This window comes from Sabethes cyaneus, chromosome 2 (genome assembly GCF_943734655.1).
Source record: "Sabethes cyaneus chromosome 2, idSabCyanKW18_F2, whole genome shotgun sequence".
NCBI classification, from domain to species: Eukaryota; Metazoa; Arthropoda; class Insecta; order Diptera; family Culicidae; genus Sabethes; species Sabethes cyaneus.
Genome location: NC_071354.1, coordinates 39,505,367 through 39,577,455, shown reverse-complemented (window position 1 = coordinate 39,577,455; position 72,089 = coordinate 39,505,367). Strand labels below are relative to the sequence as shown.

At 38.9% G+C, this 72,089-nt stretch overlaps 4 protein-coding genes across 5 annotated transcripts in view; 3 read left to right on the top strand and 1 right to left on the bottom strand.

Moving 5' to 3' along the window:
* Positions 1-426, top strand: part of LOC128735318 (ficolin-3-like) — an 831-nt gene extending 405 nt beyond the window's left edge. The window contains exons 2-3 of the mRNA XM_053829808.1: positions 1-242; positions 297-426. The exon at positions 1-242 is cut by the window's left edge and continues 39 nt beyond it. Coding sequence (XP_053685783.1) covers positions 1-242; positions 297-426 — 372 coding nt within the window. The remainder of the gene's footprint in view (positions 243-296) is intronic.
* Positions 427-43,935: 43,509 nt separating this feature from the next.
* LOC128735317 (collagen alpha-1(I) chain-like) lies at positions 43,936-56,119 on the top strand. The gene is made up of 16 exons (XM_053829807.1): positions 43,936-44,191; positions 50,807-51,438; positions 51,496-51,613; positions 51,675-51,853; positions 51,914-52,094; positions 52,162-52,260; positions 52,327-52,442; positions 52,502-52,673; positions 52,735-52,955; positions 53,012-53,231; positions 53,291-53,505; positions 53,570-54,109; positions 54,166-54,400; positions 54,462-54,784; positions 54,846-55,026; positions 55,084-56,119. The coding sequence occupies exons 1-16, from the start codon at positions 43,936-43,938 to the stop codon at positions 56,070-56,072; spliced, it is 4,677 nt and encodes a 1,558-aa protein (XP_053685782.1). The 3' UTR covers positions 56,073-56,119.
* A 9,879-nt stretch (positions 56,120-65,998) lies between these two features.
* LOC128733546 (60S ribosomal protein L31) lies at positions 65,999-66,897 on the top strand. Of its 2 annotated transcripts, none has more exons than XM_053827197.1 (3): positions 65,999-66,084; positions 66,331-66,578; positions 66,652-66,897. In XM_053827197.1, the coding sequence occupies exons 2-3, from the start codon at positions 66,355-66,357 to the stop codon at positions 66,800-66,802; spliced, it is 375 nt and encodes a 124-aa protein (XP_053683172.1). In that variant the 5' UTR covers positions 65,999-66,084; positions 66,331-66,354; the 3' UTR covers positions 66,803-66,897. The 2 variants fall into 2 exon arrangements, with proteins under 2 accessions (XP_053683172.1, XP_053683173.1); XM_053827198.1 differs by having other exon boundaries at positions 66,033-66,084; positions 66,346-66,578.
* A 437-nt stretch (positions 66,898-67,334) lies between these two features.
* Positions 67,335-69,129, bottom strand: LOC128733545 (uroporphyrinogen decarboxylase). Its single transcript, XM_053827196.1, has 2 exons — positions 68,871-69,129; positions 67,335-68,591 (listed from the first exon to the last, which is right to left on the bottom strand). The coding sequence occupies exons 1-2, from the start codon at positions 68,883-68,885 to the stop codon at positions 67,536-67,538; spliced, it is 1,071 nt and encodes a 356-aa protein (XP_053683171.1). The 5' UTR covers positions 68,886-69,129; the 3' UTR covers positions 67,335-67,535.
* Between the last annotated feature and the right edge of the window lie 2,960 nt (positions 69,130-72,089).

Sequence of the window (72,089 nt, the reverse complement as noted above, 5' to 3'; positions counted from 1 at the left end):
GGTGACTTTAACGACTTTGAAGCCACTCAGAAGTACAGATTTTTTGAAGTTGCGGATGAGTTGGATAACTTTCGGCTGTCACTCGATGGATGGCGAGATGGAACGGCAGGCGAATCCTTTTATGTGTACCGGGACAAACCGTTTAGTACCTACGATAGGGATCACGATAATTCAATTTTGAACTGCGCCAAAGAGATGGGAAGCGGCTACTGGCATTTTGATTGCGGAACTGGAGTGAATCGGTAGGAGTTGAATTAACTACTAATAAACTAACAGTACAACTTTATTTGTTGCAGAAACAACCTTAACGGAGAGTACAGCGATAAAATTTTGGGGAAAAAGCGTGGCATGTGGTGGGGCGGTTTCGGTGCAGAAAAAAATCCTTTGAAATGGTCCAGAATGATGATCCGAACTCGAGTATACTAACGAACGATGTGCTCTAGGTGTATAAATCATTGCTCCAGCTAATTTTTCTCTAAAAAATAAATAACGCTCATGTCGATGTTAAATAGACCAACCGCAGCCACTACCCATTTTGCAGCGCGTGAAATTTCAAGTAGCAGCAGATCAAAGTGTCAATCGTTCACTGATTTTACAGCAAATATTGTCCGAGTAAAATTATTTCTACCATAGAGAAGTTCACCATTTGAGCACAGATTTGTAAACCGACGACGTCGTCGGCTCTCCGGATGAGTTCGAAAGGGTAAATATTGGTTGTTGTTTTTTGCACTACGTCCCCGTGCTGTGTTTGATGCTAATGGACACGATGTACCGATCCTGCGGAAAAAGTTGTCAGGGGACATTCGAGCAGAATGAAATCGAAAGCGCACAGGGGCGGCAAATCGTGGGAATGAGTCACGTTGTCTGTTTCCAGGAGCTACTTAGTACCGTAAAAGCGTATAAATCAAAGGCACACAGGGATGTTGAAGTCATTGTGGTATGGGTTAGAAGTTTTTTGTTGACTCTATGATAGGTATAGTACCAGTTATTATTCTAGATTCAACTACTGACAGGTTGTCTGTTAAGCCCCATCATACTGAAATCATACTACTAATGAGTCCCAGCACATTTTAGCAAAACGTAAAATAAGGATAAGATCATGCAACCCACGGGCCGCACGTTCAGCACCACAGGACTAGTCTCTAAATCATCACTATTCGAGAATAGATCAACGACGACAGTTTGTCAGCATATTCTATGTTTCTGTGTAAACGAGCAGAGCTCGTGCTTTCGCTGACTAAAATCGCTGTCAAACAAATCTGATCCTCGCAATAACGCTGTTGTCCCGGTCGCACACTTCCGTCGACGACGGGTGCAGCAGCAGCAGTAGCAGCGTTCCGGCCAGAGACCGCGGTCCCTAAGTGCGTGTGTTTTTAATTAAATGTAGTTTTGTTTGCTTTACCCCCTCTCTCTCTCTCATCCTGTGTCTCTTCTCTGTCCCAGACTCAGTCACTATATGTCGTTTTCGTTGTCGTTGCCGATGCGCGTTACGACGAACCATTTCGAACCAGTTTCACCACTTTTCGCGTACAACACTCATAGAAGGTATTCCCGGCAGTCAGTAGCTATTTATGTTGCACGACCAGGATAATCACTGGCCGGAAGGAAACGTGGTCAGGCAGTGTTTTATATGCTTCGCTGTTGTTTGTGTGTTTTGTGCTGTAGCTAAAAGTTGATACAATGTCGGGTAGAGTAGAGATTGAAAACATAAATTCATTTCTGCTCAGAAGTTCTCTACGTGTTGCGAAGGCTCGGGTGTTAGAGCATTCGATAGTTTCTATTCATGTTTCGATATATTTATTGCCGTTACGAAGCATGATCCCGCAGCATGCAGGGATTCCAGACCCACCCTAGCTTCGAACTGGTATAGTTTCGTCCCCTTCGATCAATTAAATTTTCTCGTGCGTGTGCCTTCTTCGGATGCTTTATGGACACGTACGGCCGTTTTTCATTCGTTCATTGTATCGAAAAGTGAATGGACGAAGTTTTCAGGCTGTACGTTATGGGAAGGCACCGGAAAACAACAGCTATCGGCAGCTAGTAGCAAGAATAAATAGCAATAAATTTCGGTATGAACATAATCGATTAAAACGTAATTTTTCATGCGAAATGGTTCTGGTGAATGGTGTTCGCTTTCAATCTGTGACGGTGTGGCGTTTTTCCCGATGATGATAACTCTTGCCGTAGTTCGTTTGGCCTTCGGCTTGTTATGACAAACTGTTTTGGTAGCTGTTTACGCGAAACCTGCCGGGGAAAGGGATATTTTCTTAATGGATTTATTCCGAAATGAATGGAAAGTTGGTTGATAAAAACAGAACTAAAATTATTCTATTGGCTTGAAATTGTTAAGGGCCTCTAGCCATTACTTGACTGACCTTTTACAATTACGTTCGATTACATCCTTGGTATAGAATAATACAGGCATTTCAAGGCTAAACTAGCTAATAGCCAAAAAATTACACAATTCTCGGATATTTTTTCAGAAGGTCGCATGTATCAAAGGTAAACAAACCTAGTGAGATTATTAGAACTTGTTGATTCTTTTCGGTGAAAATCAAAAAACTATTGATTTGGTGTGACGTTTCTGCCTACTGTTTTCCTTCGGCCATCATCAGACGTCTACAAAACAATTATAAAATTTATTTACGATTACATTTTACATACAACATAAAATTTTCAGTCAATTACAATACATTTACTTGGTCTAATTTATCACTTACAATAACGCGTCAATTCTGCATCATCACTCACAACCAATTATGTAACCCCGTCGGTTCGTATTCGGGTTGAGCTCCTACGGTTTGCTTCTGTTGTTTGTATGTGGCGGAGTTTGAACACTAACCCATCGTATGCCGTATTGAATTTTCCACATTCTCGCTGAAGATTCACCGTTTTTTCCTCACCCAGTACTTTGATGTGGAATACCTCTGCTGTGAGTCTGGTCTCCTGGTCCTCTATCCGTGCAACTATTCGAGCATCATCAAAGTTGAACAGGTGTCCATCTTGGATAGTGTGCTGCGATAATCCAGTCCTAGCCTCCTTCTTCTTGGTGTCATTCTTATGTTCCGCCAGCCTCACCTCCAGTTTCCTCCCTGTTTGACCAATGTAGACCTTCCCATCGTCCGTACCGCACGGAACTGAGTATATTACGTTCGTCTGCTTCCCTGCTGGAATCGTGTCCTTCAGTTTGCTGTAGATGTTGTTTACTACCTTATTTTTTGGCTTAAACGCATGCGCAATGTTATGTTTGCGCATGATTTTGTTGAGTTTTTCACTCAGTCCCGGGATGTATGTTGTGGCAGCATATTTTAGTTGTGGTTTTTGTGGTTCACTTAGGGTGTTGTAGTGTTTGTGAACTCTCTCTTTTGTTGTTTTATTGATAAACCATGTTGGATAGTTGTTTAATTCTAGCATATTTTTCGCAGTTTTTATTGCTTCCGGACGGTTTTCACCATCCGAAAGTTTAATAGCACGATCCATCAACGCAATAGCTGTATTGGATTTGTGCATGAATGGAGATTCCGACGAAAAATCCAAATATCTTCCATCCACGTGTTTTGGCAACCATGACTTTTCCACCCTATCATTTTTTCTAGTAAGCATCATATCCAAAAATTTCAATTTTCCGTCTTTCTCATTTTCTATAGTGAAACGTAGCCTATCATGAAACTCGTTGAACGTTTGCAGGATTTCTGCAACTTCATCACAGCGGGCAATACAGAAACAATCGTCAACATACCTACGATAGCATTTCATGTGTATGTGTTTAGCTTCCAATGTAGCGATGCATGTTTGCTCTAGCTTTTCCATCACCAAGTCCGCAATTGCTGGCGAAATCGGCAATCCGATTGGCAACCCGAATGTTTGACTAAGAATTTCAGCTTTGTACGAGAAAAAAGTGGATTCTAGCACAAGTTTGACCACTGCTAGAAAGCTATCTTTATCAATGGTTGTGTGTTTTGCTATTTCATTCCACCGTTCTTCTAACCATATCATGGCGTGATCTATCGGTACGTTTGTGTATAATGATGCTACGTCCAGAGAGAAGAGAATGTCATCCCGTCCCCTCTCCCGTCTGTACTCCCGTTATTTGCTCGGCAAATTCAAAACTATTGCGTACATGATATTCGGTGTTACAGTATAATCAATATATATAGAATGCCAGTGTCGCTGCGGTGCGCGTGGTAAACATCACACATGTTCAGATAATGTATTTACGTTATATAAGCATATGTGTGTGTGCCTGAGATTCATCAAAAGAGGAATCTCATTGTCAAACTTTGACAACCGGTTTGAAATTTCAAATATGGTCGCCAAGTAATATGAATGGAAACTTCGCTTGCTTCAAATTTCTGAAAAAAATCGATGCTAAAGGACGCAGTTGTAGGATTCAATTCATCCGGACGAAAAGAAAAAGAACGTTTAAAAACATTTCATTGGCATGAAAACACAGCGATGAGCGCACTGATGACAGCACCAACCAGCGCACAGATGAAGAACAGATAAATAACAATGAGCAACTTTGACAATGAAGTTCCCGATTCACAGACTTGATACAGATTGTTAGCATCATGTTTACCACAATAAGTCCTGTAGAAAAACAGCGACACTGGCATTCTATATATATTGATTCCACTGGTGTTACCGACCACTTTCCCGATGATACTAGCAAGATATTTAGCCATATTATAAGTAACGGAGCCGATGGTGGAAACTACCGGACGAAGTGGACGATTTTCCTTATGAATTTTTGGTAGTCCATAGATACGGGCAACGTTGTAGCTCATCATTTTTATGTTTTTGTGTGTTCGGATGGTGAAAACCGTCCGGAAGCAATAAAAACTGCGAAAAATATGCTAGAATTAAACAACTATCCAACATGGTTTATCAATAAAACAACAAAAGAGAGAGTTCACAAACACTACAACACCCTAAGTGAACCACAAAAACCACAACTAAAATATGCTGCCACAACATACATCCCGGGACTGAGTGAAAAACTCAACAAAATCATGCGCAAACATAACATTGCGCTTGCGTTTAAGCCAAAAAATAAGGTAGTAAACAACATCTACAGCAAACTGAAGGACACGATTCCAGCAGGGAAGCAGACGAACGTAATATACTCAGTTCCGTGCGGTACGGACGATGGGAAGGTCTACATTGGTCAAACAGGGAGGAAACTGGAGGTGAGGCTGGCGGAACATAAGAATGACACCAAGAAGAAGGAGGCTAGGACTGGATTATCGCAGCACACTATCCAAGATGGACACCTGTTCAACTTTGATGATGCTCGAATAGTTGCACGGATAGAGGACCAGGAGACCAGACTCACAGCAGAGGTATTCCACATCAAAGTACTGGGTGAGGAAAAAACGGTGAATCTTCAGCGAGAATGTGGAAAATTCAATACGGCATACGATGGGTTAGTGTTCAAACTCCGCCACATACAAACAACAGAAGCAAACCGTAGGAGCTCAACCCGAATACGAACCGACGGGGTTACATAATTGGTTGTGAGTGATGATGCAGAATTGACGCGTTATTGTAAGTGATAAATTAGACCAAGTAAATGTATTGTAATTGACTGAAAATTTTATGTTGTATGTAAAATGTAATCGTAAATAAATTTTATAATTGTTTTGTAGACGTCTGATGATGGCCGAAGGAAAACAGTAGGCAGAAACGTCACACCAAATCAATAGTTTTTTGATTTGCACCGAAAAGAATCAACAAGTTCTAATAATATTAGTGTCACGGTGATCTAAACAAGCAAATAAACCTAGTGAGAGTTTATTTGCCTATGGTCCCCTACATAGAACTCTCACTCAATGTGTAAACAACTACTTCCACACCAAATAACTCTAAGTACGAACCTGCTGGTAATAAAAAGTCTAAACTAGGGAAAAAAAACAAAAAAACATTTGAATATAAAGAAAAACATATATTTTATTGGTGTGTTTGAAAGTAATGAATAATTGACAAAAAAAAACAAAAAAAGGGAATTCCAAATACAACTTTACAGCTTTGAATGGATCCCAAAAATTTAAATAAACATAAATAGTTGACTTTACAATACATGTTACAAATGATTTTTTTAGCTAGACCTTTGCAAAGTGTATTTAACGAAAATTATCTTGTGATTGATACGAAATTAAATCATAAACGTATTGATGTTAAACTTATGATACTGTTTCAAACTTTTCTTAAATAGCTGGCAAAACAGTGAACTTGTGCAAGTACAGCACCTCTGTTCATTAACTACTATCCCTACCTCCACGTGGTACCGATTAGGACACGCAACCTTGGTTGTCATACGCAGACAGAGAACTCTCGTCGTGTGCTTTCCGACTACCTCATCTTGCAATTCGGTGCCAGTTATTCGCGGGGTGTGGCTGCGTGATGTACCTAAAGAGACCGAGTGAAAGTTATTTTTGCTGGATTAGCATAGAGAAAGAAATCCTCACTCGGTCTGATTACATTCTGCAGTTGCGTCCCTTTGGACAGTTGGTGCCAAATTGTAAGCTTACGCAAAAACTGGGCCACGGGAACTGACCCTAGAGTCGGCAAATCAGGAGCCCCTAAGTCACGGTGTAATTCCATGTCGACGATTGAATGGCTGGAGAGGTGAAAACATGCCAGTCACGAACGGAGTGCTTTGGGCATCTTACACTTATTGTGCCATGTAGGGCTCTCGTACGATCGATCTTTGTTGTCCCTTGCGTCATGTGGGAACAACATAGAAGGTCTGTCCTATTTTCCTTTTGAACATTACACCATGTGTGTTCTGGCCAGTTTTATTGGCTTCGCTTTCAATTTTCGCTGTGTGTTGGAGATTGTATATATGTGCATATACTCCGCTGGTCAAATAGTTAGAGTTGCACAAATAAATATTTAACACAAACGGGCAGCAAATTTGTATTTATGCGAAAAACTTTTTAATGGATCTGTGCCATCATCACATTGGTTCAGGAGTCATATTTTCGCAATGGGTATTTTCATTCAGATATTCGGATTCGGACGGATATTGCAAACCAGAACTTTGCTGTTTTCAGCAAAACTGGTATGACCAAATAATTTTTATAACAATTGTTTTTTACAATTCACGGAGGGTAACGGGTGGCAACTAAAATTTTGGAATTTTTTCGCGGCCCTTATGCTCAACAATAATCGAGCTCAGAGAGAAATGAGAGTATGTATGGGTAAGCTCTCTCTCTCCTCTTTTTGTTAATATTTTTGGTTTTGTTTCGCTTGCCCAGTTTTGCTAAAAATGGCGTCGAAACAAGAAGCATTTCGGGAGTGCGTTGTATACTTCTGCGAACTGCAACATAAATCTCGGCAAAAACTATACAGTACAATATTTAAAAAGCAAATATGTTGCGGCTTCGACTGTTTACCATATCCTAAGATGTCCAACAACTATTCGCATGCAAGGTAGTGGAAGACCAGCCAAAATTATGGACGCAGAAGGACATCGTTCTCTTTCTCATTTCTTCAGCAACAAGCCCTCTGGTTTGGCTATCAATTAAGATGCACCAGACGAATGTTTGAAGAAAATTTTGATCCCGTTTGTACAAAAACATCATGCAGATGGACAATACGTGTTTTGACCGGATAGAGCATCATCGCATTACGCCAAAAAAACACAATCGTTCCTGAATACCCATTCGATCCCATTTTTACCCAAAAACCACGACCCGAAAAATCTGTCTCAGTGCGCGCAATCGAAGATTTCTTCGGCATTTTGAGTTCCTTGATGTACAAAAATAACTGGAGAGCCACGAATTGCAAACAGTTGATTGGTAGAATCAGGAGATGCATCCGAAAAATTAACATGACGGCCGTACAACGCACCTGTTTCGACATCAAACAAAAGCTTCGCCGAACAGCCGATTACGGACCGTTTTCAAATGTACACTAATTTTTTCTCAACAATGGATAATATATCTTTAATTTCGATAAATCAGATCTTCTTCATATATCTTTGTCTTTTTTTGACAACTCGAGAAAAAAATTTCAAAATTTTAATAGCCACCCGTGACAATAGAAGAAAGTAATGAAACACTGAATCGATAGGATCCAACAGATTGGGACCAGGTGTGAAGTGGAAAGAGCGGAAGATGAGGTAGGGGAGGGTCTTTGAAGCAACGCTTAAAACAGTTGTGTACCGCAATCTTTTATCCACGCTGGGGAGTTCATGGATCGAACCAAGCTGTAATCGGAGCATTACAAACGGATTCGAACCCACTACTCTTCCCACGTCTAGTAGTTCGCCGCTAGAGATGATCCTTTGAACCACATAGGGGCTGGACAAAAGAGAGACTCCACAACCCTCTTATTAAACGTGCGACGTATTTCTAAACTTAACCAGCACTGGCGGGTTGAGTTATTTTTAGACATAAATGGTGCCTCTTACTCCGTCTGCTGCAGTCAAACCACTGAATGAGAAGCTTAATCTAACTTGTTTTGACTGAAGTTTTTGAAGCGTCTTAGTAAAATACAAAACCTGTAATATATAACTATAATAGATTAAGGAGTACTTTAGGAACATTAGTTAAACCAGAACTGACAGGAACTAATATAATCGATGGGTCCCAAATTTATGCTTACAAAAATATCAGAGTCATTGGCATCCCTGGTGGTGGTAGATGCTTCGACCCTTAAAGCAGCGTTGCCAGATTCTGTTGAGAAAAAATTCACAGTTTTATCACCGAAGACTGGATTACACTTTCGTTTCAAAATCAATGAAGAAGCGAAATTTAATTAAATTTAGAAACAAACATTAGTTTAAATAAAAATCTAACTGCCATTTGTGCTTCCTTTATCGGTTTACTAGTATGGTTTGGTTATTTTGCTGAAAAGCGTAAATTAATTTCTATGTGCCTATTTTTTAAGTTTAAGAAACTAGAGTATCTTTAAAAATGGATGAACCCAGCTTTTTCCGTCCAAATGTGTGATTACTCTTTATTACGTTTTTTTATAGGCATTGTCCTTAATTGGAGAAAATTAGTAATTTCTTGAGTTAAACCATTTAATGTATGAGATTTGACTTAAATTAAGGCCATTGCAAATAAATCATTTTCAAAGTTTTTGTCAACCACCCCCCCCCCCTCGTTTGAAAATTGGCTTAAAAATCGGGGGCCAAAAAAATAATTTGTAGGATATGAGTTAAATTCTTTTTATAAAATGAATTGTCTGTGGGCTCTATAGCCTGAAAAACTCGAAAAATGAGTGTATGAGTTGTACGCTTGTTTGTTCTTTGCAAACAAACATTGTGGTGGCGGCGATTATCTGAAATCAACACGAGTTGTACGCTTCTAGCACGAAATAAAAATGGAAGTTCAAACAGTGGAATTTGTGAAACACGGCCAAAAAAATTTTCTTTCGTTTTTGTCCTTTTGTTCGTAGATTTTTGCATGAAAAATAACAACGTATTTATTAAAAGCAAGAACAGATTTGGTTTTCACGTTTAAACTTGAAGTAAAAATGTCTAAAATCCATATTTTTTTTGCTCGATTAAAAAATTCTCTTTATTTGTTTTTTCAAAACCAACCACCCCCCCCCCCCCTTCAGTGGCCCAACACCGGAGGGACAAAAACTTTTTTAAATATTTGTAATGGCCTAATTAAAGACGAATACTCTCAACTTTCATTATTGATCACTCATCTTTCGGTTTTAATCTATGTTTTTCCGTCTTTTCTCTTTAATTTTCCTTCGTGTGGTTTTGCGGTTCGGTTGTTTGCTCTTTTAACATCTGCTTTTCTTTACATTGTCTTTTCGTCTATTTCCAGCGATTTGTTGCTATATTTTATTGTCATTTATTGCGTTCTTGGTTGTTCTTTATGGCTCCTTTTGTCCTCATTTGTAGTCTATTTTGGCATTTCTTGTCGCTGTTCGCTTCTTCATTTCTATTCTAGTCTTCTCGTCGTTTTAGATATTTTTTGTCACTACTTTGGCGTTTTTCAACGAGTTCATCGAATTTTTGTTGTCTTTCGTCTTTTATTTTCATCAGCTTTTCGCGTGCTTTTCGTTGCTTTCTAGGCGCCTCTTCACTATCTTTTTGTTGTTTATTTGCCATCTTTTCGTCATTCTTATATTGTCTTTTTATTATTATTTTTTGGTTTCTTCGGCACGTTTTGCTATCTTTCTGTTGTATTTTTATCATCTTTTCATGGTCGTTTTTGTTGCTGTTTTGGCACCTTCATTATGGCATCATCATTTTGTCAATTTTTCTCGTTTCTTTCTATCAACTTTTGATGTTTTTTCATCGCATTTTTAGCATCTTGTCTCGTTGTCCTATTTGTTTTGAAGACAACCAAAACTTCCACAAAAGACGATCGTTGAGACCTAAAATATTGTTTTCTTTACTGTCGTTTCGTCGTTCTTTTATTGTCTGTATTCATCGTATTTGACGGTTTGTAAATAATTCAAAGTTTTTTGTCGGCTTTTCGCCATTTTCGTCGCTGATTTAGGATTTTCTAGTAATCAAATTGTCGAGTTTATGTCGTATATTCATTTTTATCTTAATGTTTTGACCTGTTTTTGGAACTCTTTAAACGTATTTTGTTTATTGACGCTGTATTGGCGTCTTTTTGTTGTTCTCATCAAATTGTCATGTTATTTCTGCCGTCTGTTCGTCCGTCGTGTTTTGAGCTAGTTTTTGACGTTTTTCTCGTTATTGTTGTTGCTGTTTTGGTATATTGTCGTCCTTCCTCCGTTTTTTATTGTCTCTTCTCGTTACCTTTGGTCATCGGTTCACCGTGTTTTTGTTGTCTTATCGCCTATTTTTGCAATTGGATCGTCATCCTGTGTGCTTTCAGGACCAGGGCCCGACAACGTCACCTTCAATTGCATAGCGTCACTGGCCGGCACAGACCGGCTTCAGTCAGCGTCAATGAGACGGGTTTCACTTCATCAAGACTATCAGTTTTAGCTTTTCATTTGTACTTTTCTATCAAATATTCAGAAGCAGGCCAACAATTTGGAATGCAAATGCATTGAATTTGAGTAACATTTCCTATAATGCAACGCATATTAACGGGTTAATTCAATATCGACAAATCGTGCCTGATTTTCAGTCGTCGTCCATTGAAGCTTGCTTGAAACATTCTGTGCAACAAATTAAGCAAGTCGCTTCATGATGAAACGAAGGTAAGAGAAAGTCAGCTTCATTTATTTGTTTCCACGATGCCAGCTGTCTTTCTACTGTCTTTTCGTTGTTCTGTCGACGTCTTTCGGCTGTATAGTCGCCATCCCTTCGTCGTTTTTTTTTTTTGCGTGTACTGTCGCCTTTTTTAAATATTTGTAATCTTACTATTATCTTTTCGCCGTCTTTTTGTCATCTTTTTGTTGTGTTGTGATGATGTATAATCTTTTTGTCATCATTTTATTTTATTTCTGTCGTCTTTTCACGGTTTTTTGACATGTTTCAAAGTATTTTCGTCGTTTATTCGTCTTTTTTCATTTTAACATTTTGACTTGATGTTGCTCTTTTGCTTTTTGCTTGATGTTGTATTTTCTTCGTTTTTGTCATCTTTTCATCGTCGTTTCGTTCGTTCGTTTTTTATTGTCTTAACTTTTTTTATTAATTTTCCGTCATTTTACTGGTGGTCAAGTAAACAAAAATTTTACCTTTTCACTATCTTTTCACCGTTTTTTCATTGTCGTTTTTACCATGGCTCGTCGTTCTTCTAACGCTTTTTTCTTACACCTCTTTTTGTTATATTTTTGATCTTTTTATTGCATTTTCGTCGTCTTTACTGCGTCTCTTCGTTGAAAGAACTTTTCTACCTGAAAGAAATTTTCTACCATTTCCGTGAATTTTAGAAAATCTGTAAACGACTACTTGATTCGTAAGTCCGCAGAAAATTCCTAATTCCGCAGAACCACGAATAAATGCATAGAAGAATAACATCTTAATCTTATTTCTCATGAAAAAATCAGAAAAAAACTGACCATAAAGTTTCAATCGAAATTACAATATTTCTCACCGTGTGGCGTATTTGTCAATTATTCGTTACTTAGAATCAACGCTTGCATTACGAGCCAATTGGCTCATCGATTGATATGGTTATCTTTTATAGCCGGTTGTAAACCAACTGCGAATATTTTACGAAATTATCAGTTTATTGCGATTCTTTCACCGGAAGTCTAGCAGGTACTTTATTATACGAAACGTGAGCACAAAATCAGCTTTGACGGCAGATTATATTTGTACGCGTTCATGATGTACACCTGGTTTTGGGAAAGGAAACGTTAATCTTATTTCCAATAACGAAATGGCTTACACTGGAAATGATATCAAAGTTTAATTAAATGTAATGCTTAATTCCATTATTTACATCATCCACCATAAGAGAGAGCGAATCAGTCGCGGATGCACGGTTGGTTAGGCTGGGTCATACATATTTTGATGTAAAGCATGTAAATGGTGTGTGGTTTGACTGCCGCTCACACTTTACAGACGCGGAGGCGCGCACGCCGCGTGTGCATAATGGCGTTCGAAGAGCGACCCGGATGCTTGATTGCTGGAAGCGCGGGATTGCCATCCTACCTTGATTAGAGGTTTGCTAATGGCACCCGGAATGCTTTTACTTCACGCCACGCACAAATACATGCCAGGCGACGTCGCGTCGCGTCGTCGTCGGTTGGGGCTAGAGGATTTCCATGAGCAATCTTATCGCGCGAAAGGATGCTCCTCTGCTAACGACTGAAAGCTCTTGTTGTGGCTTGCTGCTGGTAACGCGGAGCTGCGGTTATCACTGCGTCAGTACCTCCCAAAGCTCTAACGAAGTAATTAGTGCTGGAGCAAAGTTTAATGAATATTATTTCATATGGTAACTAAAGCAGTAATAGTCAGTGTGTGCTTTTTAAGTGTTCTTTTAAAACTGGTTAGTTTGCGAAGTAGCCCATCTGCTAGCAACAGCATTAGTAATAAAGCTCCCCATTTCATCTGGTTGTGACATGGGATCTTAGATTGTACCATGAATGAAAAGGTTCTTCTAACATCCTACCGCTCATTACTACATTGTTGCTATATAATATGAATCACCACGACAGCAACTATAGAAGGAAAACGAATACAGGCACATTGTTTGATCCTGGTCCTTTTCATTTCTTAGTCTCTCATGAAAAAATTCTGCCATGAAATATTCAATTCAATTCAATATTTATTTTTTTGACAAACTGTTGAATTGATTAATTGAATTATAGAGAAATTTTCTACAAATACCAGTTGCTCAGTAGCGACTTATCAGACTAAAATTCCCCAAAACGCTTCCTTGAACCACAACCCAAATTTGCAGTATTTACTTCCACTGAATCACCGACTCTGTGCCGGTATGACCAAAAAGATAATGATAAAGACAATCGCCCAATATAAAGAAGTGACGTGTTTCATATTACACCAATAAAAGCGGCTTTACTATGTTGTCAATATAAAACCGTATTGCACAGAACAAACCTACTTCAGTCTAAATTTGACGGCAAATTCGTGCAAATCACTGCGCAAAATGTGGTTCACAAAAAATATTTCGAAGCTAGCATTTTTGCTGTCGCTCGTTTGTATTAATGTCGCTGACATCAGGATTGCACCCGAGGCAAAGCTAGCATTAAAGAAGCGATCCGTAGACACCATCCACTGGTGCGATGTCTTCTATCAGGAAGATTTTCCACCGAATACGTCCTGTGAAGGAAAAGATGACAATGTGTGGGATTACTTCCCGGCGTGCTGCAATGGAGCCTACAATTGTCGATCAGGATTTATTTGGGATGTTTACCTGTGTGCACCTCTCTACGTTTACGATCCGGTGCAAAATTCGTGCGTTAAGTTGGAGGGCAATGTTTGTCCGTACGTCGGCAGCGGGACGACCATAGCACCGACCACTGAACCTACGATTCCGACTAGCACTGAAGTGATAACTACTGAAGTTGCCACAACAGTCACTGAAGATACATCTATTGTAGATACAACCGTTGAAGATACCACAATAGTCACTGAAGATCCAACTACTGTAGAAACCACAACTGAAGGAGTTACAACTGAAACAACAGAAGAAGATACAACCATCGACCAGACAACAACGGAGGAACCCACGACCGTACTTCCCGGGACCACAGATTCACCCATTATCAGCTGCAAGTCCTTAGTCAACGGTAAACTTCCCCACCCGACCGATTGCACGAAATACATCCTGTGTACGAACAGCAATCCGACGGTGCACGATTGTCTAGAAGGTTACATCTTTTACGTACCGTTCAAAACTTGCTTGGTTGGAATTGCTGAAACCTGTGAACTGTACCATTTGCCCTGAAAATGAAAGCGCCGTATCAGTGAGACAAAGCAGTGTGTTTGAAAATAATTTTTAGATCAATTATTTTATTCAAACAAGTAGTGTGTTTCAACAAATTACTAGGTACGGTTAAAGCGGAGAGTTAAATTATTTGTGCAATTTATGTCAGTGAAAATAAAATTCTTTTGCCAAAGTATTAACCAAAAAGCATTCTAGTGGTAATTTAAGGACACTAAGTTAATTTGGAATAGTATAAAATCATGAAAAATGAAATAAAGAAGCTGTGTCATCTGATATACAATTCTGGGCGGCAATCAGTGATGGGATTGTATTATATGCTTGATATACTTAATTTCTAGTGTTATACTTTTGTATTGCTTTTATAACTACCAGCTAGGATTTATTTAATATTCATGCTACGAAAATAAGCATTGTTAAACCCGCCGATATTCTGATTTTACCTATTAGATCATCATTTTTCTGAACAATTATTATCAGTACTTTCATTTTTGTCAACATCCAAATCATAATGAGCTGTGTATCTTTTATATTATCACTATAGATCAAACAAATGGTCGCAGTGATAAACATTATCAACATGAAAAAAACAACTTTCTTGTTTGAGAAAAGTAGATGTCGGTACGATCTTCAATAAAATATCTTAATGAGAGCATACAATACTAGTGACATTTAAAAGAAAAACTTCCACCTAAGGCTGAATGGGAGAGTCGAATACTAGATTTTATCTTTTGTTATATAAAAAAATTACAATTGCATAAAAATCGTTGATAATTGTAAAAAAAAGATGAGACAGGATATTCCCAAATTGAGTTTTCTAAATATCTAGACGTTTTTCAATTTACGTTGTGCAGTCAACACAACGAATTGTCCTTTCATTTAGTTTTCTTTACCCAACAATAATTGTTATTGCATGCCAATAATAAAAATGATAAAGCAGATGATGATTGTGTAATCAGTTCTGAGAAGAAGCGCGATACAGAGTGCTCATTTATCATTTGAAAATCACAGTGATAGCAATTTTAATAAAAATCACCTTCCGAGTTTTTAGAAATGCTCAAGCATTTAGCCTGCCATAATAGTATCTTTTTTCAGAAACTTAATTTCCCAGATCATTGCGTTGGAATTTAGTTAGTTGGAAAAATGCCGTAGTCGGAGTCGTCACCCAGCTGTCGGTAATTTGTAATATATTAGCCAAACAGATACCAGTGGAAAGTAAGGAACAATAATAAAATAAAATATAATTTATTTAATACTTTTTTAATCAATACTGGAACGCTCGTCGCACTGTATGTTCTTCTATTTTTTAAGTAGTCACAAATGATTGTCATTTCAATAGACAACGTGGGCAATGTGCTTCGTACCATTAGGGTAGCATTAGAATTGACTCATTCGTTATAGCATAACGTCTACGCATTGTTTTCATGGGTAGAATTTTCTTTAGATAGCTGAACTTCGAATTCACCTATTAATAGTTGAGTAATTCTCGCTGAAACGGGACCAAGACTGACTGACACGCTGTCTTAAATATTGGAACTCTTGCGATTTTTTGAAAAAATTCAACATGGTGGCTAACTCCAAGATGACCGCCAATTTTGTTTTCACTTCATTCGAAAGTCCTACCATTCCTCTTTACAAAACCGTGTCGTTTTTTGTTTATTTCATGGCAAATTTTGAAAATGTCGCAATAGTTATCTGTAAATTGAGAACCTTGCTTCAAATAATTGGTTGTTTCATTAAGTTAATGACTATGCACACCTGATGAATGATTGATGAATGATTCTTATATCATTTTTTCTTAGCTTTCCAATAATGATCTTAAATTGAAAATCAGTTAGGAGCTTATGGCGAAAACAGTGATTTTTTGAGAAAATCCAATATGGCGACCAAATCCAAGATGGCTGCAAAAAAATTTCAACTCCATTTGAATGCCCTGTTCTACTTTTTTACAGAAAAATGCCATTTGTTAGTTATTCCATTGCAAATTTAGAAAATATCATATCATATAGACCTCAAGGTTTGCTTGAAAATCAACTTTTTTAAACTTTCGGGCCCCTTGGCGAACGAGGGTTCCCGTGTTTCGAGATATTAAAAGTGTAATTCTTAGTTTTTTTTAACCATTTTCAACTAATCAAGCGCAAAAGTTCCAATATTTAAAGATCTCGTGTCAGTAGTGGCCCCATTTCAGCGAGAATTACTCAGTTTTGCTAAACGGGGTGATATTTTGCAACCCATACTGAATCCACATGTTTGTTTATAATATTAAATCGAGAAGACTAGTTTAGGTTAACGCTTTACTTAACCACATTTAAATGTAAATCCACAGCAGTGATTGCGTGGTGGTGGGACACGGTTTCTTGCGTTTGTTCTATACTTTTAAAATTCAAATGAGAATAATATTACCATGTTATAAACAATCCCTGATTGTTCCCAGTATGCATAGTAACAATAATTGGGGGAGAATTATTTTCTCTTTTTACAGCTTAAGCCTAGTATCCAGCTGAAAAGAAAATAGCTCAAGAAAAAATCCTGGTATTTACCGAAGAAATTTTGACAACTGCAAGGCAAGCAATTATCTGTCATTTTTTCTTGTGGTAATATTTGCGCCGGATATTATTCCGTACGGAAAAGTGACGTTTCAATTCACTGGCATGTAAAACTGCGCCATCTGAAAGTAAAACAATATTTCTTGTGAGGTGCATACTGGTAAAGAAATCGCAAACGGAAAATCTTTTCTTCAGCATTTCTTGGCCTATCTTTTTGCCCATTTCTTTTCAGGTCGATACTAGGCTTTAGTGAGAGTAAGTGTAAGTGAGTTCTAGAATAAATAGCAAAAGGAATGACCTTTTCATGAATAAAAATTAGAATTGCGTTCCAGACACGCGAATTGCGTTCCCCATGGTTAACGTAGGACTACGTCGGGCAGGATTTTGTTTTAAAACGTAGAATATCGAAGAAAAATAATAATAAAATAATAAAATTGAATATTACTTCTTGTACATATGATGGCCCTGAAAAGACAGTTTGGTTTCAATGTAAAAGTAATAAATACTTCGGGTTGACTATTACAGACGGCCCGTGCTTCTCTCTGATCAGTGGATAGTGGATAAGCTGTAAGAAAAAACGTTTAGTCAGCATTTGCCACTCCACATTCCTCTACCTCGGAAAGATTTTCTGTTCCTTGTGTTCATCACCTAACGACGAACATCCGGCTTGATGATGTCTCCCTTATCAATTGGTATGATTTTGGGGCCGTTTTACAGTCGGTCGTTGCTCGACTGCCAAACATTTCTACTTTTTTTGACGTAGGACTACGTCTTTGTTTACTATACTGGGACCGGGTAGCATTTTGTGAAAACGAAAATAGAAGTGTGTCGTTTGAATGAAAGATTTTAAATGCTATTAACTACCAAACTGAACAATTTGTATGTCGTTGAATAGATAAAATTATAAGCAATTTTATGGAGGGAGTAAGAGGGGGGGGGGGGCTCCCATACAAAAGAAACACAAATTTCCTCAAAACTCGAGAATTAATGAACGGAACGGCTAAAGGAACCAAATTTGGCATGTGAGGATTTTTGGAGGTAGATTTTCTATGATGTACTGAGACCCCTCCAGGCTTACAGACAAATGAAGCACAAATTTCTTCATAACTCTAGAACTAATCAAGCAAATGGAACCAAATTTGGCATGTGGGGGTTTTTGGAGGCCTGACTTTGTTTTATGGTGGTATGGAACCTCTCACCCCTGTGGTAGGAACATAAGGATTCTCATAGAAATAAAACAGAAATTTTTGCGTAATGGGACTTATTTTCTGCTATGTAACAAGCGATAAGCTGTGAAAGTAAACTAGTAAAACCTTCCCGGAGCAAAAGACAGTGAATCGACGTCGCTAACTTACGTTCCTGTTGCCATTCATGTCAAAAGAGAAGGATATTCGGATGGCACGGCATATTTGCGATGAACGTGCTATGGATTTAATGTTATTTAATGTTATTGATGTAATGTTAACATATTTATGATTTGTTAACATATTTTGTTATTGAGTAGATATATTAAACAGTGGTTGTAAGATGAGTTTAATAACTGATTTTGTTATCATATCTTATTTTGACCTTGAAATGATATTCGATATATTTTATAAAAAAAATTTATTGATTAAAGAGATTTTAGATTATAAATATTTTATAAAATGATTTTTTAATATCTAATATGCTACTGCATTTGTTATTCAATACCTTTATAATACTAAAATATGTTATTCTAACTCTGGATACAGTCATGTTATTGCTTTGTTATTCAGATAACACAAGTAGTTATTCTTTTGCCCTTAAATGAGCCACATTTTGATATTATTTTTTGTTATTTTACCAACTATGTCAGCCGAAACAAGACCAAATTTTGATAAGAGTTATTCGATTTCCATAACACATTTTGATATCATTTTGCTCTTCGCTCCTGCTCGGGTGTGATCGACTGCTGAGACTGTTTAGAGAACAAAAGCATGTGATCAACGCTAATGATTCACTGTTTGTCATGATCTGTACGGATCGTGATCTGTGCGTGTGGCGATAACTCACGGATTTTATCAAAATCACTGATCTTCCATCCCTGATTAAGATATTGAATAACAAAGGCAGTAGCCTATGACATATTAAAAAACCATTTTATAAAATATTTATAATTTAAAATGTCTTTAATCAATAAAAAAAATTATGAAATACACTAGGATTTCGAATTTGGCATGGTTCGATTTTGGCAACAAAAGTATCCGTTTTTGGCAACACAAAATATTTCCCTTACAAAAATATGCTTAAATATCAGTCAGTTTCCGCATACATGCTTTAAATGATGCAAGAATGATGCCCTCAGTGTGTTTATAAAAAAAAAGTTTGCTGTTATAGAATGTTTCGAACAATAATATTTTTATTGCCGTAGGACTACGTCTTACTGCAGATTGCGAAAAACTTACTTGCACCGGACGGTTAGCACTTGGCGGACTTTTCAAGCATAAAATGATTGCAATCGTTGATTAATAATAATTACATAATGTCTAACGCATTTACATTCAATTTTTTTCACATCAAAAAAGGGTCTCGATTTTGGCACGGTTTCGATATTGGCAACATAGGTGACACACATTTGTTGCCCAATTCGAAATCCAACTGTATATCGAATGTCATTTTAAGGTCACAATAAGATATGATAACAGAATCAGTTATTAAACTTATCTTATAGACAATGTTTTAAATATCTACTTAATAACATAATATGTTATCAATGTATCTTCATATCTATTCAATGACGAAATATAGCTTTATACTTTAGTTTGATATACGCCTTTATTTCACATACCGATCAGAGCCGGATCCGATCCAAAATTGCGTTTCGATCAGAATACATCGTATGCTATAACACACGTCGATCAGGACGTTTCTGATCGGAACGGGCCCGATCGGGATGTGGAATCGAGGGCTTACGACTTACTAGGCTGTGTTAGCCGCGATTCTTAGCGCGGATTTTCGGGGAAAGGCTCCATTCCTATGAAATAGACCAAACCTCGTGTTTTTAGTCTTGACCTTGAAATGCGGTCAAGCATTTGTATTAATATTTTTTGAAACGGTGGTTCTACAATTGATGAAGGGACGGCAAATTTTCATTGCTTTTTCCTGTAGAACGACCGTTTCAAAAAATATCGATTTATGCTGCAAATCTCTATACATTACCCATTTTTCAAAACAGATTGGAATGTCCGTTTTCCTTTGGACCTAGTGGTTTAACCTAGGATAGCAACCACGTTCATTACAGGAATTCTAGTGTATTTTGCATGAAGAGGATCCAAACACAGCTCAGTTTATAAAATTGCAGCTGAATTTAATGATTAATGCCTAGAAATCAACATTTTAAACAAGTTAGGGTCCATTTTATGGTTAAAAATGCGAAATGTCGCCATTAGTAGACCCTCTTCATGAAAAATACACTAGAATTCCTATAATGGACCCGGTCGCTATCCTATTGTAAATCACAAGGTCCATTAAAGGAAAACGTACATTCCAATCTGTTTTAAAAAATGTGTAAAATATTGAAATTTGCAACATAAATGGATATTTTTTTAGGCCTAATCAAAAGTTACTCGTATTGTAAGTGCCATCGATTGCGTGTTTAGCGTTACCAGTTTAAAATAATTCGTGGAAGAAAACTACTCAAGTACTAACTGGTCCATAAATGGTTTATTTACCCTGCTATCACGTGTGACCTGGGATGAAACGAATGCCGAACGTCATAACACCTAATTAAGTTGTCGTGACTTTAATTGGAGGCCGCATATTTCCATTGACTACGAAGTGATTATCACCGTAATCGCACTTCCGGTAGTTATGATAAGATAACTAAATTGTCATTATTGAATCGACTTTTCACAAAGCTAACCGGATCGGTTGCTAATCTTTGAATCATAAATATGCAATCATTGGGGGTATATGGAAGAAAGATAACCTTTGGAGGATCAAAGGTTTCTACAAAGATATAAAATATTATTCCATTATGAAAGTTTAAATTGTTTTTCGCGTTTTTAGGATGATGTAAAATCTTTAATATTTTTTAATAGAATTGAAATCAAAATGAGCTACCTACATGCAATATTAATTTGAATAATTTCCTAGCCTGATTCGGCGACTAACAATAAATAGAGCCCGTCCAAATGTACTCTGCCTGCGGTGCCAATTCACCAATGCAGCATAAGATTAGGTCGTGTACTGTAGGGAGCAGGGTGGCAGTTTACTGCATAGAAGTATCCGGTACCTGTCGAAAAAAAAATCATCCGATTACAGCCACCACAATAAATAATGTAGAGTAATTTGATAAATTAGCTATCGAATAAATATTTATAATTGCACTGAATAATTTATAGATTCCATAGCCTAGCGAGGTGAGGTGGTCATAACTACCAAAAGCGGCGGTCAGCAAAGTCTGGATTCTATGCAGTCCAATGCTTTGCATTGGGCGACCGACACATATTGATCCGAGCAAACACCGCGGTATGTGTTGCATATGGTTTGGATGTCTGGCTATTCATTTGCCAGATTACATGAACCTTTCATCGTACGGGAGATATTAGCCAAATTGAGAATATGCGAGTGCATAAAAATTGCGAAAAACGATGTATTTGAATAAAATAAAATAGAATAAAATAAGGTATTGGGCAATCGCACAAAAAATCTGAAGGAGTGGACTGACAAATTGCTCTATTTATTGGTTGTTGTTTTTGTTGACTCGCGATTCGCAAATATGCTATCGCAACAAAATCGAAATTAACAACATTTGACACTGTAGAGTACAAAAGCACAGTGGGAGAAATGCAAAATATTTTTTTTCACTTGCTTATTATTCTATGATAAATTCAACATTTTCATTCTGTCGGAAATCTATCCTATTGCGTAAATAGAAGAATTTCAAGTTAAATGATAGTTTGTTTAAATAATACGAAAAAAAGCTCTTAATCTGTATGCCCATTTGCGACTTTGTGACAAATCCCTTTGACCAGCTCAGCATCACCCAGCATGACCACCGCATCGAGTATCTGCCGGAAATGAGCACGAAGTCGTTTATTAAAGCGTTTGATGTCGTTTCGTTTATAATATGGATATTATTTCACCACAAACGTGTACACATATAGTCGATCGCATTACAGGCCATGCCTGGGCTCAGGAAAAGCTCACTAGCCGCAATGTGTCCTCGAACAGAGTAAAGAGCATTACAAAATCGTATCGAACAACACACACATGAAGATTATCGGATATCGTCGATGGTTGGTGAAGTTTCGCTTCGCTTGATTATAGATTGGTTCGTGTCATCAATTCATCGAATAGGACGAACACAGAGCACGGCATGGATGGTCGAACGGTCAAGTGCGATAGGATAGGACAAACTAGGGCTTATTATGTTGATTATAATAACAACGCTGGCAATGGTCATTAAAAATTTATCAACATCCTCTCTACCGATTGCACTTTGGCAGGGATATTTGTTTCGGCCACTGATCGTCAGCTCGTACAAGTTGACACTTGACTTTAGGCCTATGCACGCGGTCGAGCTCATCGATGAATGCAACAAAGCTCCGCAGTTAGTGTCATTGAAATCAATCAAACTCAGAGCGGATTTCGCCAACATATCCGTAAGGGTGAAAAATCAAGTGAGTCAATGATACAATTGTGATTGTTTCATGTTTCTGACCGCACAACTATGCGCAAATAAGAATATATTGGTAAAACCTTCCAACGAGGAACTGCAGATAAAAAAGTTTAGCACTTCATACTATCAGTCGTTCATACTGTTTGTGTTAATCTATTATAGTTTATTTCGACGTGTATCGGCTTTTGATCGGATACTTTACAATACTTTTGCGAAATCTTCAACGACTTGGTGCATCCCAGAAAATGATTGGATGACTTCACTTATTTCTAGCGATAGAGTACTAAAGCGTGAAATTCGGATCCAGTATATCGTCATTGTTAAGCAACAAATCTGGAGTTCCTCAAGGTAGCAACGTAGGGCTTTTGCTTTTCTTATTGTTCTTTAATGCTGCTGCGATACTATAAACGGCAATGAACTATGTAGAGTGGATCAAGTTAGCGACCTTAATGTGTTGGTAGACACTAAGCTGATGTACAATTTACACCGCGAATCAAATATTGCTAAGGTTTCTAAGGGGTTCACATCTTAATGGAAACCTGATTTATTTGACAGTACCGTTTCAGCCGAGCAAAGTTTAACAAAGTTATGTATGGGACATTTGTAGAACTAGTTGTTCGTCCGTTGTGGAAGGCCCTACGTTGTGTTTTCTAATTTTCCTTCCTGGCCTCTGCCAATTGTAGTAAACTGTACCGGGCAATTAAGGCCTGGTGAATTTGGATCACTGAATCAGGGAATCACGGGTTTCTTTATGTTCAGTTACTGAATAGTACACTAGTTTACTATACGAATTATATTCACTTATATCACAAACGGGGTAACAATTATGGAATACTGGCGGCTACTGGTAAGCAGGCCGACAGTGGCACTAAGTCAACTACATTTCGTACTAATCTAGCCACGTAACAGTGGTGGCAACAGAGACAAGTAGCAACTGGGCTACTGAATAATGATAAATGCGAATAATGGTAAATGTGAATACTGACCAGCATCTGAGCTGGTTTATATAGATTTTGGTAACAATAGCGTGAGGCGCAACAAAGACTTATTCTTATACTGGAAGCGGGAATACATAGCGTGGCTTTCATGTAGGTCACTCACAAGTGACGACAGTGATACCGACCGCAGTACGGGCGGCGTGTCCAAACACTAGTTATTATCTATAATTTTTCTGAACAAAGTTTTGCTGTATCGTTTTTAGTCACGGTGCTACAATGTTAGTAACTCATTAGTTACTAAAGTGAACGTTCACTTAGTTATTAAAGAGCTACTAGCATTGTAGCCTACTTTTCCCTTCGCAAGACGCTTCGATCAAAGAGCATACGCGGCCGCACTAAGCTGATGATGTACAAAACACTAATCAGACCGGTAGTTCTCTACGGACTCGAGACAGTAACTTTGCTTACGAAAGACATACGTGCACTTTCCGTATTTGAACGAAACTTGTTGTGGACTATTTTTGGCGGAATACAAACGGAAAGCGGGGAGTGGCGGAGGCGTATGAATTACGAGCTACAGGCACTGCTTAGAGAGATTTCCATCGTACACCTGTCGAAAGCTGGGAGACTACGATGGGCCCTCCATGTCACAAAAGTGCCGCACGGCTGTGCAGTGAAATCCGTTTTATTCAAGAACCACCGGCACCACGAATAGAGGGGCCCGACGTGCTAGAGCTCGAACAGGTTTAAACCGGCCTGCGTATGTCGAAACGCGCAACGAATTGGCGACAAGTTGCCCAAGACCGAGTACAATGGCGAGGAATTCTTGATACGGCAAGAGCCACCCCGCATGTCGGCTACTAAAGTATTAGTAAGTAGTATCGTAGCACCGTAACTAAGAAAGATACAGCAATACTTTGTTTTAGCAAAATTGTATTTAATAACTAGTTCTACAAATGTTTCATACATAGCTTTGTCAAATTTTGCTCGGCTGAGACTGTACTGTCAAATGAATCGAAATTGAGTCGAAGTGATCGAGCCATCCCTGGTCGTGGGTTTGAAGCTTAGTACAATCATGGCCATTCGATGTCAAGGGGCTTTAGCGTGGGTTTATTCTCAAGCCCCTTATTACCCTTCCCTTCTACTGAATTCTACATTATCCTATATTATAAGGCTTCTTGACAGCGTAAAAGTCACTCTTATAGTTGAAGTATACTGGTCAGAAGAACGCAATAAGGGTATGAAATGTATGATGCGTCCAATATATCTCTAATCATCCCAAGTTCCTACCTAGCACCTTCAATTTCTTGCTTTTACGCGGCCTAGTGATATATCTATAGTGAAAATGAATACGATTGCCAATCGCATTGAAATTGGGTAATACCAAAATAGTACTAAGTAAAGTGATTGTTCTAATTTGCTCACAAGTGCGATTAGCTTTCTGCTTACCAATCGACAACGAGTGATTCAGAATAACCGTCATGAGCCATCACCGGAACGTTCTTCGGAAAAAGTGTTAGAGCGCTAAGTGCATCACCGCCGTTTGAAATTATTTTTTTCAAAATGAAAAACGTTTATGATCAGTGCGCTAAACCGGTTCAAGCTGACGAGGAACAGATCAAGTGTATGGGTTTCGGGGACCAACTCGTGCACGTCAAATGCGCAAAAATGAACTAACTACTTTCCTGAAAGTTTTACGCCAACGTAATTTTTCTTTTAAATGTGTAACGAGTGTGTTAAGCTTATAAAAATAATTGGCTTCAAGGGGATCATGTCATCAGTAAGCTGCGCAGTTTCATCGATCACTGGTAGCCATGGCGATGTTATCGGCGAATTGAATCAAGCCATGCTAGTCAACGGTCAACGCTGATGTGTACCGTTCTTTCAGACCAATGACCACTGGACCACTGGAAGACCACTTGACTCCGACCCCAATTTTTCCACCAACGGAGCGCATATCAAAAAGTATGATAAAAACCCTCAACTCGCCCGCCACAGTCGTGCCTCGCTATCCCGTCGATCAGAGCCGTTCCGTTCCTGTGCGCAGTATCGGCGATGAGAGTTTCTAACTTGCTTCATCAGGCAAGTATCGACCTGATAGCTCATCCTTCGCTTCCTGAAGATCTTTCCATTAATAGCAATAATTTCTGGAGCGACATCCTTCGTCGTCAAGCCTCCGATTCCGGCGCTTTCTCTAGGTGTTTTCCATCGTATACCTCACCATCAGAGATGATCTATAGTTCCGTCTCAATTAACAACGTGTGAAATAAACATCCCACGACGTCGCGCCAAGACTTTCGAGGATTACGGACAAAGCCCATCGTTTTCTGCCAGAACAATGCTATACCAAAATTTGGACTTGACAGGACACCGGGACACACTGACCTTAGTACCATGGAAGTTCCCATCCTCCCTGCCGCAGTCGAGCCTTTCCCGCCAGCGTTCTACAGCCTTGAGTGTAGGTACAGTGATGGGGTCTTCCAAAACTCCTGGCTAGACAAGCTTCCATTTTGATGACATGCTCATTTTGGGTGATTTCAACCTTCTCAGTATAAATTGGTGTGAACGCAGCAACGGATATCTATTCATTACTTGCCTCGATTACCAACGAATTGCTCGATTGCTATACCACAGCTAAAATTCTCAACGAAAACGGACGCCCGTTGGATCTTTGCTTTGCAATCGTTCGCAGTCTTGCTCCAGAATGTGCGTTGGTACCTGCTCCTCTCGTCAAGGACGCGCTCCATCATCCACCATTATTAATTTCGATTCATCAACATAAACCATCCGACCACTATCCGTATGATTTCAATAGTACCGATTTTGACCTTATCCAAAGAATTTTAACGGGTATCGACTGAGATGCAGTTCTGGATGAGAATGGCGTTAATGCTGCTGCTTTGACCTTCTCGCAAATTTTAAATTACATTATCGACCACCATGTACCTAAAAAACGATACGTACAGAACCGTATCTGCCTCGTATAAACGCTATGCTGCGTCACCTTAAATCCTAAAACAGGCTGCTTTAAGGAGGTACTGAAAGTATAAGACCGAAGCTACAAAAAGTTCAGTCATCACTGCTTCCGCAAATACTAAACAACTTTCAGAGTAGATTAAAACGCAATTCTAAGTAATCCGAAGCGCTCAACGAAAAGACGACGATCTTCCTTCAGCTATGTTCCTCGGAAACGACACTGCTACTCATGTGGATATGATTTGTCAACTGTTCTCGCGGAAATTCTCCAAGGCTGTCTGATGCAGAACTTTCGACTGCGCTAGTCAGCGTTCCTAATCTTAGTGATTCTCTCAATAACCTGAGTATTGACGATGCTGTGATTAAGCTAGCCGCTCTGAAGTTAAAAAGCTCAACCTCCGATGGACCGGATGGTGTACCTTCAATCTTTTTAAAGAACTGTTTTGATGCCCTGGTAGCTCCAATCCGACGTCTATTCAGCTCATGGATTAGCTCAAATGTATTTTCTACTGCCTGGAAATCTACTTATATGTTTCCAGTTTATAAGAAGGGTAATAAAAGAAACTTAAACAATTACAGAGGGATCTTCGCCTTATGTACATTATTAAAATTCGTCGAGCTTGCTGTGATCGTGCCAATTTCTTCGTTCGTCCAGCAGTACATGGTCGGTGAGTAACACGGATTCATGCCCAAGCGCTCAACGTTCACCAATGTTACTCACTTCCTACGTATAGTAATGGACAGCTTCGAGGACCATCCTCAGACAGACGTCATCTACACGGACCTCTCTGCTATCTTTGGCAAACTGAATCATTAAATTGCCGTCGCCAAGCTGGATAAACTCGGTATTCGAGGGCCGCTACTCCAGCGATATGAATCGTATCTGTCGAATCGTCTTGTTAATATATCTATGGACGGATCCCTTTCGCTGGCTTTCGCCGCTTTCTCCAGAATTCCGCAAAGCAGCCATCTCGAACACTTGATTTTTCTTATTTATTTTAACGACGTCAACATAACGCTCAAAAGTCCTCGGCTTGCGTTCGTCGTTGATCTGAAACTGTTCGCAACTGTTTTTTGTATTGCGGACAAAACATTTTTTCTTTTGCTAAAAGTTGTTTGATTCGCCCTGGTTTGCGCGGCCTGAATAAACTAATATTTGAAAAGCGTGCATTTTTAATTAAAATATTTGATAACTTATTATATATCCATCCTACCAATAAACGATATTTGGAGAAAATGTTTATTTTAACATACTGAATAACTTTGTAGAACATTTGAAAGTTTAAGTCTATGCGTATATGTTCGTTTGTAAGTGTGTGTGTTCGATTGTGTGCGCATGTGTGCGTATTTGCGTTTGTGCTCGTGTGTATTTTTTTACAAACACATTGACCTACACGATTTTGTTTATCCCATAAGAGTGAATAAATAATAGCTGAGGTAGTAGAAGGACCAATCTTCGGAAACCTTTTGGTCGACCAATCTGCTGATGAACTTTCCAAGTCGATGCCAAACTCTGAGAATAGACGTAAATAAGCAGAACGCTTAAAACTATTTTATCTACATAAAACTATACTTACAGAGTAGCGAATGACATAAAAGGCAGGTAAATGTTTTTTTTTAAACGTAGACTCGAATATTGTCATATTACTTGTTGAACTTTATCTGACATTCGAAAAACTACACAATCTAGATCTAGAGCAGACCACATTAGATAGTATACTAGTAATCGGAACAAGTGTCACGAAGTCGATGAATGTAGCACTTGATTACGCGATGTCTGGTAAATCGAAAACAGTTCGAATTCTCAGCATAAAAACGACTATTTGTAGAGTATTTGGAGTTTGTTCGTGTTGTAGAGTATAATTGGCTACCAATTCGAGGACACTTTACTGATTTGGTTAAACAAAATTAAAGCCTGCTCATACTTACACGAAATCTCCTACTAAATTGTCATTAGTTGAATGGCCAATAGCCAAAGCATCTTTGACGCGAAAATATCAACAACTTGATAAACGCAAATTGCACAGTTGTCATACAATTATGTCCTAGAGAAAGTAAAAAACTAGACGTTCTGTCCTCTGTCACTCAACTGTATTCTTACAACATGTTAACGCACAAAAAACGAGAACATAGCAAATAACCGTTTAGTGACTTTCAAAATGAAGATATATCCAACAAACATTTTCTTTTAAGAATAGCTTATTCAACTATTGTACTGCTGATTCACAAGGAACAAGTGCTTGATAAGCTATTGTACAACAAAACTGTTACTTGGGTACATATGGAAATAATTAAGATACAAAATTAATTCAACCACGGGTTACTAGTAACAGTATTCTGAAAACTATCATAGAAATTTTGCTGACTTATGTGCTATTTTACACTCAGGCTAAAACTGTGCAAACCAACTTAATTAATATCAGTGAAATGAACCGACTCTCAGTCTGCTTCACAGTTAAGACATTAAGACAGACACAGACGAACCTGTTATAATTCTGACTTTGGATTGGATAATCTAATAACAGTAGATATCTTCCGGTTGCAAGAAGGAAATATAGGTCAGAAAACTTTAGTCGATTGGAAAAATACCGAAATCGTATAGAATTTTTACATTACCATAAACATTTCAATTTTTTGTGCTACAGTTTACGATATCTGATAAAAATGGAAGAATTAAAAAATAATATGGTTCTATCTCTACACTACAACAAAATTTTGAAAACACTAAAAATTGCATTCGCTTCACAGTTTGTTCATTTTCCATTTTTTATTTTCGTGTAAAAAATAAAATATTCAAGAAAACACAAAATATAATTCTGAGCCATGGAAACTCTTTATTGAAGAGAATAAAATAAAATGATTTTTTTTATTAGAGTGGTTTTAATCCAGACGGTCATTCACGGTCCATTTTTGTCACTACTTAATAAAGTTTTTTATAAAAACCTAACCCAACTTTAATTTATTATAGTTTTATTGAATAAATCTGATGAATAAATCCAAAGTCAAGGTTTCCTAATTGCCAAAGTCAAAGTTCGATAAAGCAGACCCCCCGACAGAGTGATCAACTGTCGTCGATAGCATTGTTCATTGACCAAAGGGCAACCATGAAAATTGACCGACAATCGACGTGCATTCGAATCTATTAGGGTGCAATTTAATCTCGGCTAGCTCAATGTATCGTGTTTATGACTACCACCTACATACATCAGTCGGGAAGCAATCAGACATCAGATGCGACCGTTGTTGGGTGACGCGGAAAGGCTGCGCAAATGACGCCACCCCTATCGTTGCGACCGTGGAGGTCGTATAACATCGAGATAAGACTGCAAATAAAGACCAATGATCAACAAACTGCCCCGAACAGACTCGTGCACTAGTATAACAGAGCTGACGGGCGACTGGCGGGATGTTTCTGACACTGTCCAGTACTCGCAAAGCTTTCGGTCAAAACAAAAAGCTTTCGGCAGAAGATTGGAATAGGACCACGATGAGTGAAACAGCCGCCAAAGTTATAATTTTACTAACCGTTGGATTGTCACTGGCCGGTAGCTCGTCTGAGCTGCAAGGTAGACGCCAGACGTTGGCATGGTGTAACAAATTTCCTGACGACGAAGCACGAGAACAATGTAAGAACACAGTGGGTACTTTTTGGATGCAATCGCCGACCTGTTGCAACGTGAAGTTTGAGTGTGTAAATGGAGAATATAACCAAGGACTTCGCTGCAAGAATTCCGGCAACGTTCCTAATAGTACCACAATGCAATGCGTTGAAGACGCGAGCTGCATCGACGATACACCAACAGTGGCACCAACGACAACAACCACCACCACCGTACAAACGACAACGCTGTCAACGACCACAATGGACCTTCCATCCAGTGCCACATTCTGTGATTCTTTTCCGTCACACGAGCCACCCGTTTACTGCGACGGTACCAGCGGTTCCTTTTGGATGTCGTCTCCATCCTGCTGTAACGTCAAGTTCGAGTGTCTAGATGGTGCCTACAGCCAAGGATTCCGGTGCAACAATCCGGGTTATGTTCCGGACATCGATAACCTAAAGTGCATCGAAGACAGTCGCTGTGTGAGAGTAGACTCGGGTGCAGTCGAATTTTCCGTCAACGGTGCGCCAGAAATTGCCTGTACCGATACCAGAGCCGAATATTTACCCCATGCGTCCAATTGCTCCGTCTATATCAGGTGCAACGAAAACTCCGTGACCCGGTGGGAATGCGAAACCGGAAAGACGTTCCACTACCGATTGCAACAGTGTGTGCTCGACGACGAGGAAACCTGCAGACTACTAGGTAAATAGAGTAAATTGTTTCCTTGTGATCAATAAATTTTTATTATTAAACGTTGCCGCAAAATGTGTATGTGTTTCTTTAAACTATCTGATGTGATAATAAAGTTTACAAGCTTTTTTTGGGAGACGCGTACGTCGTTGTCAATTGTTGATAAGATAACCCGTTATCGGCGATAGCAGCTCAAGCAGGTAGTGGTTCTGTTAGCTTTTTTTTAAGGAGACAGATAATACAATCACCTCAATTTTGTGCATTCGAGTGGTTTTGGCTAAAACAATATTTGGTGAAGATTTCCAAAATTATCTCGCTGAATCTGATCGTGTTGTCAGCTGCAGTATAATCCAGTCGCGAATTGGTTTTATCAATTAGCTATAACCGCAAATGATTTATTTTGCCTTTATCGGTAGCTATGGGGCCACAGTTACGTTCACACCTCCCACAGGGCTGAGATTTTCCGAGGCGTAAAATCACTACATGACGATTTCATCATACCTACAAGAAAGCAGATGAATCCAATCCATTAGCCAAGGGTTCGTCAGAACATTATTAGAACACGGTAAGACAATTCAAAATATGGGTCACTCCATCTCAAGTGCGCACACGCACCGATTGTAATCAACCATTTCCGATTTCAACCAAATTTGGTCTAATTGCTCATTCCGACCCCACACTTAATTTACCAAAGTTTTTACTAATGGATGAATTCCCCTTGCATATTTATATTTTATAACGGTAATTTTTTATAACCAAGGTCAGGGACGGTAAAAGAAAGTAATGAAACAAGGATGTTGATAGGATTCAAACAGAATGGGACCCGGCGTGTAGTGGAAAGAGCGAAAGAATGAGGTAAGGGACGGTTATTAAAGCAACGCAAGAAGTTGTTTATCACTTCTTTTTATCCAAGCTGGAGGATCCGCTGATCAAACCAAGTTATAATCGGAGCCAATTATAGCCAGATTCGAACCCACTTCTCCGCCTGGACCCTAGTAGTTGCAGGTGGTAATGAACCACATTAGAGAGGAGACTCCACAACCCCCACATTAAGCGTGCGAAGTATTTTAAATTCCACCAAAATAGGCGGGTTTGGTTACTATTCGACACAAATGTTTCTTCTTCCGTCTATTGAGTCCGCCCGCCAACTGAGAAGTTTAATCTAATTTGTTCGTCTTAAGCGTTGCACAGTGGTTAAGAATGCGAAAAACGCGAACCTCAACATTTTCAAGGAAAAAACCAAAAAACAAGCAAAGTTGTTCCATCTTTCCATCCATCCATTCCATCTTTTGACAGGAGTAAATTTTTGATTGATCCTCCTTAAAAGGACATAAAACAATTATTTTTTAATCATACGAAAAAACAAAATACGTTCTTCGGCAAACTTGTTGGAAATAATATTTAAAAATACTTTGTTAAAGATAGATCTTTTCAAACAAACGAAATACAATATGACTTTTGATTTGACTATTATGACTTTTTTGATGAAAAGTTTTTCGCATTTTAAACCACTACTGTGCGTTGCTTCAATGACCCTTCCTTACCGCATTATTCCGCTCTTTCCGCGTCACGCCTGGTCCCATTCTGTTTGGATCATACTAATAACTTTTTTCATTATTTTCTTCTACCGTCCCCTCCGTTGGTTGCAGAAAACTACCGTTATAAAAATCAATTATATACCTGGCTTCATTAAAACCACAGACAAACAGACATAATACTAGGAAGACAGATCAACAAAAATTATCGTGCCACAAATTTTGCCTGAACACTAGAATCATCTATGATCAACATTCCCAAATATCAAATAGCAACAGAAGTATCCCTCGAACTCCGAGGTTACCGAGTCTGCTTTGACAAGCGAGTGGTCGTGGGTTCGAATCTTAGTAGAATCAAGCCATTCGATGTCAAGTGACTTTAGCATGGGTTTATTCTCAGGCCCCTCCGTTTACCCTTCCTTCGTGCTGAATTCTATATTTACCCTCTGAAGCCTCTTGACAGTGCAAATGTCCCTCCTATAGTTAAGTGTACTGGTCAGAGGTACGAATGAGTCCTCACCAGGGACGGCTATAATATGGGATAGTGCTGGCAGCGAGGAATAAGTGGGTAAAGTAGATCAAGCTTTGAAGGAAGGGTAAACCCCAATACACGCAAGCACGCATACAATTTAAAATAAGCATATCGCTCACTCAATAGCGACTGTAGCAAAAAGAAATGCAGTGCAGGTCATACAGCAAACACCCGGGCGATATTACAATAGATCAACTATACTGGTCGCAGTAATGAGTCCACACATAAAAAAAAAATCCCTCGAACTCGCAAGTATTTTTTTATAGAGCGTTCCCCTCCGTTCGTTAAAAAGTGCCACTTTGACGAATACGGAGACATTTCCTGCTAAGTTCAAATTTGAAATGACGGTTTAATCGGTGCGAAGAATGGAAAACGAGTGTTACATCTGTTTGTCTGTGTTAAAAGGTTAAGACAAAAACACAAAATTGGTCTGTGACTTTTTTCTTGTTTATCAATTCTAATCTCTAAGTGATAAATATTTTGTTGTTCTTAAGGCACGGCCGGATAATTTTTCTCTTTACAAACATAAAAGATTTATACCGTTCTGGTTCAAACTTAGAACAGTCTCAAACTTCGAACACTTCAAAATAAAATGCTCGTTAGTGTCGCTAATATGATAAAATATTATGCTTATTATACACCACCGTGTTCGTTAGAATGTCCTCTATCCGGTAAGGTATGACACTAAACGGTAGGACTCCTTGTAAGAAATCAGCAGGCGCTGGAAAAGGGTGAGAACTCAGATACTAACTTCGTTCGCATACTCTTAGCGTTTCGTGCAAAAGTAGCTGTTTTTTCGTTTGCATTATTTTACCAATTTTAGAACATTTACCTTCTGATTTCGCGATTATTACGTTGCAAGATATATATGTACTAAAGCATAGTTAAAATACAATATTTCATGAATTATTTCAAAGATATTAGATAAATAAAAAGTGTTCGAAGTTTGAATCACGTTTTGAGGTGTGAATAATATCCGGTTTTTACGGATTTTGCTTCGGGAAAATGAATTAACTGCATTGTAAGGATGTACAAAGTTAACTTGCTTTAGATGTGGTACATTGAGTTTGAAAATATTAGCAATTAACTACAGAAGTACGGATTGAAACTAATTTTTGTGTGAAAAATTTAAATCATACTGTTAGGTGGATTTAAAAAGACAGTGTTTAGAAAAAGAATGAAATTTCACTTATTTAAGGTGAATGACACTAAAAACATTAATACTTTTCAAAGTATTGCAAGTGTTCGATGTCTGAGACTGAAATATTCGAGCTTTGAATGTCGTTCATGGTCAACATCGAAGTTTGAATTAAAACCGAACAGCAGTTTTTCAATGTAAATTAAGGGGGCATAGTACTTTTTACACCATATTTTTGGCCTAATTTCAAATATTTTATTCTCGATAACGCGAAAAGCGAATCGACTCGGGTTTTTTGCATTCCAAACATTGCACTTTTTACTAATATTTACAATTTTGTTTGCATATGTGAACCTCTTCCCCTTTCCCCTACGGCTCCTTGAACGTGAACGTTCGAAAACAACATGATTTGCGGTACCATGGATTGGCGCTGGGGGTCTTATCCGAATTGAAAAATTCCAAAACGACATGAAAGTATATTAAATTATCTCGTGTTTGACCCATCCTTTTTTTAAAATTCGAACGCATAACAAAATAGCGGACATTCAAACTTAAAAGTAAGGTTTTTAGTAGAAAAAATTGACTTTAAACATTTCTAAAAAATACAAAAATAGTAATATCAAAAAAAGGATGGGTCAAACACTAGATAATTTTGTTGGCTTTAAAACAAAAAAAGAATCATGAGAATTACTTGAGCCGTTCTTGAGATATTTATGGTACCGACTTTCAAAACCTGGTTTCGAGAAAAACGACGTTGAACTTTTTATTCGCCGTGTAATCGCTCCAAACATGCGCGGTACAAATAGCTGTAACTTTGTCAATTTTTGGAATTCATTGAAATGACTTGAAACACATATGGTCAAAATGTTAATCTTTCGAAATAATCAATAAAAAAAATTTCGATTTTGTTAAGTTGAAAAAGTACTATGCCCCCTTAACATTTTATCCTCATTTTTTAAATTTTAACACGAAAATAACAATTATGCTATTAAACCATTTAGGGGAGTGGAATAAAGATGTTTTCGAACATTTTTCTTTGAAAAAAGTTTCAGCATAGCTTAAGTGTTCGAAGTTTGAATCAGAACGGTATAAGCAGTTGATTAAACATTATCAACAAAAAAATAAAAAAATCCCCATTTTATCACTGTCCCATTTTTGCCACCTCTAAATTCACCATGCAGTGACAAAATCAGATCATTACTGTATTACATTTTTAAATAAACTCTTTTCACATTTTTAAAGGAGATTATCCAAGAATTTTTTGAGAAAAAAGTCAGAGCTATTTAGTAACAAACAAATTCACAATAGCGTTCTTTGTTGTTCTTAGCTAACTCAACTAAAACTAAGCATCCTAGAACAAAAATTTATGTATAAAAATGTAAAGAAATTTTCCACAGTTTAGCCAATTCGGTACGGATTTTGATTGGTTGCCGTGTATCTTGTCTTGAACAACAACTGTCTTGTAATTACTGTAACATTGTTGCTCAATCGAAGACTTTCAACAGACGACGGCCGTCATCCTTATCAACATCCCAATCGACGACATATAAAATCATTTGATTCACGAGCAAATCAATGTATTTCCGTTCAGATAAATTATTACGAATGAATAAAATGATTTGTGCATTCCCTTAATCGTTTAATCCTTTTATCTTTAATGTTTTCTTTTTTGTTTTGAAATAAGCGGAATACCTAGTCTCAACTAATTCGGCATTCCGCAAGATTTTATTGTCACACTTGGTTTCTTTTATGTAATGTTTAAAAAAAGGTTAAACATATAGGGCGAGCACAATTGTCACTGTATTTTCATTAAATATGAACACCAATTTCAATTCTGTTTGAATATCATCCCAAATATTTTCAACGGAAAGGCTTATAAGGTATTTCTAAAGCAATTCAGTCATTGAAGCATTAGGGGTTTCCAGTGACTGTCGAGCGCCGTGCAGTGTTAGAAGATGCAAACTGTGAACGGAGCTTTGGCACGAAATACACTTTTGCTTGAACTGACACTTCATAAAAGCTTCACTATAAAGTTTAATTTCACAAACGAAAAGCTGAAGCTGAATTATGGTGCGCATGCGTTGGACGCATGCTTTCAGGTCAGAGAACCGTTGACTGATTGTGAACCATTCGTATTTTGCTTTTGCTTGTTAGTTAAAATCAAGTCTAGTACAAATTAATTCTTATGTTACAGCTTTAGATTGAATACATTTTTCCAGAAATTTAATTAATTTAGTTTCTTCGTTGCCTTTGATGCTATTTTGATATTAGTGTTTATGTTCATTTCTTCACGGATATTTTCCTATTTGATGCAGCTAACTATGATGTGCTCTATACTCAGCTCAATTCAGCAGACGTCGCATAATGGAGATACGTTACGGTCGTACAGGTGTTGCTTAATTAGTGTAGTGTGCCCTATCCTACATCGTGTGAGCACTTGTTGTTCTCGGCGATCCTGGCGATCATTCCATTTGATAACCGTTGGTTTCGTTTTTTGCAAGAATGTAGGACGGTGTTCGTCCCAAAGTTGTTGAAAACGTAATATGATATCTGCACAAATATGATTTCTAAGTTCTTTTAAGAAAACAGAAGCCGTCGAATTTATAAGTTTTTTTAGTCTATAAAACTGGCCAGTTTGCAAAATTTCATGACATTTTGGGACCTTTCGGCCCAAATCTGTACGATAATTTTGAATCATTTCTTATTCTGAACGCAATAGACTTTCAACAAATCATCGGTAGGTAACACCTAGCACTGTCCGTCATACGTAGCCTCCCAGTTTGTGTGAGGAACACTGGTTTTTCAAGCCAAATAAGAAACAAGGTTTTGTTTCTCTTGCATTATGCGAATTTCCAGTACGAAAACAGATGTACAATTGACTGAGAGACAAAAAGAGGGATGACCCGAGCATACCCGGGCACTCTGCTAGTGTACTTACAAAATCCATCGGGTCGTACTGCGGGCAGAAACCACCAGCGGACTGGTTGGAAGGTCTCATATGCCCGGTCTTACATGAGCAACCATCATCTCGAAAGCACAATTACCGAAGTAGAATTCTCCTACAATTCGGCATCTTGTATCATAAACTCAGGCCGTTACAGATATCTTTTGCTGGTAGGTAAATATGACTTTGGTTTTCGATCGGGACGCTTCACAACGGACCAAAAGATTTTGTGAATTGAACTTACAAATTATCCATCTATTTATAGACTTGAAGGCAGCATACGATACAGTAAAACGAAATTAGTTTTGACCAACTACGATTAAACACGGATTTCCAACTAAACTAATATGACTGATACCCGCTATTTTTAAGGGTTTCATATCAAGCGTCAGAATAGCGATTGAAATATCCGGCTCGGTTGCGACTTTAGAAGGTTAGAAGCAATGAGACAGATTGTGTTGGGTGTTGGACGGGTATACCTTTTGTAGCGAATACAGCGCTTCTGCCCTAAAAAATATGATGGTCCAACCATGAAAACAATGATAAGTGGCTCGACCTTTAAGACAAGCGCTTTTGGAACACTTTGGTTTACCAAATCCAAACCACTTGCACGATGGAAGCTTTCTTCGATGTTTATCACGAGGAACAACATTCACTTTAGACAGTTACTATGGTTACCCTGACGACCGTATTTTTCTTAACCACTCATTGAGTACGATTTCGCTGCACCAGGAAAACCTGTTATGTATGGTTTAAAGTACTGAATTCAAAACATATGTTTTGTAATACAACTAGAACTATACGACAGACTTCGCAGCCAGCTGTTAGAGTGCAGGACAATTGCAGGACCAGTTGCTATGATCCTATTGACTCTAACAGCCTCCCCTAGTCGAGATTCGAACATACGACGACTGGCTTATAAGACCTGCGTCATACCTCGAAGCCAACTGGGAGCAACTTTGCATACTTTCCAAAATTTATCTAAACTAACTTTCGGAAAGGGCTTATTTTTTTCTTTATTTTTTAATAGAAAATTTACTCGAAAATTATAGCATCTACATGAAAATAATCTATGAGTTACTTTTAGGAAATTTTCTGAATTTTAATAAAAAGTACTGAAAAACATTAAAATGAATTTGAATGAATTAAAAAAAAAGAGCATTTTAAAAATTAAAAATCGATTTCTCAAAGAACGCCATCTCAGAGATTGGAGAAATTTTTTTAAGATAGATAATAATGTGGCCTACAAATCTTCCATACATTGCAAGATGGTCAAATTGAAGGGAAAAAAGTTTTCCTAACAAAAACTTTTTCAAGTTTTTAACGTAAAAAATAGTGTTTCAGTATTTCCGAAAATTATAGCACCTACAAAAAATGATCTTAGTGATTTTTAGGAAAATTTCTGAATTTTCATAAAAAAACTGAAAATAATAAAAACGAGTTCCTACACTAAAAAAGTGCCTTAAAAATTTGAAATCGATTTCCCAAAAACACGCCATCTCAGAAATTGATGAAATTTTTTCTGAAGATAGATAATTATGTGGCCTACAAGTCTTTCATACATTGCAAAATGGTCAAATTTATGGGAAAAAAGTTTTTCTAACAAAAACTTTTTCATATACACACTGAAAAGAAGATATAAATAGCTATAAGTTTTTGTTAAGAAAACTTTTTTCTCTTAAATATGCCTATTTTGCAATGTATGAAAGACTTGTAAACCACATAATTATCTATCTCCAGAAAAAATTTCATCAATTTCTGAGATGGCGTTTTTTTGGGAAATCGATTTTTAGTTTTTAAAATGCTTTTTTTCAGTGTAGGAAATAATTTTCTCTGGTATTTTTTTTTTGAAAATTCAGATAATTTCCTAAAAGTCACTCATAACTCATAGATCATTTCCATGTGAGTGCTATAATTTTCGGAATGACTGAAATACCATTTTTTCCGTTAAGGACTTGAAAAAGTTTTGTTAGAAAAACTTTTTTCCGTTCAATTTGACCATCTTGCAATGTATGGAAAGTTTCATTGAATTCTGAGAGGGTGCTGCCAACTCCATAGACGAGTTGGCGTGAAATTCGTCAAATTGTTTTTAAATAGCATTTAAAGCGACTTAAATGCTTATTGGCTTGTATTTGAATTGCATTGGTTATGCCTAATCCGGTTTTTCCAGAATTATTACATTTTGCGACTCTATTTAAACTGGAGCTGATAAATGAACTTATTTCGAATCAATTTGATGTTCAATTATTTTACAACTTGTTATAGTTATATCTTATTTAAAAAAGAAATAACAAATGATGATGATGATGATGATGATGATGATGATGATCCTATTGACAGTCTCTCTCCAGATGATATTGGAACATACGATGACTGGCATGTTAGAACATATAGTACGTTGATATCCCAGTAATTTTCTTTATTCTTTCTAGACTTAACATATTCCTCAATTTTGATTCGGGTTTCTTTCAAATTTGATCTCAATTTAGCTCCTTGTTATCTCATCTAATATTAAATATCTCTGTGATTTTGAAATTTATATTTTTTCACTACTCTCATCTTTGTCATATGTGCAACCGAATGATTTGTAATGAAATATTTTCGCTCAAAGTTAAGCAATATGATATTCGTATTACGAATCGTAACATAAAGTCAACAATACTCTATTTCATAATCCTAAATCGGAAATAAAGTAGAGATTATAAATGTATACCAACGAAAACTCTTATATTGAGAACACTTGATAACATACTATAAAACGACATTTGAAAATCCAGTGAACGAAATTGGTTATCGAACTTGGGAGGAATTCAAGGGAGTAATTTCGGATTATTACTATTTTATTGGTTTTTACAACTTCTGTGTCAGCCTTATTTTTAATTTATGCTGACGATCTCAAACATGAGCAAGCTCAAGCTTTGTTCGACATTCATCAGCAAACTCAATGAACAGTCGCGGTATGTAAATGATTTCCTTGATTGGTATGATCGAATCTACCGATCTTAAGTGTGGCTAAGTGAACTGCGATCTTTTTGTCACATAAAAAGAATTTAATGTACTGCAATTACGTTATGTCTAAATGAACGCAAGTCTCGGAAACTTGGTTAACAAAGATAATAGATTCAAACACTTCATAACTTTTATTGTTACACATGTACAACAAGCACAATAATGTTAAGCAGTATTACATTGAACAATTAATTGAACTTCGCATTCTTTAAGAACAATTTTGTCGTCCTTATGCTTGTTTGTTCCAAGGCACGATTTAAAATATAGCGTCAATAAATAAAAAAAACAGAACTTCCAAATTTCGTATAAACATTCAAATTGAATAAGAATAACAAAACACACTGATAACAGCATATTTCGAAAAAATCACGTCACCAGTCCATACACTTTCTTGCTCACAGAAGTGCGTCGCCGGGTGGCGGGCAATCATTGATCTTAATTAGAATATGAAACTCCATTCATTCATTCATTCATTCTCTCTATCGGTGCTATGTTTCGCACTTGTCCCATGACATTTACACATTCCTCCCGAGTTGAAGTTAAAGTTTTTAAACATACCGCATGGGTGATAAATTTTATTCTATGTGCTGAGTTTATTCGAGTGTGCTTTTCTCATCATTAGGGAAGAACAGATTTTTGCTTATGTTAGAGTAGTACTGATAGCGCTAGCACGCGCAAATTTCAATTGGTTTATATCAATTTGTAATTGATGATGTTCACGTTGGGAAAATTACTACCTTTTTTGCTAATTCTGTACAACACGTTCAGGAGTTGAACCGAACAATCCATTTTGTGATAGTGACTCCTAACATCGCAATTTTGCACAAATTTGTGAAATGCCGGCATGCTTACGAAAGTTAACTGCAAACCTCATTAAATTCCGGCCGCATAATATCTGTGGTTGACGTTTCAAATGTACCGTTTCACCCACTGACCTCTTGTTAGGAAATGACATTTCGAACGGCTTCAAAAATATGGAATAGTAATCACAACCATTACAGCAAATTCCAATCATGTACCCGCCATACACACGATCCGCGTTTTCTATGCACAAACGACACGACACGCAGCGCAAAGATTTTTGTGAGTCTGCGAAGACGATCGCGTTCTAAGTCACGATCGGGAAGCAGATGCGTTTCGCGCTATAAAAAGCTTTCCCGCTTCAAAAGCCAACTCAGTTGTTCTAGTTCTTTAACGGTGCGCGGTTTGGACGAATCTCTCGACTATAAAGTGAATTAATCAGTTACAATTATTTGGGTTACAGTGTGATTTAGTGAATTGAAAAGTGATGCTGCAGTGATCTGAGATCTTCTTCCACAAGGATAACTGGAGGAAGTAAGTGAATTATATCCTTATAGTTCTGCTGCAACACACAGTATTAACACAGATAAGTGATCTGGATTGGCGATGAAATTTATTGACTTAAATAAGATAGCATGGATATAAATTAGAGCTGGTACCTTTAAACCATAAAAAACAGTGCAGTTTATAGTTCGCTATTCGTGATTAAGCAGATGTAAATTAGAGAAGAAGTGCAATTTTTCACCAAATTAAGTGATGGCCATCCACATATTTTTGCTGTTGCCTAACGAAAATTTTCGAATTTATGATACCTTATCAGTGCCATGAGTGACATAATTTCGCCAGAACATAGAACTAAACCAGTTCAACATAGAAGTGAATGAACACGGGAAAGCAAGAGTTTAGCTACGCGGGAACCTCAAGCGAAATTATTCTCGTTATCAGCTATGGTGGACTTCTGCTACAAATAGAAATCAAATTTCGTAACGCTTTCTTCCGTATTTGAATGTTGGAACCGGTTAAATTTCGAAGACTTATCAACCGCTGAATGTGATTAGTGCTACTTTCTCTTTCAGGATCGCTGCCAGCAACAGCAGTTCTGGTCCATTCGCGGTGCATCTAGAAAGGATGTACTGAGTGACACGAACGGAACATCACACAACGTCTTTTGCGTTCAGCCGTGACCAGAAAAGTAATGAAGTTTCGAATTAAAGCGACGGTCCTGCCGTTGCTGCTGATAGCTGTGATACTAATCGATCAGATAACATGTGAAGAGGAAACCCCGGAAGTGAAGCAAAAGCCAGTGAAAAAGAAGAGCAAAAAAAGTAGCAAACTAAAAACAAAATCGGCATCGAAACCGGCCAAACCGAAGGAACGACCGCAAGCCGATGCACCTCCGGCGTATGCCGAGTACGACGACTACGAACATTACGATTACGGCGAGAACGAACGGGATTATGATCAGGAAAATGGTGAGCAGATTGATAATGCATGAAGGTCACACATATTTTTTACTCGTATTCCGCTAAAAAATTAAGAAGCAGGCATATTTTTAGTGTTGTGTATTTAGTGTAGTGTTGTGATATCCGTATTTCAGAATCAGAATACAAATTATGTCGACTTTCAGGCTAGATTTTTTTTCTTTAGTTTTTCAAGCCCGAACGATTTTTTTAAATTTGTTAAATCTTAAATCTGCTCTTAGCTACTAAATATGTACTTCAAATTGATTTAAATTTCATCAAGGCAGTGTCTAAAAAAATCGCAAAATTTCCCTTGGAGATAACTGTTGGTGTTACGCTGGATAATTTGTTGACTAACCTCATTGACGATATCCGTCAGCCTGTTAGGGGCTCGTCAACACTCCCCCAGGTACACCGAGCCCCTTACTAATGAACCAGGAAACCCAGATCTTACTTACTAGGGAACCCAGTTTGACCATCATCGGTCGTGCGCAGACATCACTTACTGTCTTTACTGTCGCTGGCGCCACCATGCTGAGAAATAATTTGACGAACAAATTATTCGGTTCATTCGGTTGTGGCTACCTTTTAAATACTGGGTTCGCCATAGACCTGTACGAGTTCATGGTTCATCCTCCGCCTCTTGTACACAACTTCGCTTTCCTGTACGCCACCGAAGGTCGTTCTTAGCACTCGTTTTGTGGCATGCAAGATGAGTGGTGGTGGGCTGTTACGTAGGTAGGGTAGCCTGGGGTAATATGCACCGTTTAAGGAAATCATGGGTTTTCCCTATTAAAGTGAAGTGTGAGTGAAGTAATTCTTTTCTCCTGTAAGAATTATATTTCTCCTGACCAGCATGGTTTCGTACCAGGACGATCAGTGGACACAAATTTGCTATATTTTACTACATTTTGTATCAACACAATTGGCTCAGGTTACGAAGTCGATGCCGTTTACACAGATCTTAAGGCAGCATTCGATCGGATTGATCATGATATTGCTCTGAAGAAGTTTGCTAAACTTGGGTTTTCTCAACGTCTTTGTCGCTGGTTGGAGTCATACTTGAAAAATAAGAAGCTACAAGTTAAAATCGGATCATCGCTGTCTGATTTTTTCGTTAATGAAACTGGAGTTCCCCAAGGTAGCAACCTTGGCCCGTTGTTATTTTCACTGTTTTTAATGATGTGACAGCTCTACTTAACGATAAATGTAAACTGGTATATGCTGACGACCTAAAAATATACGTCGCTGTGAAAAGCTTGGGCGACTGCTACGTTCTACAGTCTTTGTTGAAAACCTTTACCAATTGGTGCCAAGAAAATAGAATGACGCTCAGCATTAATAAATGTCTCGTAATTTCATTCCACCGTAAACAAAGCCGTGAAGTTTTCGAATTTGACTATCGTATTAATGATCAGATACTTGAACGTGTGGACTGTATCAAAGATCTTGGAGTTTTAATTGACACAAGGTTAACTTTTCGGAACCATCTCTCAGCAATCATCGATAAAGCAAATAGACAACTGGGATTCATGTTCAAAATTGCCAAGGAGTTCGACGACCCACACTGTCTTCGCTCATTATACTGTGCACATGTCCGATCTCACCTGGAAAATTCTGCAGTTGTTTGGTCACCTTATCATGCAAACTGGATCAATCGGATAGAGGCTATCCAACGCAAGTTTGTTTGGTACGCCCTTAGGCATTTACGGTGGAATAACCCACAGAATCTTCCACCATATGAAGCTCGCTGTCGGTTGCTGGGATTGACAACCCTCGAAAAGAGAAGGAAGGTGTAAAAGGCTGTTATGGCAGCTAAAATTCTCACGTCAGAAGTAGATAGTCCCGCATTACTAGAACAATTACAGGCAAGGGTATTGCCCAGAAACCTTCGTCAACGTAGCGGATTTCTGCATATGCCCATCAACCGTTCAGATTTCACGAAGAATTCTCCTATTCAATCGATGTGTGCAACCTTCAATGAGTTCTTCCATCTGTTCGAGTTCAACGAGTCGTCATCGGTGTTCAAACAAAAGCTGCTTAAGTTACTTAACTCATCTATTAGTTAGTAATATGTTCATTTTTGTTTATTGTGAATTGACCATTACGTTTTATTTTGTAAATTTGTATGTGCGATGCTCTATACTTAATTATTTTTGACTACTATTGTGAGCTTTTATAATTCGAAATGATAGTTAAACGATACTGGGTTTTGGCCTATTCGAGAATGACTCCACAATCGTTTTTTCTGATCAACTCGAACGGGCTTTCCTAGTCATTTACATTCATGTAGACTATTAGTCGGATGAATTACATTATAAATAAATAAATAAATAAATAAATAAAAGCTTAAAGCAAACATCAATATTAAATACTGAGCATAATCTCATGAATATTAGTTAAAAGTTTCTGAAGCTATCATGCTGAAAACATTTGTGAAAAAGGCGTGCAAAGTGATTTTTGATACTGAGGCAAAAGTCTGAAAACGCAACTAGCCGGGGCAAAATGCACCCATGTTTTGTATCAATTAATGGGAATATATTCAATAAATTCAATAAATGTAATACAATTCGTGCGTGCTAACTGACAATGTCGTTTCTAGTTTTTACCAAATGCTGTGATTACAGTTCCTAAGCGAGGGAAGGAAGATGAATTATTGGAGGTGTGTTTTCCTTGGAATTTCGTGTACCCGAGTAGCATAATTTTTGAAATACAGTATTTAACAGCCTACAGTGCTGACTACAGTTGTTTAACAGTACCTAACAACATATTACACATTCGGAAGTAATTGCGTATCATTTTTAAAAAGTAAATAAAGCATGTTTACTGAGGTGCATTTTGCCCCGAGTAACGGGGTGCATTTTGCCCCGAACTTACACATGTTCCTGGTAAAAACAATAGTAATAAACATCAAAACTTCTGATGTTTTATCAGAATTGTATAGCTCAAACCACAATTAATCGAATTATAACATTTACCAGCGATTGATCTGGTCGGAGCAGTTAAAAAGTATTAGTAAAGCGAAGCAAAAAGTTACAGGTTATTTATAGAAAACATATTTTTGAGATTATTTACGTTTCCTTATTAGATAGAACTGTCAAATTCACATAGTAGGCAAATTCACATAGCCAAAACAAACATCGATTTAACAGGCAGAATTACTTTTTTATTTTTAAATTGTGTTTTGGCTTAGAAACAAAGGGGGTACATTTTGCATCGACGGTGCTTATTACCCCAGGTACCCCTACTGGCTTTCATTTGAAACGATTTTGTGATCCTGCTGGTAATGTTTCTGATGATAGTGTGGATTGGTAGGCAGAACTTTTTTTTCGATGTTTCCCGTTAGAGTTGCAAAATTTCGATGACGCGTTGATTTTATCTACCTATCATATCAGTACGCACGATAAAATTTAATGCGCCTATGCTGCAAACCAATGGGGACTGCTGAAAAATGATTAATTATTCCATGGGATATTTTATTACGGTCGCTATAAGCCAAATCGATCAGAATGATCTGACAGTAAAACCACTGACAAACGCATAAGATAATTAGAATCCCTCAAAAATCATCGTCCGACATTTTTTGCTTACGGAATAGCACCCTCTTTTTTCCGGATGCGTACATTTTCCACTGCAAATAGCACCCTCTGTTATGCATGTTGCGGAGTAACTTCAATTTGTAGGGTTTCATACTGTACACAGACCGAAAAAATGCATCTCACATTCGACGTAAACTGAAATCCGATATATTTTTCCATTAAATAAAACGTAAATAGCTTAAGCCGTTTTTAAAGATATATCAAGACAAACGTAATAAATAAGCCTGTAAGTGAATTAACAAGTAATATTATATGATTTGCGATGTTCCATTTATGTGCATGTCAGAAGATGTAAAATCATAAGATATTTTCGAAGTGTGAAAGGTTTTTACATTTGTATGGTTTTATACTGAAAACTCGAAGCAGCGCTCGGACTCGGAAGAGACAGGCTGTCGACTACCCGTACTCCGTTTGGGCTGAACTTCTGAGAATTTTCCTCTATCCCGGCGATTTTGAGGCTCACAATACGGCATGTACCTTCCTGCAGTCCAATGCAAACAAATCACTATCGATTAAGGTCAGGGTTGACCCATTATCGAATCGAATTGGGTCCTAAAATTTGTGATAAAAAGATGATTTTTTAGAAGGAACGATAAAGCTTCCCATTATGACTACCAGAGTATAGTTTTTTCTTTTTTAAAAAGATGCAGAGCACTAAAAAATTAAAAATCAAAAATATTGTAATTTATTCTCCCTTGACATTAGAGATCTTCCTTGACATAACGAAAATAACACGTTTCTGGCAACAATGATAACTTTTTCTCACTGGCAACTCTGGTTTGACATTAGAGCAGCTGATCGTTTTGACAGTTATAGCTTCACAGTTGTCTCTTGTGCTTGTCTGCGTTTTGCTGGTCGTGAGGAAGTGGAATAGGGTGTTTGCAGAGTGCATATGTATTGGTGATCTGTTGGGCAGGCAAAAGTGACAGCTCCATATAAAACACACGGGCTGGGAAGAGCAAAATTTTTTAAATGATTTATTTTCTTCATTTAAAACAGAAATTACAAATTGCTTCATACATATGGCAAGGTAATATATCTGTTTACTAAATAAAAAAATTATTTTCAACAAATAAGCTAAGACGCGGTAGCAATGATCAAAAATGTAACTATGACCTATGTTAGCGGGATAAAACTAAACAAATATTAAAATCCAGCAGTTGCTTTCGGCTAAGAAAGCAATTTATTATGCTAAAACCAATTTTATATTCCGTTACTTTCAACTTGGCCTATGCCCTATATTGCTTCGAAAAACAGTATGTTTGGAACACCGATTTAACGCGAATTCACCGAAACCCAAGTTACCAACAGTCAGCATATATTTCAGGTAACATTTGTCGGTTACATTACCTATTAATTGCTTTAAAATGATGAATAATTTCCGAAAAAATGATAATTCTATCCAGCACGTTTTTGCTGCATCTAATAGGAAAATATGCAATGTGTGCCCAACAGATGTCTTGCATGTGTGTGTAGCAAAAGCCCTATATCAAATTTGTACTAGTTATCGGATACAAGTTTTGATTCGGGCAATGTATTCCAATCCATCGATTCACGGTGCTAGACTTTGTCCAAATCTAGTTTGCGCTAATGACTAAACGATGTCAAACTGATGGACAACAGTATAATCTCGGTACAATCGACCCCGCAGAACAGTATGAAAAAAAAAACGCCAACCGAAACTGGCACCGTATTATCAATCAGATTGGTATGTTCTGCTACTCCGATGTGAATCAGCAGTAGGGCGAACAGCAGACCAAAAATTTCTGTGCGTTTCTAACCAAACACGGTCGCATCTCGATGGCGGGTGTTGCATCCGAAAACTGAAGCCATCCACGCTGTAACCAAGTGCAGTCACTACGCTTATTGCTGATTTTGACAAAGGCCTTAATTAAACTGAGATGACCGGAACCGGAAAATGAGCTGTAAACTCAGAAAATGTTTTAGGTCGCGATTGCCAAGCCATTTCCTGACTTTGCAACTTTTGACTTTTTGACACACTATCACATGAGCGTGAAGGTAAACAAAAAGTTTTCCGTCACATTTCAAGACATACTATGGTTTCTTTTTATAATTCGTGTTGTCTAGACACCGCTTGACACAACCATGCACAACTATAGTTTGTCTATATAAGGTTGCCCAAATGTTTATTTTTTGTTCAAAATTTCACAAAATTAAAAAAAAAGGTTTTTAACGGCAATAGCCTAAAAATATAAAATTGTATATCAAAATATGTGTTCCTAACCCTAACCTCATCGATTCAAGCTAAAAACTACATAGGGCTTTAGGACCCAATTATCGAATCGGGATAAGTGCGAATCAACTTGTTTTGACCAGCAACTCAAATTGACCACAGCTAGAGATGCCAGATAAAAGAATTTTAGGATTCAGAAATTTTCTGCGGACCTACGGATCAAGTGCTCATATCTACAGATTTTCATCACCTTTAACTTCTAAATTCACAGCAGTGCTGCCGTATGATAATGATCAATGCAATGTTAATCGGATGTCAATGGTATTCTCCACTTTCAGGCTTTCACTCTTTGATCGTAATAAATTTGCATTAATAGTTATATTGATATTTTCCCTGTAATGTGATGACGTAATGATGAACAAAAGTGATAAAAAAGTTGTCGAAAATATTTAACTTGAAAACACAATGAAAAAACAGAAAACCAGCGTCAAAAAGTATAAAAACCACGACCAAAAATGTTACAAAGCGCAAAAAAATCGACGAAACAAGCTTATAAAAAGACGGAAAGATGTCGAATATACTGCAAAAAGACGATGAAACATCAAAGAATAAATGGAAAAATATAAAAATGTTATCTTGACAACAAACTGAATGACGAAAGCTGGCAAAAAAGAGACGAAAAATCAGCAAAAAGATAGTGAAATAACAGCAAAAGACGAACGGCAAAAATAACAACAAATAATTTGACAAAAACGACGAAATGCCGCCAAAAAAATGAAAATAATACCAAAAACAGATGTCAAAAAAGACGACTAAAATACGATGAAAGGATGAGAAAAAAACCATTAAAACACAACAAAACTACAACAGAGACGGGTCAAATAGACGATAAATAAGAAGAGACAAGAAAGAGATGACAAAAAGAAAACGAAACGGCGTCGAAATGACTACAATAAGATGATGAAAGACTACAAAAAACGACGAAAAGACAGCATGTAGACGTCAAAAAGACGATAAAGTGGTGGTGAAAAGATAGCCAAGTGGGGACAAGTAGGCGTAAAGACAATAAAACAACAAAGAATGCCATAGACTAATCTCAAGTTTTTAGTCTTGACCTTGAAATGCGGTCATACCTACATATATATTAATATTTTTTGAAACGATGGTTCTACAATTGATGAAGGGACGGTAGGGGAAAGAAATGAAAAATTTTTTTTGGTGAAGGAGGGGAAGAGCGGAAAGGAAGGGGGGTATTGGTAGCTATGCTTGACAAGTAGTCATTTTGACTCCTACCTTTTGTTCAATGCTGGAAGGTGCATGAGTCGAACCAAGCTGTAATCTGAGATGTTGTGGGTTCGAATCCGGTTATAATCTCAGATTACAGCATTTTCCGCTCGCGGCTTTTATCTAGTATAACTTCGTTGAAACAAAATTAATCGTGGCGAACTTTTCAGTACAACTGAATGAAGAAACATTCCAGATCCAACCACTAGGCTACAGTAAAATAAACAGTAGATCAGATATTTAATTACTCAAGCTTTAATCGTGAACCACCTTCTACCGTAGATAGCCAGCAAACAGCCTCATGTCGCGCGCATCGCGAAAATGTGAACTATTCGCACTTCGGGTTAGCAAAATAGTTAAAAATGACCAGAACAACTGCCACCAAAGTAATAAAAGCGTTCGGGCAACGCTTTTCAACAGCCAGAACAGCTAGATTGGCGAGAAATTGAAAGCCGGAAGACGCAGCAACGACAAATAGAGTTGTCAACCCTTTCAAGCAGAACCCTAACCTTTCCGTCCGAGATGTCAAAAGTGTCCTCTACCACCGTCCATCGAGCTAAAAAACGAGTTGGACTGTCGACTTAGAATAAGGCAGCGACTTCAAATTGCGACGTAAAAAAAATAAGAACAAACAAGATCGTGTTTTAAATACGATCCCGGATGCGGTACACAACGATGCAAACGATGTTTGATTGCGTGGTGATGAACGATGTCATAAGGTTTTCTAAGCAGATCTCTAACAACTTCTTAGACAAAAAGTTTGCCGAAAGTGGAAACGTGGCAGACATATTTCAGCGTATGAGACAATCGAAATTGAAAGGCTGGAGATAGTGGTTTAAAGGGCGACATTCTCATTGCAACTGACACCGTCAATCAAAAAATTTATGTGAATGAGAGTCTGTAAAAACGTCTGGTGCCTTTTCTGAGTATGAATCGAGAAATAATTTAATGCCACCATTAAGTGAAAAAGAACCTTAAAGCTGAAGCCAGTTTAAAACAAGCTAGCATTCTTTGATGAACAGTCGGAAGCTTAGCTGAGTATTTTTTTCAGAGTTTTCTTAATTTTGGAATGACACCTTGCAGAAAAATCCAGTCCGACGTCAAAAAGTGCCGAGAGGTAAAGCAAAGTTCTTCTGGCTTTTCTTTGGATTTTTCTACCGCTATGGACAATTTTGTGAAAAATTATTTTCAGATAATATTTTTCCTTGATTACTGAGAAATATTTCGTGAAATGTATACATTTTTGACATAAACGATGTTGAAGAAAATCGAGAATTTATAGTTTTCTGGGTAGACAAGAGATCTCGAAATATTTTAAATATTGGTTTCATTCATATGTCGATTAATCAGACTCACGTACAAAATTTCATGGAACTCCGGACTTTTAATTTTTTTTTGAATATTTGTATTATGCATTAGTTTGCAATATTTTAGGTAGTTCATTAAAACCAATATTATTTGTTTGACCTATGTTTTTATAATGCGATTGCCACAGTTTTATTTTTGCTCAAAACGTCGTTTGTCCAGAAACGAAATATTTCACTTCAAATACACATGCAATGTATTATATTAAAAATTTTTTGTCTCCGATACTCTTACTAGGTGGCAAACGAACAACAGAATCATCGTTCCGTCAACCGGACGACGAGGTTCCCCGCGGTGAAGTACCATCTCCGCAGATCTCCGTCAGTGTAAGGCCACCGGAACCGGAATCGATTGTTCAGCCATTCACCTGCTACTACGAAGATAAATGGTACCGCGAAAAGGAACAATTCCAGTCCGGCTACAAGGGCTGTGCCACCTGCCAGTGTCGAAACAGTCAAGTTATTTGCGATGAAGCTGATTGTCCGAAAATCAAAACTGATATAAATGTGGAAGTCATTCCGCCATCTACAACTACAACCACAACAACGACGACTACTACTGCAGCCCCTGAATTTGATGCCTCAGAAGTGGGCAGTCAACTGCCACCAGGTCCAGCGGGACACCCCGGAACACCAGGTGAAGCTGGAGCACCCGGCATTCCAGGTACACCTGGAGTACCCGGTCTTCCTGGCCCTCCAGGTCCGCCGCCAGATTTGACCTTCTATACACAGCAGCTGCAAGATTCAATGGCTGGCTCGGATAAAGGCCCTGGGCCTGATAACTTTCAGTTCATGCAGGCTCAAGTTGGACCTGCGGGACCACGCGGACCTCCTGGTCCTTCGGGTGTTTCAGGACCTCAAGGCTTTCAGGTATAGAGAATCCATACAATTAAAGGCGGTGATTTTAGGCAGTTTTATTCTCCATAGGGAACGAGAGGAGAACCAGGTGAGCCAGGCCCACCAGGTATTTCCGGACCTCCAGGTGTTCGAGGCCTTCCTGGTCCGCCCGGTAAAGATGGTGTCGCTGGAGAAGATGGAGAAGCAGGTAAGATTGTTTTAGCTAATAATCAGGATTCGTAACAATTTTAAATGTACTGTCGTTACAGGCCCTCAAGGACTCGTAGGTCAGCCTGGCCCTCGTGGACTGCCGGGATTACCCGGAGTACCTGGAATTAAAGGACACCAGGGCTTTGCTGGGTTGGATGGTCCTAAAGGGGAGCAAGGAGCTTCTGGTGAAAAAGGATCTGTTGGGTCCTCTGGTCCTATTGGTGCTCCCGGACCAATTGTAAGTATAATTGTGATGAATGATTGAGCGGTTTGGATATTTCATTATTTTTATACTTAGGGATCCGCTGGTCCAAGAGGCGAACGAGGTCGTGAAGGTCCTCCTGGGCCACCTGGTTTACGAGGAATCGACGGAATTGCTGGGCCACCCGGACAGCCGGGACCTGTAGGCAAACCTGGTCCACCTGGTTTCCCCGGTACTCCTGGAAACAAGGGTGACATGGGGGGACAAGGCCCTAAAGGTACAGTACAGTTGCACTGTGGAATCTTAGTTATGTACATCCAAGTCATTACAATTAATTTATGCAGGCAGTCAAGGTCCGCAAGGACCACGAGGTGAATCAGGCCGACCGGGACAATCAGGAGAACCTGGACTGAATGGTCCTCCAGGAAAAGATGGGGCAGCAGGTATTATCTAGAGATCTGTTAAGAAATGCAAGCATCTGTTATTTATATCATTGTAATCTGTAATAGGTGAGAAAGGATCAGTAGGTCAACCAGGAATAGCGGGACCACCAGGATTCCCAGGACCGAGAGGATCACCCGGTGCTAATGGAAGTCCTGGAGAAGCGGGAGTAAAGGGTGAACCAGTAAGAATCGCTATAGTTTCCATTTACAGAACACTTATTAGTTCAGACGTGTATTATAGGGACTGCCAGGAGAAAGAGGTTACAAAGGAGAAGCCGGTATAAAAGGTGAAGGTGGAGTACCTGGTCCACGTGGGCTTCCTGGAGCAGTAGGGCCGGAAGGAAAGCGCGGTAAAAGAGGAATGAAAGGCCCTACCGGGCTAGCTGGTCCCCAAGGCGAACGAGGTTTACCAGGTATATCATTGTACGAATTGTGTCTAGAAGAGGGTTATTAAGCACTTAAATACATTTTTAGGTATACCTGGTTTACCCGGACCCGATGGCGCTCAGGGTATAAAAGGTCAAAGTGGAGACAGAGGAGCGATGGGTCCACAAGGTAACAAAGGCTCCACAGGAGACCCTGGTGCTCCAGGACCACCCGGTATACAAGGACTTCGTGGTGTGCCAGGAAGACCAGGTTCCCAAGGAAAAGCCGGTGCTCCAGGAGAGCGAGGCTTGCCCGGAGCTGATGGAAAAGTAATTATTTTTCAATATTTAAAACATTTGGTTAATTCATGAAATGTTGATAACAGGTTGGAGAACCAGGCCATCAAGGTTTGCAAGGTCTTCCTGGCCCAATTGGTTTGCCAGGAGATAAAGGCTTCCCTGGAGAACCTGGCAAAGATGGAGATATTGGATCTCCGGGAACACCTGGACCACGTGGTGATGCTGGTAAAGACGGACCACCTGGCGTTGCAGGTCCTCCAGGACCCCCCGGAAATGATGGTGACCGTGGTCCACCAGGGCCAGCCGGTAAATTATTCAAAAATTAATCGGTAGTGAATACGTACCTACCATCGAGCTCGTTTCAGGACCAAGAGGTTTCCAAGGTCTGCCGGGAACACCGGGTAATCCAGGGGCACAAGGAAAAGACGGGCAAACTGGTCAACCTGGGTCTGCAGGGCTAGCTGGTCAAACCGGTGCCAGAGGAGAACGCGGTTTTCCGGGCGAAAGAGGACCAGTCGGTACACCCGGTACACCAGGATTACGTGGAGAACCTGGCTCTCAAGGAAACGATGGTCCCCCTGTAAGATTTACATTATGAAATTTGCAGTCTAAGATCAACGCTCTAATATCTTCTTTAATAACAGGGTTCTCCTGGACCAGCTGGTATGAAGGGTCATCAAGGAGCACCAGGTATGATCGGTATGCCAGGTTTAAGAGGCCTACCAGGGCCAGCTGGTGAAAAAGGAGAACGAGGGGCAGCGGGACCGGTTGGACCAGAAGGCGCAGCAGGTAGAACAGGAGAACGAGGTCTTCAAGGACCAATGGGACCAACAGGTCCTCCAGGTGAACCAGCTGAAAAGGGTGAACCAGGAACTCCTGGAATTCCCGGTGAACCAGGAGCTCCTGGATCTGTTGGAGAGCGTGGACCAGTGGGCCCCCAGGGATTGCAAGGTTTTCCAGGACCACAAGGACCGGTTGGTTTACCTGGCTCTAAAGGCGATCGTGGAGCCATGGGATTAAAGGGAGAACAAGGTATCAGTGGCAATCCTGGAATACCAGGAGAACCTGGCCCACAAGGCCTTATAGGATTAACCGGCAGTAAAGGATCTCGTGGTGAAGCCGGATTACGTGGCGAGATCGGAGTTATGGGAAGCCCTGGAAGGCCTGGTGATCCTGGTGCAGCTGTATGTATCACAATCAAACAAGCACTTTTACGTTTCTTATGAAAACTTTTTTTAAGGGACAACCCGGTAATCAAGGACCACCTGGCCCGGCTGGATTACATGGACAAAAAGGCAACGCTGGTGACACAGGAAGGCCTGGAAATCCTGGACCTCAAGGATTGCCCGGACAGCCTGGACCAGAAGGCATAAAAGGCGCAGCTGGTAGTGACGGTCCGGCCGGTCCACCTGGAAACCACGGTCCTCAAGGAGCCCCGGGAGATCGTGGAATGCCAGGTTTACCTGGACCAAGTGGTAAGCATTTGATGCTTTCTTGTATAGAACAGATAGAACAAAAATCACTGAAATTCTTCAGGACAATCGGGTGCGCGAGGTCTTCGGGGAGCAGCAGGTGAGCCTGGTCAGGCTGGCAAACCTGGCCATGATGGACCTCCCGGTCCTGCAGGAGCTGCTGGGCCTCCTGGACTGCCAGGGCCTGCAGGAGATCCAGGTCATGAAGGACCGCCAGGAAAACAAGGACCCGCAGGTATTGCTGGACGAACTGGTGACAAGGGACCGGTTGGTGCACCTGGGTCGCAGGGAATGCCAGGGGCTCCAGGTTTACCAGGTCCGCAAGGCCCACAAGGTCTTATTGGTCTGACAGGAGAGCGGGGACTTCGTGGAGAAACGGGATCGCAGGTGCGTTTAAGATAAGACTATCTCAAAATAAACTATCCTTTGAATACAATATCGATTCTAGGGCGTGGAAGGTCCGCCAGGTCCTCGCGGTAAACCTGGTCCGCCGGGATTGGAAGGTACCAAAGGTGATGCAGGAGAAGCAGGCCAAAAAGGTGTGAAAGGTCATCGCGGTCTGATTGGTCTACAAGGACTTCCTGGCCCAGCAGGTCCACCAGGAGACAAGGGCGATTTAGGAGCAATCGGTAAGGGTGTTATGTTCGAATATCATAATTTATGCTAATTGTCAATAAATTCTAAAGGTCAACCCGGCAAACCTGGCGAAGCAGGACCTCGTGGCCCTCCGGGACGCGATGGATCACCAGGCCCCCAAGGTGTGGCTGGTATTATTGGACCACGTGGGCCTGCTGGAAACGATGGAAAAGTGGGTCCTATGGGACCGGCAGGGCCTCCTGGACCACCAGGACCACCAGGCGACGGTATTGGTTACGACGCTGCTGCACTAGCCGCTCTTCTGGGACATGGACAAATGAGCAACACCAAAGGACCGGATCCGAATTTGGGTGATGAACCCATGAAGCTCAACAAAATATTCGATTTAACCGACGAAGAACGTAGAAAGCTAGTTGAAACAGCTTACGAGAAACTTAAGGCAACTTTTGGAACATTCAAAAAGCCAGATGGCAAACAATCATCCCCGGCGAAAACTTGCAGAGACCTGTTTGCTGCTTACCCCGAATTCACTTCTGGTCACTACTGGATCGATCCCAACGAAGGAGATGTACGTGATGCCATTCTTGTGTACTGCGATGCTCAAACGAGAAGCACTTGTGTTCTTCCTCAACCGTTGCGAACTAAAGAACTCCATCACATCGGCGATGAAAAAGAAGTTTGGCTGGGCGAAATGGAAACTGGTATGAAAATCACCTACAAAGCAGATAGCAACCAGATTGGTTTCCTGCAACTGTTATCAGCTTCGGCATCACAGAATATAACATACAACTGCAAAAACAGTGTGGCTTACTTTAGCAAAGACTCGAACAGCTACCGACAGAGTTTGAAACTGTTGGCATGGAATGATGCCGAACTAACAGCCAAAGGACCCCAGAGGTTGCGATATGATGCCATTTTGGACGAGTGCCAGCATCGATTACCGACTTACGCTCAAACTATTCTTACCTACAAGACAGATAAACCAACGAGGCTACCAGTTATCGATATTGCGGTGCGGGATGTTGGCAAGCTAAATCAACAGTTCTGGATCGAAATTGGAGCAGTTTGTTTCTACTGAAAATGGACTAGGAATCTAGTTAAGCTAGGTCAAACCAAAGTACTTCTTATAATAGAGCAATTTAAAAATCAGGTACTGCAGTGGCAGCAATTCCCATCACTGCCAAAGCGACTAACGCAAATGAAAGTGATATTTTGGAAGCATCTTGTAACAAGATATTTACAACTAAGATTAGCGTAGGTTCCCCTTCGTAGTTTTGCTAGCTAGATTTAAGGATCTTGTGTGTGAAAATAAAAACTGAAATACTAAATAAAAGTACGTACAATTTTGCAATTTCAATTTTGCTAGAGTTTGGGTAAAGAGGAGCGGTACACCACTTTTTACCTAATTCTCCGCTCTTTCACTTCACGCCTTGTCCCATTCTGTTTGGACACTATCAACATCTTTGTTTCATTACTTACTTCTATCATCCCTTCCGTCGATTGTAAAAGCTACCGTTATAAAAAAATAATTAAATGCCTTACCAAAATAAAGATCAAGACAAAACACGAGGTTTGTTTAAAAAAAGTCGGCTGGCTGTTCAATTCGTCAGTTCTGTGAGTTTTGTGTGGCGAAATTGTTAAGGACGGCCCCAGACAGACATTCCGACGGAACTTAAATTTTTATTTTGTCATTCGACAAACTTCGTAAAAAAGTGATAGGGTACAGGACAATTATTGAGCTAGTGCAGCGATTCTGTTAACTCTAATAGTTTCTCCCAGTCGAGATACGAACATACGATAACTGTTCAGGTGGCGACAGAAGTAACATTAAGCAACAATTAGCAACTTGTCGCATACCACATGTTGGATTTCACATGTTGCCAAAAAATTTCCCAGTTTAAACGCACCTTAACTACGCTTCATGCTTTGTTCATACTGCTAGCTATATCCTGGAGCAAAGAAGTTGGACATTGGTTGCCACATGCACAGATTATTCTGTATTTAACAAATATTTAAAAAACGCCTGTACAGAATCTGTTGCTCAGAATACAAATTTTCGCCAATTACACAGATTAAACAGATTGTTGAGCTTTTACGTGAGAATGAAAGAGACGAAAATAGACAGCAAAATGACTCTCCGTCTCTTTCACTCTCATTGTTTCGGATTGGGCAGATCTTTGTACAGATATTTTTCCTCGCTGTACAGATGGCCAGATTTTTCCGACATAAAACACAGAAATATATGTGGCATCCCTGTCGTTATGCATTTCGTGTTCACCGGATATAGCCGATCCAGCACTTATAACATTCCCTCCTGTCTAAAGAAAGGTAAAGCACAGACAAACAGACATAACTCTTGGAAAAAAAATCAACAAAAATTATCGTACCTCACATTTAGCCTGAACTTTAGCACCATCTATGATCGACATTCCCAAATATCAAATAGCAACATGGGTGTCCCTCAAAGTAGCAGGTATTTTTTATGGATTTTTTTTATTTTTTAACACGAAAATAATTAAATTGTCATGCTATTAAACCATTTATGGGAGTAGAATAAAGATGTCTTCGAACATTTTTCTTTGAAGAAAGTTTCAGCATAGCTTAAGTGTTCGAAGTTTGAATCAGAACGGTAGTATCACAGACAAACAGACATAACACTCGTTTTCCATTCATCGTACCGATAAAACCGTCATTTCAAATTTGGGCTTAGTTGGGAATGTCTCCGTTTTGGTCAAAGTGGCGCTTTTTGACGAAAGAAGGGAAATTCCCCATAAAAAATACTTGCTACTTCGAGGGACACCCATATTGCTATTTGATATTTGGGAATGTCGATCATAGATGGTGCTAGTGTTCAGGCTAAATGTGAGGTACGATTAATTTTGTTGACTTTTCTTCCAAGAGTTATGTCTGTTTGTCTGTGGTAGTATCCTTCGAACTACCAAGTATTTTTATGGGGTATTCCCCTTCTTCCGTTAAAAAGCGACAATTGGGTCCTAAAATTTGTGATAAAAAGATGATTTTTTTAGAAGGAACGATAAAGCTTCCCATTATGACTACCAGAGTATAGTTTTTTCTTTTTTAAAAAGATGCAGAGCACTAAAAAATTAAAAAACAAAAATATTGTAATTTATTCTCCCTTGACATTAGAGATCTTTCTTGACATAACGAAAATAACACGTTTCTGGCAACAATGATAACTTTTTCTCACTGGCAACTCTGGTTTGACATTAGAGCAGCTGATCGTTTTGACAGTTACAGCTTCGCAGTTCTCTCTTGTGCTTGTCTGCGTTTTGCTGGTCGTGAGGAAGTGGGACATCAAATTTGTACTAGTTATCGGATAAAAGTTTTGATTCGAGCAATGTATTCCAATCCATCGATTCACGGTGCTAGACTTTGTCCAAATCTAGTTTGCGCTAAGAATGAATAACGATGTCAAACTGATGGCCAACAGTATAATCTCGGTACAATCTACCCCGCAGAACAGTATAAAAAAAAACGCCAACGGAAACTGGCACCGTATTATCAATCAGATTGGTATGTTCTGCTAGTCCGATGTGAATCAGCAGTAGGGCGAACGGCAGACCAAAAATTTCTGTGCGTTTCTAACCAAACATGGTCGCATCTCGATGGCGGGTGTTGCATCCGAAAACTGAAGTCATCCACGCTGTGACCAAGTGCAGTCACTACGCTTATTGCTGATTTTGACAAAGGCCTTAATTAAACTGAGATGCTATAACCAATAGTTCAAACGTTGTTTATGTCATCTCTTGGCTTTATCAGATTATGCTAACTAACGAACGTCTTTCTCAAAATCCGGAAACCGGAAAATGAGCTGTAAACTCAGAAAATGTTTTAGGTCGCGATTGCCAAGCCATTTCCTGACTTTGCAACTTTTGACTTTTTGACACACTATCACATTAACGTGAAGGTAAACAAAAAGTTTTCCGTGACATTTCAAGACACACTATGGTTTCTTTTTATAATTCGTGTTGTCTAGACACCGCTTGACACAACCATGCGCAACTATAGTTTGTCTATATAAGGTTGCCCAAATGTTTATTTTTTGTTCAACATTTCACAAAATTAAAAAAAGGTTTTTAACGGCAATAGCCTAAAAATATAAAATTGAATATCAAAATATGTGTTCCTAACCCTAACCTCATCGATTCAAGCTAAAAACGACATAGGGCTTTAGGACCCAATTTGACCAAAACGGAGACATTCCCAACTATGCTCAAATTTGAAATGACGGTTTAATCAGTACGAAGAATTAAAAACGAGTGTTATGTCTGTTTGTCTGTGGTTTAGCTTTAGCTCCATCTCCTCCCTTGGAATAATGAATTGAGGCCGGCCAAAACCCTAACCTCCTTCGTGTGATACTTCTTGAACTTCCGGCAAGCACTTCCCAACAAACATTTTTGTTTAATAGTAGCTTGTTCAACTACAGCAATCAACAAAAGCAATGGAACAAGCGCTTGATAAGCAGCTATACAACAAAAATGTTCCTTGGGTTCCACTTCTGCTTCTGCTACACTTTACCCACATAAAAGGTTGTAAAATTTTCTAAGAACATGTTGCTTTTTCAAGAATCATAGTAAATCTAATTAGCTTTTCCATGGTACTTTCAATAGCAAACGTCTTCAGAAAAATGGTACGAGTTACCACCGTTCTCGTTTCAAAGTTGTGATGCTTTTGTATGAGTCTGTTGAAGCATTTTCAACAGACGTTTTTGAAATTTTAGGCTTCACTACGAGAGGTAAATAAACGCCTCAAGCAAGCTGCAAGCGGATCCGGGAATTGAATTGATATTCGATAACCGGCAGAGATGATAATTGTAAAGAAATTATAAAAGTTGATAAAATTTACTGGGATCGCACGTACACCGGTTAGTTTGAGTGCAAGCCACCAATAATCAAGTGAAAAAAGCGAAGCCTTGGGCTTAACCGTCCTTCTACGACTTGACCCTTTTTTATCGACAGGCTTCACAGCCTGCTATTGATGCACAGAACAGTCACGGGGCTAGTGCAACAATCCTAGTGATGTCCGTTAATCGTTCGATTAATTCAACTAATCGAATAACTATAAAAATATTCGAATAATTTTTAATCGAATACTGCCAGCACGAGTGGTTGAATTAATCAAACAGTTCAAAGGAAACAATATGAATGCGATTAATCCCCGAATAATGGCCGTTAATCGTTCATAATCGTTCGATTAATCGAATTAATGAAAAAAGTATTCGAATATTTCTAATCGAATACCACTAGTGCGAATAGTTGAATTAATCGATTAGTGCAGACAACGCTCGCCGATTAATCGGTAATCGAATAATTGAAAATTTTGGACATCACTAAACAATCCTACTGACTCTACCCAAACAACCAAAATTTTGAATTTTACTTAAAAAACGAACTCAGAAGTTCACATTTGGTTTACTGTTAGTTCCGCAGAACTTTATGGCTGCTATATATGAAACTATACGCGTAAACCGAACTTAAGTACCGCCAGAAACTAAAACTAAACTTGTTAGAAACTAAAAAGTTCAAAACAACTTTTTAATTCCCTTCAAAACAACTTCAAGTTCACATTCAGGACTTGAAAAACTTTTTTTGAACTCTGTTTGACAAAGTTCAACGAAAGCACCGATCGTACTTTTAATCAGCGTGAAAGTTCACGACAAATTTTTCTCTTCGACTGTTAATCATCGTTGTAGCTTGTAACTATAGAAATGTTTATTTATAGAATGATTATTTATAGAAATGAACTTGATTGATCTAGGATCATAAAACGTTTGCCTCTTGGGTGGATATTGGTTACCTGGGATCCCAAGTAGCACACGTTGTCACAATTAAGTCGCAGCGTCTGATATGCGACAAATCTAAATGTAAAATTTTGGTTACAGTAACTTAAAATATAACCTTTGTGTAACCGAAATAGCGCAACTTATGTAACTTAATATGGTTACATTAACAGTTACTGAATAACCAATATGTAACATGTATAGTTACAAAATGGTTACTGTTGAAGTTACACATTAACTATAAACTGATTTTCAATTGGTGGCAAATTAGTTATCTTGAATCTTTTATTGCATGGCGAAAACAATGCTGCAGGTTACAATATTGCTTGAATGCAAGAAGATTTATTTCAATCTATGGCTATCAACGTTAAGCAGTAAACTTAACTGATGAATATAGAAGAGTGTGTTAATTTCGTTTGTTATATTAAGACAAGTTTTAATGCTGTTTCAAATTTATGATGAAACCTATGATTCTAGCCTTGGAAAATTCACGCGCTCTAATTTAATCTAGCTTTTCATTACTTACTACTTTAATAAATTTATTTTTTGTAAAACTAATTTTACAAAAATATTAGGATTTTAATTTTTTTCTGATTTATAAAATTTATTCTTTGCCAGAAATCATTCAAAAACAAATTGAAATTTAACAAAAGTAAGTTTTCGCTATCACTAAGAAAAATTCATAGCCATTTTGCCTTTTGTTAATCATACAAGGTTACATTTCAGCTACATTCTAATTGTATGTAACCTAAACTTTACATCTGGTTACGCCATTGGTTACGGTAACCAATATCAAATCTGTTGTCGTCACCTGGTAACTAAAATATTTCTTATATCACCATTTTTAAGTTACACAGTAACCTATTTACATTACCGGCTTCGTTTCAATGTAACTTGATCGTTTTGACGTTTGAGGGTAAACTAAATTGATAACTTAATAACAGTGTCCCCGGAGAAGATTCCGTATATCAATCGAGTGAGCAAACGCATTCACAAGAGCATTTTGCAACCAGTGTACCAATTGCTTATCTTTACCATTAGCAAAATTTTTGAGATCTACGCGTTTACAAGGTACAGCGGACAAGTTGTTGCGAAAATGTTACTAGCTAACTTTTTTCGACTTCGTAACTGCTCGTAACGGAAAATTAACTGTTTTGCGACCACCAAGCTAATGACAGTTCGAAAGAAAGGTTTCGATGTTGTCATTTGGTAACTACCTAGTAACTTTTTGAGATTTTTGTTACCACCAAACTAAAAAGTAACTATTGTCAATTTTATGTAACCTAATTCGTTACAAGCGTCCTAAATGTAACTGTTGTGCAACCTTTTTCATTTTTTTATTTATATAATTAGTAACAAGTGCTACTTGGGTTGTAATATCCACGTAAATCCAACCGCTTAGTTGATTTCGAGGTATGATGCCGGTTTAACAAGCCAGTCGTCGTGTTTTCGAATCTCGTCTGGGCGGTGCTGCTAGATAGAGTCAGTAGAATTATTGCACTAGCCCCGTAACTGCCTTGTACTCTAATAGCTGGCTGTGAAGCCCGGCGATAAATAAGGGTCAAATCTTAAAAAAGACGTTTCAACCCAAGGCTTTCCGCCTAGCTGAGATTCGAAAATACGACGACTGGTTTGTTAGGACATCATTGTACCTCGAAACCAACTAAGCAGTTGAATTCACGTGAATGTTACATGCAAAGTGCGGTGGATGAGAATTACCTATGTTTTTAGCACAGACTAACAGACGTAACACCTCGAACAAATTTTCTAACAAACCATCGTTTCATTGACAACCCTAAAACTTGGAAAAAACACTAGCTGGTCACTGTCGTGTCCGTCGCGGCGTTTGGAAGCCATTTTCTTTGTTTTAATTGCGGCGACACCAATGTACGTCCGCTCCGCTCAACTTTAGTACACAGAATCTGACTGCTGCAGTGAACCCGAATTTTAGCGGCAAATTTCAAATTCTTTAGCTTTTTTTTTGTTCCGTCTTATTCTTTCAAACGGTGCCTTAGCGCTGTGACGTTCGTGATGTTGATGAAGGCGAAACATCTGTCTCTGCTCTTCTTCTATATGAGAGCGATCTACGATCCTGTTCTTACTGTCCGTACAGTTTACACTGCAACCTGAATTCATTACTTTTGGGTAATTTTAAATAACAATTTTCAAAATGCGAGTTAATAGGAACAATCGTTTTAACCATTACTCATTCTATATCCTACAGTCACCAGGTGCAGTCTTCGCGCTACGTAGAGTAGGTTGCTATAAATTTAGCAAAGCTATAAATTTACTTGTGTAATATCTGACATCAGCGCCAGCGCAGGCGAGCGGCGTTCTCGCGCAGCGACTGTTGTTTGAGTCTTGGCTAAAGCGAAAATTTGAAATGATAGTTTTTATTGACGATGGAATGAGGCTTCAGTGTTACCTGTTAGTCTGTGTTTTTAGGTAAACTGGACGTGACGATTTTTTTGGGTGTAGGGAGTATTCCTGGTCGCGCGTCATTTTCAAACCTGAAATTTGGTTGTGCAGACCTCACGTATACTATTGTGCGTGCATTCCCTTACTGGACACGACGGTTGAAACAGTCGTGTTTCTGAACGGTCGTAAAAAGAGTCATTTTTAGCTTTTGACAGATAAAATGTCAAATTGTGTCATCATCGCTGTTTCATTATTGGAACCAATCGAGCAAAGTATATAAACCTAGCAATTACCGTTCTATCAGAAGAAACGGAACGAAATTCAGCATGAGATGAATTTGTATGTTCAGCGCCGGTTTGCCGAAATTTCATAGTGAATCAAGCGTGTAGCTTATCCTTCATTATCCAAACAAGCAATAACGTTCATATTCGAAAGCAATTTTTTCAATGCTTTTGTATGATTAACACGAAGTCACGATAAAGGTTGTGACAAAAACGCAATTAGCCTGTGTTGCCTGTTATAGTAGTAGGTAGTAGTAGGGGAAAGACACCATCATTTCAAGGACTTGCCAATGTATGTGGGTAGAATTACAGTAGATCCAAATTTGATTATCAAATGAATTTCACACTAATGCTGTTACAGAAGGGCCAAAAGGGATTGGGCGGACCCACAAGCAGAGGCACTTGTGCGCATTCCGGGGTTATAAGAGTCGCCTTCCAGCATTAGGATCCTTCCATGTAATAATCAATTTCGCTATACCAACTTTAACCCACGTGATGATTTGTTTGTTTTGAATTGAGAAGTGCCATATTTGCTTCAGACCTTAAGGATTCAGGTTGGCAATCCACTCCGTCATCCAGCCTTCCACATTTATGATATCAATAATAATACTGTTAATATATGATATGATATTAAGATGAAATGTGGTATAAATGATAAAAATAGAACAATCTCACCAGCAGTCCTTCGTATGGAATAGAGTAGCGTCCTTTGGGTTCCATAAATGCTTCTTATTTAATTTTAATTTTTAAAAGTTAATTTAATTTTTCATTCTGGTATCCATGTGCAGTATTAAAACTCGTTTTGGCCAGTTTTTACTATATAGCAGGAGATGCTTCATAAGCTAAAACGAAAAAAATAATTAAAATAACTTATTAGGCTTACCTATTAGCTAGGCTGTGTGGCTCCGCCGTCTGCCCAAAACCGCGGTTTTGAGACCAGGCAGCCGGGAACCACCCAGCAACGCTCCTCCTAGCTTGGCTACTCAATAGAGAATAGAGGTTTTCCGTCAGATCATACCCCTCCTTTTCTTATTTTTTCCCGAAAGTACTCCCAATACGAGTGACAATGGTGCAAAAATATAGTTTCTTCGTTGACTCTAGAATTTACCACGATTTTTAAAACAATGCAAATTGCAAGAATGTTGAATTTCTTTTCACCAAATCACGAATGTTGAGTTTTAAAAAATTGGTTTCGGCAGCACTGTTTATCAAAATTTTTAGTTTTTCTGGCAGCATTGCACAACAGATTTTGACATATGTGTATCAGCGGTTGAGTGAAAAGAACAAAACGATTGAAAAGCTAATGATTACCTTCTTTTTCGTTTCGTGTGTTGCTTGCCACAAGAGTAAAGAGTGGCACAAATGGTTTCGAAGTGGTGAAAATAAAGGACACTGGTATAAAAAGGCATGTAATACATCCGAGAAGTGACGGCTTGAAATATACGTATTTTATTTTTTCATTTTCACAGTAGTTAGAGGCTTTATCAAAGAAAGTTTTATATGGGTATCATTTCTAAGAGTCAAAACTGAACATTTAATGCAAAAAAATTTTTTGACGGAAAACCTCTATTACCAGGTATGGCCACGTGGAGGCGCTAGGTAGGGGCTTGGGATGGCTAGAGCTATATTGGATGCTCATTTGCCTTCCCCATTTCATATCCATTAGCCTGTGTTGCCTGTTATGGCGATAAAATATTACGAACTGTGTTGCCAACACGTTTGAAACAGTACCTGAACTGCCCTCGGAATCCATCGATCAAGTAAAAGCAGAATATTACCAGCTTTCACAAAAACAACATAAGAGTATTGATTCTTTTGAAAGCAAAAATAATCACAACAAACAAGCAACAAACTTTTATCACAAACAAACAGACATAACTCTTGGAGAAAAAATCAACAAAAATTATCGTACCTCACATTTAGCCTGAACACTATCACCATCTATGATCGACATTCTCAAATATCAAATTGCAACATGAGTATCCCTCGAAGTAGGAAGTATTTTTTTATGGGGAATTCCCCTTCTTTCGTCAAAAAGCGCCACTTTGGCCAAAACGAAGACATTCCCAACTAAGCCCAAATTTTAAATGACGGTTTAATCGGTACGAAGAATGAAAAACGAGTGTTATGTCTGTTTGTCTGTGCTTTTATGATGACCCGTGTTTAAACCACCCCATCGACATCTCTATATTGAGCTGCAGTGAACGTCAGCGACAGCATGTCCTGGGCTCAAAATTTGACAGCGGGCCCAAATCAGACTGCTGACAGTTGAGTGAAACGCAGTGCTGACATGCTATCTCATTTTCGCACACACGAGATGTTGGCGGCGAAAACATGGTTGTCTGCCGATGGGTTGGTTTAAATCTTAAAGCAGGCAGTATATTTTTTGAGTGTGGGAGCATTTCTCCGCTAAACGCAACCCAAGACACAAACCAACTCGAAGTTGCGCCTGCAAAGATTGCGTTCTTTGATTGAAAATTTAAAGCGTCGCTTTTCTTCGAGCTGTCAAAATTCCACGTAAGCGTTCTTTCGTTTCCGGCACCTCTAGCTGCTAAGGAACACATTTTGATTAATTAAAAGTTTTGAACTCTGTAAGTAGCCGAAAACAACTTTATTTAGCGTTTATTTCGTGTTATCTTGAAGCGGTGTAATTGTACGAATAGTAGGTGACTCAAGTTTTATCGAAATCGTGTATTTTATGCGAAAAATCACGATTTGAATTGTTTGTGTACATTCGTGGATGCATGAATCGTGTCAACAAATCGGAACAGCACCTACTTTAGACTCGCCAATTTCAATTTAGTGCCTTGAATTAACAAGTTGTGTTTTCATTTCAGTTTAATTAATTCTAGGTATTTGCAATGGCAAAAGCAAAGACAGAAAAGAAGGCGAAATCCGCCATCAACGAAGTGGTGACCCGTGAGTGCACCATCAACCTGAACCGGCGGTTGCACAAAGTCGGTTTCAAGAAGCGATCACCACGGGCCATTAAAATTGTTCGCAAATTCGCCGAGAAGGAGATGGGCACCACCGATGTCCGCATCGATACCCGCCTGAACAAGGCTATCTGGCACCGCGGAATCAGGTAAGCTGGTGGATTCATGATAATTCGTAAGCGTAGTAGTAGAAATAGCAACCGTGTTTCGTTTGTTCCGCAGGAACCCACCCTTCCGCATACGCGTGCGCCTTTCTCGCCGTCGTAACGACGACGAAGATTCGCCCAACAAGCTGTACACCTTGGTCACATACGTTCCAGTGCCCACGTTCAAGGAGTTGCAGACGGAAAATGTTGAATCGACCGACGATTAAACTGTAAATTATTTACACCTAGGATTACGGATGATTCAACGTGAGTTTGGAAAGAGTGTAAGAAGAAAAAATAAACCTCAAAAGGTAAAATTCGACGACTTTGGTGACATTTTCATTTAAATAATATTCTTAGGAGAAATAAGTGAAAGTGATATATCAGTTTCCCACATTATTTGACTATTTTTGACATTGAGGCGCTTTTTAAAATATGTCTTTATTACTAGGTTGATAAATGAAATGCCTATACTGTGAAGTGAATAGAAATACTTCGAAAGTGATCTATTGGAATGTTATAAATCTTTTAGATAGACGGTTGATTCGTCAATCACTAAATCTGCTAAAACGGACTTGGCTGTCGAGGAGTAATTTTTAGAAATGCTAGATCGGTTCTGCTGATTTTGATATGGATTTATAAAAGATGCGACCGCAGGATACGAATGTTTTGAAATTAACTTTTCTTTTTGTTCTGTGGGTGGACGTTCGGAGAAGACATAACTCTTGAAAGTTGTGAATAACAGAATTTGAGAAGCGAAACGAGTTGCAAACTGTGCATTTTTGAAAATGTTTTCCAGCATTTATTTATTCAAAATTCAACATGACAACCATTACCGTCTCTATTTTTTGTTCGTTTTATGATAGTACGTAATGTATTCTATTCTAAGAGATAAATTGTGGTCTTTGTTATTACTTAACAAAAGTAATCGAAGGTGATACGAATGTTACTGACGGAATTCTACAATGCATCATGTACCGCTTTCACTAAAACAGTCATACTTACGATCGGCGTCTGCGGTGTTATACCGTGACCGAGATTGGCAATATATCGATGCTTCCCAAATTTCTTTACCATGTCCAGAACCAGCTGTCGGAGTTCAGCCGGCGGTTTATACATAAGCTGCGGGTCTAGATTACCTTGCAGTGTAACATCCGGCCCAACCTGCTTTCTTGCTTCCTCCGGATCAATGGTCCAGTCCAGACCGATCACTTCGTACCCGGTTTTCGCTTGCTCACGAAGGGAATGCATTGCTCCTTTGGAAAATAATACCATCGGCACGGCGGCAATGTTCTCCGCTGCAAGCTTGCTGTGCAGGTCGTCTCTAATCCGTTGAAGATAAGGCAGGCAAACCGTCAGATATTGCTCTTTCGATAAATATTCGGCACTGGATTCAAACACTTGCAACATTTGGGCACCGGCTTTGACCTGCATAAGCAGATAGTCCACCACCTGATCGGTGAGGATGTTCAGTAATTGCTGACTTGCTTCCGGGTAATCGGTCAGCCAAGACTTCGCCTTCGACATCGTCTTACTTCCGCCTCCCTCAATCATATAACCCATTAACGTCCAAGGTGCTCCGGTGAACCCAAACAAAGGAACCTTCCCATCCAATAAATGCCGCATCATAGTAATCGCGTCCCCAACGTACTTCAACCTTTCCATGGTGCCTGTCTGGTTCAGCCTTTCTAAATCCTCCGGTGTAACCAAAGGCTCCGGCAAAACCGGTCCAACTCCCTTCTTCATCTCCACCGTAATTCCCAACGCCTGCGGTATGACTAAGATATCCGAGAAGATAATTGACGCATCCAGATCGAACCTCTTCAGCGGCTGCATCGTTACTTCGCACGCCAACTCCGGTGTTCGACAGACCTCGAAGAAATCGTGCTTAGCTCGTACCTCTTGGAATTCCGGCAAGTACCGTCCGGCTTGACGCATCACCCAAACCGGCACACGATCAACCGGTTCACCCCGGGCAGCTCGCAGAAGGTTATCATTTTTCAACGGCGGAAAATCCTAAAACATAAAACCTGTTACAAGTTACATCACACTTAAAGCCGACGTACAATGGCTTCATAGGCAAGGGGTCGACCGTGGTGCACTGCCAAACTAGACATGGATGAAGTACAGAAAAACAGGAACAACGACAAAAACAGCAGCGTTGAAAACAATCCAAGCACAATCGAAAACCGATTCAATGTGACCAGCATTTTCAACAAAATCTGACTAACCAAGGCAGGTAGTGAACGCAGACTGCGGGCTTAAAATTTGCATTCGTACGTACGTACAGCTTACCTTGTCAGCACCCATCTCTCCCTATCTTCCGGTGGAAACCAACAGCCCGGACCAGACTTTTTTTTTTCGAGCGAAATTGATTGGACGAAATTAAATTAAATTAAAAGGTCACTTCTTGTTTCTCACAAAATATATACGATACGCTTATCACCAGCCGAGATTACACCACATACAGCTGAAATTCTCAGGCCGAAACTAGAGCCAATTAACAGCAGCAGCCGACCGTCAGAAAAGCAACAAAACGAAAAGTCATGACGGATTTTGCCACTGGCAGATTTATGTGACGTTTCATTTCGTTTGTCTTCCGCTTCACAGATGTATGTGTATAGAAAGAGTGTAACTGAGCGAAACAAGCAAAACGCAGTGCTTTTACCTGCGTTTTGTTTGTTTTTGTTTTGGTCTCCGTGTGCGGAAAGACCGTCATAGACAAAGAACTTCTAAAGGTAGGTAGCTTATTTCGTTTTGTTCTTACAGGAGGGTAAGTAGGTGTAAAGCACATGCCTGGTGCCAAACTCTCATCGATGGTCGGTTTTTCTTGAACATCACCAACATAGGCATGTCTACGGGATACGGATGGTGACTCGGATCAATTTTAGTATCAGTACATGTGCGCTCAAAACAATCGACGGTATATACCTCGGGACAAAGTCGCCTTCTTCGGTTAAACATTCAGCAATTTGACAACCCGCGAGTTACCGAAAACTACGCACATCTACTGGATGAACCAACCCGCCTCACCCGCCCAGTTAGCTTCGGGATACGATGCTGACCTAACAAACCAGTCGTCGTATGTTCGAATCTCCGCTGAGAAATGCTGCTATAAAGTCAGTAGCACCGTTGCACTAGCCCCGTAATTGTCTTGTACTCTAATAGCCGGCTGCGAAGTCTGTTGATAAAGAAGGGTCAAGTTCTCAACAGGACGTTGATACCCATGGCTTTACTTTGCTACTAGATGAAGCTCTACCTTCCTTTGTGGTGTTAGGCGCTTCGACCCTCGAAGATAGATGGCACAGAAGCAGTTCGGTCGTCAATGAGGCCACAACCGTGGTGCTAGGTGAAAAAACCTCGAATGCACGAAATGAACTGGCTTGACGGGCTATGCCAACAAGCGATGGTGAGGAAGAAGAGCTTGAAAAAAGTATGAAGGTCTGTACCTAGGGGCATGAGCGAGAAGCTTGCGTAGGACTACGGATGCAGGCTCAATTCGACAAAGCTTGACATTTTGCAAATTTTTAATTTACTATATTGTAATAAATGCTCTGAAACATTCCTATAAATTTCGTACAAGAAGACATAAATATTCCGTCAACATCTTTTCCAATAGGACATCAGGTTTGAATAAATTCTTTCAGTATACGCAGTAATCGGGCGAAACATAAGTTTGGTCGCTCACTTTTTTATGACTGTTCACTTTCAGGACATTAAATTGGACTAGGTTTATCGCAATCCTAAGAAATCTGTTGCATTTCCCTTACATAGACATCAAATTGGTCTAGGTTTAAAGCGGCCCTAAGACATTTTTTTAAGACGAGAGAACTTTATCACCTTTGCTGGCGTATTTCCGAAGCACAGATATCAAATTAGTATAAGTGAACGTCGTTATGAATCTTGCACTCAATGATTGATCCGAATCAGTGAAATTGCACAATGAATCAACTGAATGGGGTTGGGAGTGACCGATCATTCTCAGTGTGTAAAACTCAGTGACTCAATTATAATGGATCAATAACTGCGCCGGCCACGTCCTTGCAATCAGGTGGGAATGGGGAAGGAATGTTAGTGTAATCTTTGTTGTTTTGGGGACCGTGTTAACCTCTGCATTCCCGCAAAGACCACAGGAAGGAGTTTTGTTAGTATGGAAGGTTTCGATGGATCAGGATTCACCTTGATAAGTGATGTAATCGTTGTATTTTTTTGTTTTATGTAGTTAGCAGTTAGTTTGATTTTTGTTTGTTTATGCTTCATTTAACCAACAGCCGAGAAATGCTCATTTTAAATTAGTTTTATACCAATGGAAATATTTAGATTTTATATTTAAAAGCCTATTTGAATCAACAGTCACAGGATTGTTGAAATTCAACACAGTTATAATTTAATAATGTTGATAGCAAATTAAACTCCAGACGGCCGGCCTTAGGGAGTTATGCTATATCGTGCCTAATTGCGATTCATCTTCGAAGATGATGTATTCTTTCAGGGCAACGCGCGAAAGCCAATTTCATCTGCTAGCCTAAAATATTCGATATTATGAAAACGCATAATGAGCATGATTGCATAGTAGCCGCTACTACGTAATTGATCTATTGCTCTAAGTCTCATCGCTTCTAAATCTTGATTGCTCACTCGATTGACGAAAAGCACTTCACGTTGTACATCATATACATATGTCACACGATCTTATAACATCCATGCGCGCCATATTTCTATATTTCTGTAAAATCTGTTATTAAGAAACAATCTAGAATTTTTGATCATTTTCATGAAACGGAGAATGTAGACTATGAATCAATGAAATCTAAAAATATCGATATGAAAAATAATAATTCGCGTGAAATTTTATTTTAGTTCTAAACTTAAAAGAAATGATTTTTGTGAATCCAACTTAATGTTTATGCAATATAGTGTACGGGAGGGTATTTTCAGCCCATCAAGCGATAGCATCCACTTCCTCGGTCCAGCTCTAGTGGAAGAACAGGTGGCTCCGACGCTCCTTGAATAAAAAATAGCAATGTTGCTATTCATCGATAAAAGTACTGATTCGGTTCGAAACACACTCACAGGTGATTCCATAACGTCAAATTCTCTGGCAATGCTTTTCTAGCTGAGAATTATTTAATGAGAGTGAGAGAAAAGCGAATTACCACTCACTCTTTTTCATGCAATGATTTGATCGCTACCCAAGTAACCACAAGCATTAACGCATAACCCCATATTGGCTGTAGCTCGGCATCGCTAATACCAGACAGCGGTATATCAGCAATTCGCATGGTTAAAACTTTTGTATAAACATTGCTAATGCTTTTAAGCATTATCGTAAATTAGCATTATTAAAAACACTATTTGCGTATATAATGTTACAATATGTTGCTTACAAGCTTTAGGACAAATCTTTAAAACGTACCGTAAATGTTAATAAAATGCTTATACCTGACTTCGTTTTTGCTTATTTACGGCCACTACTCATACTCTGTTTCACCTAACTGCTGTCTTTTTTCAACC

What these genes read in the sequence shown, in the direction of transcription:
- LOC128735317 (XM_053829807.1), top strand. Translation starts at nt 43,936, where the DNA reads ATGGCAGCTAAAATTCTCACGTCAGAAGTAGATAGTCCCGCATTACTA. An exon ending in CGGGAGTAAAGGGTGAACCA is followed by an intron (nt 52,443 to 52,501) that starts GTAAGAATCGCT and finishes CGTGTATTATAG; the next exon opens with GGACTGCCAGGAGAAAGAGG. An exon ending in GGGCGATTTAGGAGCAATCG is followed by an intron (nt 55,027 to 55,083) that starts GTAAGGGTGTTA and finishes TAAATTCTAAAG; the next exon opens with GTCAACCCGGCAAACCTGGC.
- LOC128733546 (XM_053827197.1), top strand. Translation starts at nt 66,355, where the DNA reads ATGGCAAAAGCAAAGACAGAAAAGAAGGCGAAATCCGCCATCAACGAA. An exon ending in ATCTGGCACCGCGGAATCAG is followed by an intron (nt 66,579 to 66,651) that starts GTAAGCTGGTGG and finishes TTTGTTCCGCAG; the next exon opens with GAACCCACCCTTCCGCATAC.